The 72,089-nt window shown below is 35.8% G+C and overlaps 2 protein-coding genes across 4 annotated transcripts in view; both read right to left on the bottom strand.

The window, feature by feature from the left end:
• Window positions 1–20,415: 20,415 nt before the first annotated feature.
• On the bottom strand, window positions 20,416–45,110 carry LOC136026859 (uncharacterized). The gene is made up of 5 exons (XM_065703581.1): window positions 44,995–45,110; window positions 40,979–41,044; window positions 28,647–28,970; window positions 27,318–27,386; window positions 20,416–20,727 (listed from the first exon to the last, which is right to left on the bottom strand). Exons 1-5 carry the CDS (start codon window positions 45,032–45,034, stop codon window positions 20,504–20,506), a joined length of 723 nt encoding a protein of 240 aa, XP_065559653.1. The 5' UTR covers window positions 45,035–45,110; the 3' UTR covers window positions 20,416–20,503.
• A 25,712-nt stretch (window positions 45,111–70,822) lies between these two features.
• LOC136026860 (uncharacterized) overlaps window positions 70,823–72,089 on the bottom strand; it is a gene marked incomplete at its 5' end in the record, with an annotated part of 35,034 nt that continues 33,767 nt past the window's right edge. For 2 of the 3 annotated variants that reach the window (XM_065703583.1, XM_065703582.1), the window contains 1 exon segment: window positions 70,823–71,152. In XM_065703583.1, coding sequence (XP_065559655.1) covers window positions 70,911–71,152 — 242 coding nt within the window. 3 annotated transcript variants of the gene reach the window in all.

The raw sequence follows: 72,089 nt of genomic DNA on the forward strand, positions 1-72,089 counted from the left end.
ATTTGGTGTGCACCTGCTTGTTAAGTAATGCTTTTGAGGGTATTATTAGTTAGCATTGGGGATTATTCATAGCGAATTTTTTTATTGATACATTCTTTTACTCTATTGAAACTTTAATTTAATATCTGAGATGAAAGCCCAAGCTGGAGATTCATTGTATATAAAATATGGTACACCTTCATAACAATCAAAAGTCTTTTTTTTCCTCTTTACTACCCAGATTTCTTAGAGACAAGCTTGAAAGAGCATACCTATGCACATAGGTACAAAGTGCTTAAATTGCATTAATGAAATATATTGAAGATTCATCCTGGAATTAAAACATAAAGAATTTAGGGCTTTTTTGTAAATACAAGTTTAATAATAAAGAAAAACATTATAATATCATAAAATTACCAAAAAAGTAATTAAAATTCAACAAATGGAAAAGCAAATTGTGAAAAAACTGATATAGGATAAAATATAAGCAAAAACAAGCGTCAATTAAAGAAAGGTAGTCTGGTAGTAAAGTGAGCTGTTAGTAGTAGTAGTATTTTTATTTTTTTTGTATGCCATTCGTACTAGACCTTAAACATTTTTCAAACATATTGTTAATAAGACATACTTGCCTTGACCTCAAATGGCTTGGTAATATAGTTAGTTGTTCATAGTAGTAGTATTTTTTCAATGTCATTTATACTATTACTTGAATATCTTCATATATTTTCATGATAAACCGTACCTGCCTCGACCTCATATGGCTTGATGGTGCAATGAGTTCTTAGTAGTAGTTCTATTTTCGGGTTTTTGCAACCTATTCATATTATACCTTAAATATTTTCTGATATTTTCTTGATAAAACCTACTTGTGTACACCTCAGGTGGCTTGATAGTGTGATGAGTTGTTACTATTAGTAATATTATCGTGTTTTCTGTAAGCAATTTATATTATACCTTAAACATTTTCAGATATTGCCTTAATAAAACATAAATACGTTAGCCTTAGTCGGCATTTTGACGTGGTGAGCTATTGCTATTAGCAGTACTATTATTGTGCTTTTTTCAAACCATTCATACTCCACCTTACAAATTTTCATATATATATATATATATATATATATATATATATATATATATATATATATATATATATATATATATATATTATATATCTTGATAAATTGTAGCAGTGTTGGCCTCAGGTAACTTGCTGCTACTTTGAGTTGTTAGTAGTAGTTCTATATTTGTGTTTTTTTAAGCCTTTTATATTTTCTCGGTAAGACGTCCCTGTGTCAATCCCATGTGGCTTGGTGGTGCTTTGAGGTGTTTGTCGTAGTAGCATTTTCATATTTTTTTTTGTATGGCATTCATACTATACCTTAAATATTTTCAAGTATTTTCATGATAAACCGGGTCCATCTATAACTAACCCAGGCACCTGCAACCAATTTGTTGTACCCTGGATACTTTCAACCGACCAGCTTTAATAGCTATAAAAACTACATGATTTATATTTTTTTATGAAAAATCGCACTGCTTCTTAAGGGTTCAGTTTTTTTTTCTTACATGCTAGTAGGTTAGGTCAACTTAACCTACAAACGATAAGCTAGGCTAGATGGCCCACCATCAAACCTAACTTAACCTATCATTTGTAGGTTCGATAGGTTAGGTTGCTATTGGTCCCTTAAATTGATAAAAGACCCTAAAGTCCCTTTTCTTGTTTTGATTTAAAGATCAATATCCTGAAGGCGACCATTGCCTGTAAGTATACGATTTTCAGTATTTTTGTTTCGACTGAGATTCTAGGATTCTGTTTTGGCTTGTTTAAGAAAGACAAAACTTGATGTTACATAGGCTAAAGCGTTATTGTATGGATAGAGTGGAAATACTAGTAACGAAAAGGAGTGACCTCCTTTGACTTTGGAGTCAATAGGATAGGAGGTGGCAGGGTTCGGTTTGCTTTGTTAATTACTTAGAAAGCTCTTTTCTGGGTGTCGCTGTTGTACACAGAGAAAAAAAAAGAAATAAGAGAATGGCTCCAAGAACAAAATACTAAGGAGGCGGTGTTAAAACCAAATTTATTTTGCTATTTTGAGCTTACGTACATTTCTCCTACTACTAGACTACTTCTTTGTGCCCCCTTTTATTTGAATGCATTTCTGGTAATAGCCTATATATTTTTCTATTGTCTTCTTTTCGTTTCTTAAGAATTATGGTTTGAAGTTTCAGTTTGAATGAAGAATTGGAAAGTGCAAATTCAAAGAAACTTGGTTTGATGAGAAAGACGTGACGGGACACCAAATGAAAGAGTGATATAGATTCTTTCAGGAAGATCTGTTCTCTTTCTACTGTTGTATCTGCAATGCATCGTTTGTCTGTCATAAGGGCTCCTACGCTTCATTGTAAAACGCTTGAACTGCTGAGCATAAAAAGAAAGCTACCATAAAGCTACGCCAAACCAGCTTCTTCTCTTGGCAGCATCTTCCATGAAAAGTGGCACATCGAAAAGTGCAAATTCAAGGAAATTTGGCTTGACGAGAAAGATGTGACGGGACACCTAATTAAAGAGTGATGTACAGCCGTTCATGGAGATCTGTTCTCTTTCTACTGCTGTATCTGCAATACATCGCTTGTATGCCATAAGGGCTCCTACGCTTTATTGTAAAACGCCTGAACTGCTGAACATAAAAAGAAAGTTACCATAAATCTAAGGCCAAATCATCTTCGTCTCTCGGCAGCATCTTCCGTGAAAAGTGGCACATCAGAAAGTGCAAATTCAAGGAAATTTGGTTTGACGAGAAAGATGTGACGGGACACCAAATTAAAGAGTGATGTAGAGCCGTTCAGGGAGATCTGTTCTCTTTCTACTGTGGTATCTGCAATACATTGCTTGTCTGCCATAAGGGCTACTACCCTTTACTGTCAAACACCAGAACTGCTAAACATAAGAAAAAAGTTACCATAAAGCTAACGCCAAACCGGCTTCGTCTCTCGGCAGCATCTTCCATGAAAAGCGGCACATCGGCAAAACTGCAGATGCTCTTAAAAAAATGGCATTGAAAAGAATTACATGGTTGAAATACAGCTAGCGTGGGCCATGATAGAGGGAACTCTGTCGATGCGTATTGAACAAAAAAAGATAGGTGCTACTCTTGAAGCCGTCTAGCAGCAGTTTGAGTCAAAGAAATAGTTGCAGATCACATTTCTGTTCCAGCAAAGGACGGTGCAAAAAAGGGAAACATATAGGCTGTATGTTTTAGTACCTAGTCTCTTTTGTCATATTTTTGAATCTGATTTTTTGTATTTGATAGTAAAGCGTACAGATAAAACAAGATAAAAGCTCCTCCATGACATGATCTTACTCAGGTGGTCTGTTTCTTAATTATCACTTGATCTCTGATCATGGAGAGATGTCTGCAAATGATTATTATCATTTTTTCCCTTAGTCAAGTGTCATTTGGTGTCGTATCACTTTTTGTCACTTCAGAAAAAAGCTTTCTGAAAATTGAGTTTCGAGGTCCATTTTGTGTCCAGAATTGTCCCCAGAGAGGTCACATTGAATTTTTCATCTTAAAAGAGTCCCTAAGTCCCTTTTTCTTGCCAATTAAACCTTTGGCAGCCCTGGTATAATATGACCTCCCATATCGCTTGCGAGAAAAGCTTTAAGCTATGAAATTTGCTCAATGTTTGCGTGTGGATTTGTTATTGGGAAGTATGTAGACATTTTTCGTGGGAAGTGGGGAATTTTCTGATGGGGAATCTTTCGACATGGAGACTGGTGGGGAGGATTTCCAGAGTTAAAAATTCTCCTCGGGTTATTTTCTGTGGGATTAACTTTTCCATTGGGAGGGAGGATTCTATTTTTTTTTTCATGGAGTGGGGGATTTTTGGATTATTTGAATAACGATACGAAACTAAAGTATTTTTTTTTGAGAGGATGTTAAGGTATAGTCCGCAAGAAATTTCCCGGGGAGAATTCTCAGTAAGGATTGAATTATCAAAGGAGAATTTATAGAAAGGGGGCTATTTTACGTGAGAGGAACTTTCTGTGGAATATTTACCGTGGGGGAAGGTGATTATATATGTTGGGGGAGCCGAGGAAATCAACATTACTTGAAAAGCGATTATAAAATAAATTTTTTGAATATCAAATGAAAGCGAGGTGCAACATTAAAACCTATGACGGATAGACATAATTCCGTATAAAAAGGGCTTGTAACCTCTTCAATACCTTTGTCCTTACCCTAAAGCCTGACTTTCTGTCACAATTTATTAGGAGTAAGTCCCGAAACATGTTTAATTAAAATAGGAAGCTTTTTTTTACTGAACTTCAACTACTACTGAAACTGCTAAGTACTACCGAACTTCAGTGTAATAGGGATTTACTCAACATTAGGAGAAAAAGTTAATGACCTACTAGCTAAAACCTGGGAAGTGTAATGCATACATAGGTGTGGAACAAACTGAAGGACCTACAAAAACAAATATAGAAAATGATTTTTGTAGTACTTCCATAAAATGCAAGTCAGCTCTTTTCGAATATCCATAAATGAATGCTGCACGAACTTCAAAAGAACAAACTTTAACACAAAAAAAGAGGGGCTACCACTCTCTTAGGACCAGAGAGTCATTTGTGCTTCATTGAACAATATTGTGTTTTGAAAAGCGTTTTTGTGTCAAAATTACATAAAAAAACTAGTTTTTTTAACTGAAAGTAAGGAGCGACATTAAAACTTAAAACGAACAGAAATTACTCCGTATATGAAACCGGGTTGTCCCCTCCAGGGACAACCCGGAGGGTTGTCCCCTCCGCAATCTCTCTCTCTTTACGCTAAAGCTTTTAATTGTTTTAAAAAGCAGAATTGTGGCAAAGAGTCAAACTTTAGCGTAAAGAGCGAGGGATTGCGGAGGGGACAACCCATTTCATATACGGAGTAATTTCTGTTCGTTTTAAGTTTTAATGTCGCTCCTTACTTTCGGTTAAAAAAACTAGTTTTTTTATGTAATTTCTGAACCTTTTATGAATTAATGCATGTTTGATTTTGGCTCTCCACACATAAATTATTAAAATGAAATTTGCTTATCAATTCCTTTTTTGGCTAAATGGCTTTCTCTTAGTTTTGATCAGACGATTTTGAGAAATAAGGGATGGGGAAGGAGGCCTAGTTGCCATGCAATTTTTTTCGGTTACATAAAAAGGCAACTATAAATTTTAATTTTTAACAAATTTTTTATTACTAAAAAATATACGTAACTTAAGAATTACTTGAGAGTTACTTATGTAACAAACTTTTATATTCTTTAATTTTTATTATGTATATGAGGGGGTTTGTACCCTCGTTAGTACCTCGTTCTTTACACTAAATCGTAAGTTTTGTCCCAATTCTTTAAGAATGACCCCTGAATCAGAAAGGCCGTAGAATAAATAGTTGGAATTACTAAAAATACTATAGCATAAAGAGCGAGGTATTCATCTCCTCCTAAATACCTCACTCTTTATACTAAAGTATTTTTAGAACCCCTCATATGCGTAATAATCTCTGTTCGTTTTAAATTTCAATGCTACTCTTTACTTTCAATTGAAAAAAAACTTTTCCATGTTTATTTTTTCATTTTTTTTTATAGTAATTTTAGAAAATTCTGCGCCCTTTCCATTGAATTTATGTTCCCTCATGACATATTTCTCCAAGGAAAGATCCTCCCACATAGCCTCCTCCCCTCAACCCTCCCCCAAAACCAAAAAATCCCCTGAAAACGACTGTACACTTGCCAATAACCATTATTATATGTAAAAATAAAAAAAAACTAATTTTTTTAGCTGAAAGTAAGGAGCGACATTAAAACTTAAAACGAACAGAAATTACTCCGTACATGAAATGGGTTGTCCCCTCCGCAATCCTTCGCTCTTTACGCTAAAGGTTTTAATTGTTTTAAAAAGTAGAATTGTGGCAAAGAGTCAAACTTTAGCGTAAAGAGCGAGGGATTGCGGAGGGGACAACCCATTTTATATACGGAGTAATTTCTGTTCGTTTTAATGTCGCTCCTTACTTTCAGCTAAAAAAATTTGTTTTTTTTTTATTTAATTTCTGAACGTTTTTGAATTAATGCATGTTTGGTTTTGGCTCTCCGCACATAAATTATTAAAATGGAATTTGTATATTAATTCTTTTTTTGGCTAAATGGCTTTCTCTTAGTTTTCATCAGACGATTTTGAGAAATAAGGGGGTGGAGAAGGAGGTCTTGTTGCCCTCCAATTTTTCGGTTACTTAAAAAGGCAACTAGAACTTTTAATTTTTAACGAACGTTTTTATTAGTAAAAAATATACGTAACTTAAGAATTAACTTACGTAACAAACTTTCATAACCTTATATTTTTATTATGTATGCGAGGGGGTTTGTACCCTCTTTAATACCTCGCTCTTTACACTAAATCGTAAGTTTTGTCCCAATTCTTTAAGAATGACCCCTGAATCAGAAAGGCCGTAGAATAAATAGTTGAAATTACTAAAAATACTTTAGCATAAAGAGCAAGGTATTTATCTCCTCCTAAATACCTCGCTCTTTATGCTAAAGTATTTTTAGAACCCCTCATATGCGTAATAATCTCTGTTCGTTTTAAGTTTCAATGCTACTTCTTCCTTTCATTTGAAAAAACGCTTTCATGTTTATTTTTCATTGTTTTCTTATAGTAATGCTAGAGAATCCAGCGCCCATTTCATTGAATATTTCTTCCCCCATGACAGATTCCTCCAAAGAAAGATCCTCCAACATAGCCCCCTCTCCTCAGTCCCACCCCCAAACAAAATAAAATCCCCCTGAAAACGTCTGTACACTTCCCAATAACCATTACTATATGTAAACACTGGTCAAAGTTTGTAACTTGCAGCCCCTCCCCCAGGGATTGTGGGGGAGTAAGTCATCCCCAAGGACATAGTTATTATGGTTTTCGACTATGTTGAACAAAATGGCTATCTCAAAATTTTGATCCGTTGACTTTGTGAAAAAAATGAGCGTGGGAGGGGGCCTAGATGCCCTCCAATTTTTTTGGTCACTTAAAAAGGGCACTAGAACTTTTCGATTCCGTTAGAATGAGCCCTCTTGCGATATTCTAGGACCACTTGGGCGATACGATGACCCCTGGGAAAAAAAATAAAAATAAACACGCACCCGTGATTTGTCTTCTGGCAAAAAATACAAAATTCCACATTTTTGTAGATAGGAGCTTGAAACTACTACAGTAGGGTTCTCTGATACGCTGAATCTGATGGTGTCATTTTCGTTAAGATCGTACGACTTTTAGTGGGTGTTTCCCCCTAGTTTCCTAAATAAGGCAAATTTTCTCAGGCTCGTAACTTTTGATGGGTAAGACTAAACTGATGAAAAACTTGATGAATCTTATATATTTAAAATCAGCATTAAAATGCGATTCTTTTGATGTAGCTATTGATATCAAAATTCAATTTTTTAGAGTTTTGGTTACTATTGAGCCGGGTCGCTCCTTACTACAGTTCGTTACCACGAATTGTTTGAACACTGGTCGAAGTTTGTAACTTGCAGCCCCTCCCCCAGGGACTCTGGGGGAGTAAGTAATTCCCAAAGACATAGTAATTATGGTTTTTTACTATGCGGAAAAAAATGGCTATCTCAAAATTTTGATCTGTTGACTTTGGAGAAAAAATGAGCATGGGAGGGGGCGTAGGTGCCCTCCAATTTTTTTGGTCACTTAAAAAGGGCACTAGAACTTTTTATTTCCGTTAGAATGATCCCTCTTGCGACATTCTAGGACCACTTGGTCGATACGATGACCCCTGAAAAAAAAACAAAAAAAAAACAAACAAACAAATAAACACGCACCCGTGATTTGTCTTCTGGCAAAAAATACGAAGTTCCACATTTTTGTAGATAGGAGCTTGAAAATTTTGCTTTACGGTTCTCTGATACGCCGAATGGGATGGTGTGATTTTCGTTAAGAATCTGTGACTTTTAGATGACAAACTTTTGATGACTCGTAACTTTTGATGACAAAGACTAAATTTGATGAAACTTATATATTTAAAATCAGCATGAAAATCTGATTCTTTGATGTATATTTTAGCATCAAAATTCAGTTTTTTAGACTTTCGTTTACTATTGAGCCGGGTCGCTCCTTACTACAGCTCGTTACCACGAACTGTTTGACAATGCCTCTAGCGTTATACACATACCATTAATGTCAGTGTTAGAATATTCATAAACACTAACACATTCCTAAACAAACTTCCATATTTTTGCGTATTTGCCTAATCAAGTTTTAAATATCATATTTTTACCATTTTTAAACAAGCAAATTACTTACATTTACCATTTTTAGGTGTATTTGTGAAATTGATATACTATCCATTATCGTCTATAAGGAAATAATAATAAGAATATTATCACTATTTGTTTTTAGGTGTTTTTACTTTAGTCTAGTGTGTGCTCTCCCTTTTCATTATTTTGTGTTTAAACCTGATTTAGCCTATTGTTTTTGTTTTTTTTTGTGTTTTATTAATGTGAAGTGTGGCCCACAACAAAAAAAGCTTCTTGGGTTCAAAAACCGTTTGTAATAGCATCAAGTATGAACAAAATGATTTATTGATGGACTGATAACTCTAATTTAGACAAATTTCATATTTTAGCGTGTGTAAAGTAACGGTCCAATAGAAAAAATTACTTTTAAAATATTTTACAAAAGACAAATTTTTCAAAGTTTTCAAACAATTTAAGATATAAAACGAGTGGAAATATGGGCAAACCATATGTCAATCTTGCAAAGAAATAAAATTACTATGAATTAAATTGAAACTGAACTGAAACCTGAATTACCGAAAACTTGAATTAAAGTGAAACTGAAACCAAAGTAGCAATAATATAAATTACCACAAATAAGATTTGAAGTCCTATCTCTAATATAAAACATAATTTTGAAACAAAGGGTAGATTCCATACCAGGGGTCTATTGACCTTTGGCTATGTTAATAATATCATCCCTGTATTATACTTAATTTAAATCTTTCAAATATTATGAGCAAAGCTGCTATCTGAAAAGTTTTGATCCGATGACATTTTGGTTTAATGAGATCATTAGTCCAATAAAGGTACTAGATGGGTTTGTAACTCTCCAATCCCTTCTGCCCCTTAGAAAGAAGCTAGAACTTTCTATTTCGAGCTGAATGAACCCTTTCCAAGTATTTATGACCACCCTTCAATACAAAGTGGTTGGAAGAAGAGTGTGTGATCCATCGCTCTTTACCAAGTTAATCCCACTGCGTAGAGTATGATTTTGGTATTTTCATAATATTCTTATTGAAAAGGACAATAATGTATTGATTTTGTTGCTTATGCTGACCTAATACAAATTATGTTAACAAACAGTTCGTGGTAACGAACTGCAGCAAGGAGCGACCCTGCTCAATAGTAACCCAAACTAAAAAAAAATGGAATTTGATACCTATAGTCACATAAAAAAATTGCATTTTAATGCTGATTTTAAATGTATAACTTTCATCAAGATTAGTCTTACCTACCAAAAGTTACGAGCCTGAGAAAATTTGCCTTATTTTAGAAAATAGGGGAAAATAGTCCATAAAAGTCATACAATCTTAACGAAAATCACACCATCAGATTCAGCGTATCAGAGAACTTTATTGTAGACGTTTCAAGCTCCTGTCTATAAAAATGTGGAATTTCGCATTTTTTGCCAGAAGACAAATCACGGATGCGTGTTTATTTTTTTTGTTTTTTTTTTGTTTTTGTTTTCCCAGGGGTGATCGTATCGACTGAGTGGTCCTAGAATGTAGCGAGAGGGCTCATTCTAACGAAAATTGAAAGTTCTAGTGCCCTTTTTATGTGACCAAAAAAATTGGAGGGCACCTAGGCCACCTCCCACGCTCATTTTTCCCCAAAATCACTAGATCAAAATTCTGAGATGGCCATTTTATTCACCATAGTAGAAAAACCTAATAACTATGTCTTTCGGGACGACTTATTCCCCCGCAGTCCCCATGGGAGGGGTTGCAAGTTACAAACTTTGACCTGTGTTTACATATAGTAATGGTTACTGGGAAGTTTACGGACGTTTTCAGGGGGATTTTTTTGGTTTGGGAGGGAGAGTTGAGGTGGGGGGAGGTTACGTGGGAAGATCCTTCCATGGAATAACTTCTCAATTGGGAAGAGACTTTCAATGAAGGGGGCGCAGGATTTTTTAGCGTTATTTGAAAAGCAATGAAAAAATAAATATGAAAAGTGTTTTTCTATTGAAAGTGAGGAGCAGCATTAGAACTTAAAACAAGCAGAAATTATTACGCATATGAGGGGTTTACCTCCCCGTAATACCTCGGTCTTTGCGCCAAAGTATTATTAGTAATTTCGACTATTTATTCTACGGCTTTTGTGATTCGAGGGTCATTCTTAAGGAATTGGGACAAAATTTAAGCTTTAGTGTAAAGAGCGAGGTATAGACGAAGGGTGAACCCCCTCATTTACGTAATAAAAACATACGAATAGAGAAGTTCGTTACGTAAGATAATTCGTTTAATTACGTAAATTTTTTACAAATGAAAATGTTCGTAAAAAATTAAAAGTTCTAGTAAAAAGCCTTTTTAAGTAATCAAAAAATTGGAGGACAACTAGGCTTCCTCCTTCTCTCATTTTTTCTCAAAATCTTGCGATTAAAACTATGAGAAAGCCATTTAGCCCCCCCCCCCCCTCCCAAAAAAAATTAATAGGCAAATTTCGTTTTAATTATTTATGTGCGGAGAGCCAAGATCAAAATATGCATTAATTAAAAAACGTCCAGAAATTAAATAAAAAAAAGAAGTTTTTTAAATGAAAGTAAGGAGCGACATTAAACTTAAAACGAACAGAAATTACTTCTTATGAAAGGGGCTTTTCCTCCTCAACTTTCCGCTCTTTACGCTAAAGTTTTTTACTGTTATAAGAAGTAAGAGTTAGGAGTCAAACTTTAACGCAAAGGGTGAGGCGTTGAGGAGGAAAAGCCCCTTTCATGTACGGAGTAATTTCTGTTCTTTTTAAGTTTTAATGTCGCTCCTTACTTTCATTTAAAAAACTTGTTATTTTTTATTTAATTCAGTCATAGAGACTCATTCCTTCGGTCTCTCTTTTTCTAGCTCATTAATGCACTAGAAGATCTTTAATGAATGATACTTTATTTACAAAAATTTTTTCACAACGTTAAACTTCCAAATTTTTCGTTTTTTGTCCTGTTAATTATCAAACAGCTCATGGTAACGAACTGTAGTAAGGAGCGATTCGGCTCAATAGCAACCGAAACTCTAAAAACGGAACTTCGATACCAATATATGCATCAAAAGATTTGCCTTTTATGCTGATTGTAAATATTTAAGTTTCATAAAGTTTAGTCTTATCCGAATAAAAAAAAAAATTAGTCTTATCCGAATCTTATCAAAAAAGGGGGATCGTCGAATCTTGATGAAAATTTCAAGTTCCTATCTGTAAAAATGTGAAATTTTGTATTTGGTTGACACAAGAATGACCACGGATGCGTGTTTATTTGTTTCTTTGTCTTTTTGTTGTTTTTCCCCAGGGGTGATCATATCGACCCAGTGGTTGTAGAATATCGCGAGAGGGCTCGTTCTAACGGAAATCAAAAGCTCTAGTGCCCTTTTTAAGTGATCAAAAAACTGGAGGGCAACTCGGCTCCCTCCTAAGCTCATTTTCCCCAAAATTACCAGATCAAGATTTTTTAGATTGCCATTTTTGTTCAGCATAGTCAAAAATCTAATAAATACGTCTTTAAGGATGACTCAATCCCCATAATCCTCAGGGGAGGGGCTGGAGATCATAGGGCCCCTTGTTTACATATAGTATTGGTTATTGGCGAAGTATACTGACGTTTTCAGAGGGTATTTTCTGGTGGTGGGGGGGAAGGTCAGGGGCTATGTGAGAGGATCTTTCCATGAAGGAATTTATCATTGGAGAAGAGAATTTCCATGAAGGGGGCATTTTGACTGACGAATTCAGACAGTTTGAACTGGACTTATTAGGAGTATCAGAAACTCATCCCTGGGGTAGGAAAACTCCTGTTGAACCGAATGACGGGGATTCTAGTGACTCAGAAGAATTTTAATTTGAGTTACTGCAGCAAATAGACAGGGTACCAAGTAGAAATATGGAGTTTTTACTAGGAGATTTTAACACCCAGGTTGGTAGAAATAGGGATATATTGTATCCTAGCCTAGGTAAATTTGGTGTAGGAACAGAAAACAGTAAAGGCTGTTATATTTAACCTAGTCATAACCATAAAATGGCCCATAAGCTGAAATGGCAATCACGTGATGGTAAGACAGCAAACCTTATTGATTATGTTACTGTAAACCAAAGACTAGCAGGATCAATACAAGATACAAGGGCATATAGGAGTGTTGTTATTGATGTTAAAAGTAAAGATCACCATCTAGTAGTGTCTAGGGTTAACTTAAAGTTGAAATTTCGGAAGGGTAACTACCTCCCGGGAAGTTATGATGTTGCTAGACTTCAGAATAAAAATTTGAGAGAAACTTTCCAGAAACAGTTGAATGTTAAACTTTAAAGTTTAAAATTTGACAATGTGAAAGATGGATAGAATAATGTTAGAAAAACGATATGCGAAGTTGCTGATAGTGTCTTAGGGAAGAAAGTTAAGACTGCAGCTAGGAACATTATAGTGGAGGAAAAATACGATTTGACCTCGGGGAAATTGCAACAGATTTTTTTTTACACCAAAATTTTCAGAAAAATAAGCTTAATTACACAACAAAAATCCCCAAATCTCCCTTGCACAGTTACCCGAAACCTCTCTTGAAGAGGGAAAATAAGGGGGGAAGTCGGAATTTCTATTTGGATGTATTTTTAGGTTTAACTGGTTCTTTTCTATCAAATCAAGCATGACGAGTCCGAATCCTACGTCAGAAATCAAGTTTTCTGTACCCGAGTATCAATTGTCATCTTCAAGGAACAATGGGGGGGGGTAAAGTATGAAGATCATTATTTATCAGATTGCGCCGGCTAAAAGATCATTTTTTATCAGATAAAGTACCGTATTGCCAAATATGAGGTCAAAAAGTATTTTTTTCTGTTTACCTCATTTCCACCCCTAAAGGGTTTGTAATATGAGGGGTTGCTAAGTATAACATCTCAAAAAACCACTTCTTTAATCGAGATCAAAATTTCATATAATTCAGTTATAAAAAGGAACGCTTAGAACTTATGTAAATTAATCACAAGAACACTTCAATTCTGAAGCACAACCTAAAGCTAATTATTCTTCCTGCTCGTCCTCGTTATCGTCCTCATCCTGTCTTGCTGCAGCGTTAGCATATAATGGTTCTTTACACTCCCTGCAGGCAAAGCTGCAGGGTGAACCGCTCCGATGGCAGCTGTATCTTAGTGACTTGCACCCGCTGGTGCACTTGCACTTCACCATCTTCAGCAGGTTCTCCAGTGCTGGTGAAGTATCTATCTTTATGGGAAGATATATATTCAGTGACAAAGAGAGGCACCAATTCCACTCTTTGGACGTGTCTTGCCACTTCATTATGTGCAAATAGCACGTGTAAAAGTGATACTTTGCGGCAGCCGAAGTCAGCGGAAACCGCTCTGCCTGAACAAAAGTATTTGCACTTGCAACCCGCATTATAAATGCTCACACCCAGACATCCTTCAGGGTCTTCTCATTGCTTTTTCCTTTGTAGATGTGGAGCAAAGCTTTCTCTCCAGCTTCAGCGATCTCCTGGTGGCTGGATCCTGGTGTCATGAAGATCTTGCAAGTATCTTTAAAAATCCCATCTTTAAGTGACAAGGAAACCACTGCGGGTTTCCCTACGCTGTGAAGCCTAGATGTTGTCTTGCAGCCAGACATTACGTTACAAACGAATAGATTTTCTGCTGCTACGGTTCCTAGTTTGATGTTGATGCTTTTTATGTTGTACACTCGTCGGTTACTTTCATTTTTTTCTGTCTGCATAAGGATATCAGATGCAACCCGCTTGGCATGGTGCAGCAGAAGGACTAATAGATCGGTATCATTCCCAGTCAAAGTGGTCGACGAAGTTTCAGCGCAACTGACTGCAGTTTGTACACCTAAGACATCGACATCATCCTGAGCATGTAGAACTTTGCATCCTGAGTTCACCAGCCTCTCAGTATGTAGGTGGATGAAGCGTTGTTTATTTTAGGTATATCTCGGAAATTCATCCATACTTTTGACGATTCCTGTTAGGAGAGAATGTGATCGTTGGACACGAAAAACCTTTGGTTCTCTTCAGCTGTGTGCAATTTTTTGTCGTTGGTGTATCAGTGTAAGAGTCAAAAACTACTGTTGCCTGGCCGACATGTCTTGTGACGTAATCAACGTAAGATCTTGCTACCTCAGAGTATATGAATCTGGTACTCCACGGGATTTGGTGGACTAGATAGCGACAGTCTAAAACTCTCAGGGACCCCTCAAATTTCATCAGTGTATTTGTTAGAGAGTCTTTGTCGGCTATCCTCATCACCTCGAACCAACTAAGGAGCGATAGTTGAAAAATAGAGAGCTCAAACGACAGAACCTTGTTCAAGTCAGAACCACTGGTGCTAGCCATTGCAGTTAGACGTTGGAAGATTAGAGTGGGGTTGACCATTAACCTCTCGCTATCTATCACTACGGAAGACTTCTCAGCCACAGATATAGCTTTCTCCTTTCTCCTGAAAGTACATTTGTCAATGTCTTTCGCTTCAATAGCCTTCAGAGTCGTTTCTTCCACAGATTTGGCATCGTCCGCACTTACAGATGATGAAGCACGGACACCAGAAACCACGCTCAACAGCTGTGAATTCTGCCTGAAGGGTTCAATGTATCGAACTATCTTTTCAATGTCCGCCAGATCTCTAGCTCTCTTCGAAGATATCGCTTCTGCGTGATTTTCAATAGTCGACTCGGCGAGGCCAGTTAGGTTCTGCATGCATTCGTTAACGAGAACTAAATTAGGCATAGGAGATGTCCAGATTATCCGCTGCAATTCCTTCATGCCTCTACCTCTCGTCAGACCACCACTCGTTTTCATACTTCTCATTAACGTCTGTTCGATCACCAAATCAGGAGAAAGTGCTGCCCAGTAGTTGTCAGTTCTTCGGATGAACAGGTACTCCTGTAACGTTCTGTACTGTTCTGGGCTGTCTTTCCTCAATTGAAACATCAACTGTACAAACATCCAAGTAGACTTCGCGTAAAGATTGTGGCCGGAAACAGCAAAGTAAGGAAGCATTTTCAACAGCGACTGTAGATAAGGCTCAAGGTTGCCACATCGTTCAGCTCTCAGGTTTTTTCTCAGGATAGTCCAAATACTCAAACCAAAGACTGGCAGTTCTGGACTTGGATAAACGTTTTCTTGCACTTTGAACTATTTCATAGATAACTTACTTATGCCTGCTTGTACGCCTGTTTTGCATTTTCAAGGTGTTATGGGAGCATGTCCTGGCTACCAAATGCTCTGCTATCCAGTTCTGATGATAAAAGGCTTACATAAAGGGCTACCTCCAACAGACCATGACCTCGCATAGCACGAGAGATAGCTTTGCCTTGTAATATACAACGCACAATGTTAGGCGTGTATACTTGGCTTTAGATTTCCAAATGTCCCAAATCAGTCATAAGGAAGCCAATGGCTCCTAGGACAATCAGGCATGTGTGAAATCCACCTAGGGCAACAATAGCATTTCTTAAAGCACTTGGGGCAGGCTCTGCATCGACGATATTTTTCGCCTTCCAGAAAAAGCGGTTCGTCAAAGGTAATGAATAAAGTTTTTTCAGCTTTACTAGCTGGCTTGTTAAGATGCATAACTGTAGAATAAGCACAATAGATATCGCTTGGGTTGTGGTTAATCATTGGCAAAAAACAAATATTCGACTTTCCCGGATGAGGTGGCTTTTGGTGTATTGACCACATGAAGGCCGATCAGCTCATGTATGAGCTTTTGAAAAAGCCAGAGGTGCAACAGAGCATTTCAACCTCCCGTTCGTTTTCATGAGTGTCACCACTGTTTTTCAAGAAAACGAAAGTACTTGGTTGCGACTTAGCGGGTTTTTAGTAAGTGTAGAATGGCACGGTGCCAATTGACTTCATTTCATCTCCACTTAATTCTTTTCTTGGCACTGAAAGCTCCGTTGCCCGCAACTCAGATGTAGAAACTTTTTTTCACTGTTTTCAATAAGTCCCATTCAGTGAAAGGTATTCAAGTCGTCGATAGTAGCTATATCAGGATCGACGTTGTCTCCTACATATTGAAAAAAATGTCCTTTCTTATCGAACTCTTCCAACAACGTTTGATTTGCTGCTGCACATATCTCAGTTTTTTGTTTACCTCCGATCACGACGAGCAGAAGGCGAGATTGTGCACTGCATCAATTAAAAATAGGGATGAAAAATAGTGGTGCAACTGCGATGCCAGTCCTTTTCATGTTCAGAGCTCTGAAGTTATTCCTGTATCTGAGCGGGATTGCCATTTTTCTGAGCAATTAAAGTGCCCTGATAGTAACGCTCAAGTTGAATTTGACAAGGATATTGAGAGATTTTAAAGACAAAGCCTAAAGCGGGCAGGGTTGTTGTCTCGTCTGGTATGCTTCAAGATATAGTAAGAAAACCGATGAAAAAATCATCGTCTGGATACGATGGGCCTTGTGCACGACATTTGGAATTGGTTTAGGACTTGTTATTTGAGCACTTAGCTTTGTTATTTCAGATGATATTTTTTTCAGGGCTTGTGCCTGATAACCTTTGTATTGGTGTAACCACACCAATTTCAAAAAACGGTAAATCAAGTTTCTATTGTAGTTTATATTGTCCAATTACGGTGTCGAGCGTATTATCAAAAATATTTGAGCTGTTGATTATTCATAATGTCCAGAGGATTTGTAAGATGCTCTCCTTCCAGTTCTGTTTTCAGCAGGAGCTTGGGTGCTTCCAGGCACTGAGATCCCTTTGTTCGGTATCGGTAGATTCTATTGGGAAAGTGGAAATTTTGATTGTTAGTGCGTGTAATGTTACTAATGCATTTGGTTCATTGATTCACTGACAGGCGATGTTGGAGCTGATTAGGTGTGCGGTTGTAATTGATTTTGTCGATCCGCTGTTTATGTGTATCGTCACCTAAAGGTGCCAAAGACCAAAAACAAGAAGAACGATAGGGAATTTCTCAAAACAGTGGGAAACAAATTATAATGAATATTTTGGCCCTATGTCCAAGGGCCGTCCTCAGCAGTACAAAAATATATAAGAAGAAATAACTTACAACAGGATAAAAGTGATAAAACTAAAGGGATTTTTTTTTCAATACAGTTCCAGCATCTTTACCTCAGCGAAGTTCAACCAGGGCTGATAAATAAAATAGGATGAAACTAAGCAATTCATTGAAATGAAAGAAAATGATTTAAAAACACGTTTTAATTCCAGCCTTGCTTTTCTGGCTGCTGATCTCATAGGTCTATTTGTGACAGGTTCTGTGTTAACATCTATTGTTTTCTTTAATATTTCGTAAGGTCGTTTTTAATTAAATTTGTGTATACAGCATTTAGCGAATATTCTCCCGAGTCCCTATTTAAGGAAATATTATTATTAATCTTAAGTCTGATTTCAATTGCTTCTCAAGCTGCTTGCCTTACGCCTAGATCATTTCTAATAATGGCGGATTCTTCAAAAAGTATTTTGTGGCTAGGATTTTCAAAAACATGACTGCTTAAAGCGGAATCAAAAGAAAGAGAAGTAATATTAGAATTCAGAGCTTTGCTGATATCATTATCATGATGTTGTAGGCGTTTCTCGAAATTCTGGTGAAATTCCATGAGCCACAGTCTCATGGAATTTGATAGACACCTCTTTGGCGAGTAACTGGAGTTTTTTCTCTACCAGAATTTAGGAGATTTATGATTTTCAAATTATTGGTAAATAAAACATACATATTATTTTGTGTGCATACTTTTTTAAGATTCCTAGTGATTTTTGGGATATATGGGAGGTAAATTATGTTTTGGGGATTATCGGGATTCTCACATGGTAAATTATTGTTGATTTTACCATGGTTAATCAATGGTTAAAGTATGTCCCTGATAAAGTCTATTTCACCTGCAATGTAGAAATAAGAACAAATATTTAGGGCACAATTGACGAGAGATATTACGACAACCCTTTTAACTTGTGGGGGGCGGGGTTTGTCTAAAATGTAAATATCTATTGTTTTGTGTTGGTCTTCTGTAAATGGTAAAATTGAGTTCATCCAAGCTAAGAATAATTGGCAAATCTAGGAATGAGATTTTATCTGCAATTCCAATTTCTAAGGTAAACTGTAAATTCCTATTAAGGAAGAAGGTACCTAGAAATCCAACACTTTAGAGCAAAGAGCTTTGCCTATAGGTATAATTTAGCTGTTTAGTTATACCAGGGCGTGAGCTGCTCTTCAAAATGGCTCCATGTGACTTTTTGAAGGTAGTTACTGACTGGTATGAGATATCGGAGCAGTGCCCCTTCCAAACATGTAACTCAGTCACACTCTATACCATATATATATACTACTACTACTACTACTAATAACTCACTGCAGCACCAAGCCGCCTGAGGCCAACACAGCTACGCACGCTCCTCCTCCAACCTAATCTATTTAAAGCCTCCCTCTTTACACCCTCCCAAGAAGTTCCCATTTCCTTTAAATCCTTATTTATGACATCCTCCCAACCCAGACAAGGACAACCTGCTTTCCGTGTAGCCCCAGACGGTTGGCCAAAAAGGACAATCTTCGGTAATCTGTCATCCTTCATCCGTAGAACGTGGCCTAGCCATCTCAACCTTTCTTTCATTATAGCCCCAGAAAGCGGGATTGAACCACACTTTTCGTACAACCTACTGTTTGAAATACGGTCAGTCAGCCGGGTACCCAGAACAATCCGTAGGCAATTTCTCTGGAAAACATCTAGTAAATTTTCATCTGCTTTTCGGAGTGTCCATGCTTCAGAGCCATATTTGACCACTGTCATCACTGTAGCTTCCAATATTCTAATCTTGGTTTGTAGGCTTATCTTTCTATTCTTCCAAACTTTTTTTAACTGTGAAAAAACACCCTGAGCTTTAGCTATTCTACTTTTAACATCTTCACTGCTCCCACCATCTTTACTAATAATACTACCAAGGTAACTGAAGCTCCCAACCTGATCAATCTTTTCGTTACCTAAGGTCACCTGTTCATCTTCACTTATTCCTAACCTTAGTGACTTAGTCTTCTTAACATTAATTTTCAAGCCTATTTTAGCACCCTGAACTCGTAAAACCTCTAAAAATTCATTCATTTTGCTCACACTTTCATCTAATATGCTTAAATCATCAGCATAATCTAAGTCCAGGAGCGTTCTTCCTCCCCATTTGATTCCATGGTCTCCAATTGCCTTTCCTGTGCTCCTTAAGACGAAGTCCATCAAAATGATCCATATAAAGGGGGATAGAACACAACCCTGCTTAACTCCTGATTTAATACAAAACCAGTTGCTAACCTCATTTCCTACCTTAACCGCAGCAATATTATTCTCGTACATAGCGCAAATCACTTTAATGTATTTTTGTGGTATACCATATAACGATAAGACCTTTGTTAACGCTGTTCTATCAACAGAATCGAAAGCTTGCTCATAATCGATAAAACTAAGGACCAAAGGTGTTTGACAACGAAGGGACTTCTCAATTATTAACCTAAGAGTGAAAACATGGTCGACACATCCTCTACCTTTTCTAAAACCGCATTGTTCTTCCCTTAAAACTTTGTCTACAGCATGTCTCAGTCTAAAAAGTATCATATTACTCAGTAATTTGCTACCTACAGAGACCAGACTAATGCCTCGATAATTTCGACATTCACTCTTGTCACCTTTCTTATACAGTGGTTTAATTAAGGTTTTCCTAAAATCATTGGGTACTTCCCCTTTTTCAAAAATCATGTTCATAATCTTCAGTAGCTTATTCCTAACCTCAGAGCCACCATATTTAAGGAACTCATTAATCATACTATCAGCACCTGGGGCCTTATTATTTTTTAATCCTTCTAGTACTGTCGCTAATTCTTCCTCACTAAACAAATCTTCCTTCACATCCAAGGTATCACAAACTTTTTCATTTTCATCTATATCTTTTCCTGCAACTGTATCTCGGTTTAGCACATTCTCAAAATGTTCCACCCATCTTTCTTTAACTTTTTCCTTATCACTAATTGTGACCCCCTTACTCCTTTCAGTTGACAGTTCTGTTCTGTGCATTTCACCATATACTCCCCAGAATTATGCTAGAATGACAACCAAAGAAAACTTAAAAAGATGAAAACGCCAGAACAACAGGATATGCTAGGTGCTAGGTAACTTTTGATAGTCCAGGAAGAACTAAAGTATAAGGTATGCAATATATGTTATTAAAAATAAAATTAATACAATATTAGAATATTTGTAAGGAGTAGACTGGTCATGTAAAAATATGGTTTATCCTTGCTTTTGTTTCTTTCGAATATCTACACTGAGTCCTGGGGCTTGATAGTTTAGAGCAGGACGGCCATTGGGGCCAACGTTTGTGAAACCGACATTAGCTCCATTGTATCCAGATCCTGGTTGGTAGCCTAGGGGCTTATTAAACCCATTGTTAAAGCCAGGACGATTGTATCCATAGCCATTGAAGCCGGAATGTAAACCACCGCCAAGACCATACCCTGCAAAATAGAGAAATTTTGACACAGAAACGTAACATAAGATTCTTAGCACTTGTTGGTTTTTTTACATAGTCACCATGTAACAATTTTTTACTCACTATTATTTTTTTGTCACTATTTTACAAGTCAACTATGCAAAGGTATCAAATAACAACCAATTTTTTTCTGCAACCGAAAAAGGACTTTAAAATTGGAACTACTCTACGTAAGTTTGTGCGGATCGTGCACATGTTCTTAAACTCTTAAAGTGAGAATTATGTTTCGATGTCAATATCTGATATAAAATACAAAAAACTTAGGACCAACAATAGCAAACAATACTGGGAACCTGTTGTCTTTCATTAACTTGTTGGTTAGAATCAGCATTTACCTTAAAAAAGAAGCCTGTAGTCTTAAGGAAATTTCTTCCTAATTTGAGCCCCACTTAAATGAAGATTGGGGTACATTGTTTAGTTTCATTTCTCTTGTTCTTCATATATTTTTCTTATATACAAGCGAAGCTTTATCCAATAGCAGAAAATTCAATAAGGACAAATCTTTAGTTCTCGCTTTCAATTTCTGCTTTTAATTTTCAGTTCCTGCTTTTAATTCCCCGAACACTTCTTTTTCTTTATTGCCTTTCTTTCTCATACTAAACTTCTTGGTATTCGTTTTTCTTCGAATATTAAGTGGGGCATCTACGTTAGCAAAACTGGGCTGCTGAATAATTTTAATTAAAATTTAACTTTTAATTTTAATTGAATTTTTAATTATTTTTTTTAATTTTAATTTAATTCAAACAATTTAATTTAATTTTAATCTAAATTAAACACACATATGATTCACCCTTTATTGCTGGGCAGGTTTTGGGTTTAAAGTAATAGCAAAACTAGGGAAATAAACAGTGAATCTAAGCAAATCGAAAGACAGAGGTCAAAAAACCATCCTCCTTTCACTACAGAGACAAACTAAGGGTTACCTCTCTAGGACTTACAAGCCAAAAAGCTCCCATAATGACCCTAATTTGCTTCAAAACGGAAAGGAAGTTTATCGCATTCTTTATTTTCAATAAAATTTTGGAACTCAATATAGATTGTTTCTCTTTCTGTTAACATCAAATATTGTTTGATTTATGAAAATCGTCTCATAGTTTTCCACTTTTTAAGTTATTGATTATTTGTATTCTTTTTTTAAACATATTTTCCATTTATTGTTTTTTTTTAGTTTGTGTAATTGTTACGCTTTTTGGTGTAGTTTGTTTGTTATTATTATTGTTATTGTTTTGTTGCCTTTTTGTTTACATATCAGCTAAATATGATTTGTTCGTGGAAGTCATTTCAAATGTAAAACTTTATCCCATATATTTTTTTCACGCGATATAAGGATCCGGCCTTAAGACGAAATTCCGAACCTGAAGATTTTACATCAGCTACACTGGAACATATTTTTGATTACTCGGACCATATTATCTTGTTCGAAAATGTCTCTCTGATTTCTAGAGACCGGATCATAAAGCAAAATTTCCGGGAAACAATTGAAATAAGAAGATTTTATTCAAGAACATGACCTTAAATAGAGACGCATATGATTTTGGCTTGAACTCTATTTGACAATTTATTGAAGTTAAATATATTACGATCATTTCACCCAAAGCGTTTAACCTTTGTTAAATTGTAAATTCAAATGAATCTAAAAGACTGGAACCTAGAAGGTCCAGGTGATTTGCTTCCGTTATTGAATTAAAAAAAAAAACAACACGAACATTAGATACTAGATAATTATGCTACGAATATATATTATTGGTCATAACTTTTTTATTTTAGTATTTCTGTTTATGACGGTCAGTGCAGAAGGGACAGAAATATCAAATGTTTTTTGTGAATTACCACTGTCTAATAAAAGGGTTTATCCCTATTTCAATTTTTATTTATCGTCATGGGAAGGCAGTGTGGTCTTCGAAATTATTTATTCTATACATTCCAATGTTTGTCATACTCTTGCAAAAAACGAGCTTTGTAATATACTGCTTTTCGAGCTACCGTTGCCGTAATGAATTTGGCAATAATACAAGCTGTAAAGTATATATAAAACAGAAATTTAACTGCAAGATAACCGGATTAAAAGTTGATTAACATAGAACACTTTAAAATAGACAAATGGGGCTAAAAATGTTACTGGAATTCTAGAATTTTACTGGATAAATTGTTTTATTGGAAATGTAGCGTTCCCAATTGAAACTAGAAGAATCCAAAACCCTGAATAAAAATTAATTTTTCCTTGTTAAGGTTTATTTGCCCTCCGACGCATGCCATCTTATTAAGTTTTATTTGCCCTCTAAAATCACTTGCCCTCATAACCAAATACAGTTTCGCAACAAGTCTATAATTTTTATTTTTAATGAAAGGGCAAGATACTTATTAGTTCCATATCTGTTCATTTATCATGTTAAAACTATGATTTTAATCCAATTATGTCGTAGAGCATCATATAAACTTGTTTGAAAAACAGTAAAAAAAAAAAAATTCTGCGCATTTTTCAATCTAACAAAACTGCGGAGTAAAATTAAAAAATGTATTTCTGGGATTGACAAAGCGGAATTTCAACTATTGAAAAAAACATAAGAAACATAAGAAAAACATAAGTAACATAAGAAAAAGCAACAGCTTGGGGATATATTTCGATTATAACTAAAATCTAGAGGAGAACAGAAAAACAAAATCCCCAAGTTCAAGGCATTGTAATACCGAATAAACAAAAAAGGGAAATTTCTAAGAAGCAAAATTAAATGTTAGGTCTTTATTACTTATTTAGGATATTATTGGCCAAACGAAGATGGCATTGGATATTTCTTTTTCTTGGGGAGGAACTTGAGTATCAAATCGAAATATATAAGGATCAACTACGTCAAAAAATACGTACAACGTCAGAAAAAGAAACTGTAGTAGCTATTGTTTATAAAACGGTTTTGACATTTAAGACAGAAATTCGCATTGAAGATTGCACATTTTTAGAGGAAACAAAATTGTATCCTTCAATGATTAGTTTATGGTGTGGCAAAACACCAAAATTACTTTCAAAAGCCGTTGAGCACTAGATATCCAAGCCCTATTGAACTACGGGATTCCTAATCAAACAGTTCGTGGTAACGAACTGTAGTAAGGAGCGACCCGGCTCAATAGTAACCGAAACTCAAAAAAATGGAATTTTGATACCAATAGTTACATCAAAAGAATCGCATTTTAACTCTGATTTTAAATATACAAGTTTCATCAAGATCAGTTATACCCATCAAAAGTTACGAGCCTGAGAATATTTGCCTCATTTTAGAAAATAGGGAAAAACACCCCCTAAAAGTCATACAATTTTAACGAAAATCACACCATCAGATTTAGCGTATCAAAGAACCTTATTGTGGAAGTTTCAAGCTCCTATATACAAAGATGTGGAATATCGCATTTTTTGCCAGAAGACAGATCACGGATACGTTTTTATTTGTTTGTTTTTGTTGTTGTTTTTTTTCCAGGGGTGATCGTATCGACTGAGTGGTCCTAGAATGTTGCGAGAGGGCTTATTCTAACGGAAATTAAAAGTTCTAGTGCTCTTTTAAAGTGACCAAAAAATTGGAGGGCACCTAGGCCCCCTCCCACACTCATTTTTTCCCCAAAGTCACCAGATCAAAATTCTGAGATAGCCATTTTATTCACAATATTCGAAAAACCTAATAACTAGGTCTTTAGAGACGACTTACTCCCCCACAGTCCCCATGGGAGGGGCTGGAAGTTACAAACTTTGACCTGTGTTTACATATAGTAATGGTTACTGGGAAGTTTACAGACGTTTTCAGGGGATTTTTTTGGTTTAGGGGGAGAGTTGAGGGGGTTTACTTGGGAGGATATTTCCATTGAGAGACTTTTCATGGGGGAAGAGAATTTCAATGAAGGGAGCGCAGGATTTTCTAGCTTTATTTGAAAAAACAATAAAAAAATAAATATAAAAAGTTTTTTCTACTGAAAGTAAGGAGCAGCATTAAAACTTAAAACGAACAAAAATTATTACGCATATGAGGGGTTTATCTTCTCGTTATACCTCACTCATTACGCTAAAGTATTTTTAGTAATTTCTACTATTTATTCTACGGCCTTTGTGATTCAGAGGTCATTCTTAAGGATTTGGGACAAAACTAAGCGTTAGTGTAAAGAGCGAGGTATTGACGAGGGTTCCTCATATGCGCAATAAAAACATACGAATATAGAATTTCGTTACGTAAGTTAATTCGTAAGTTACGGATATTTTTTACCAATGAAAACGTTTGTAAAAAATTAAAAGTTCTAGTTGCTTTTTTAAGTAATCAAAAACTTGGAGGGTAACTAGGCCTCTTCCCTTGCTTCTTTTTTCTCAAAATCTTCCGATTAATTGCAATGAATTAATATGCAAATTTCGTTTTAATTGCTTATGTGCGGAGAGCCAAGATCAAAACATGCGTTAATGCAAAATCGTCCAGAAATTAAATAAAAAAACAGGTTTTTTTTTTAATGGAAAGTAAGGAGCGACATTAAAACTTAACGAGCAGAAATCACTCCATATATGAAGGGGCTTTTCTTCCTCAACGCCCCGCTCTTTACGTTAAAGTTTCCTACTGTTTTAAAAAGTAGAGTTAAGAGAAAGGGTCAAACTTTAGCGTAAAGAGCGAGGCGTTGAAGAGGAAAAGCCCCTTTCATATATGGAGTAATTTCTGTTCGTTTTAAGTTTTAATGTCGCTCCTTACTTTCCGTTAAAAAAACTTGTTTTTTTTTTATATTTAATCATTTATTAAAAGCTATGGTACAAACAGAACATAGTCACTATATAAGCATAATTAGATAAGATATATATCAGAAATATATGTAACGAAAAGAGAAATCATCAATGCAACAGCACAAACAAATAAAAAAAAGAAAAAAAAGAAACAAAAAAGAAAGGAGATAGAAGGAGAAAGGGAAAACTGTTTTCCTAAATTAGTGATTAATATAGACCAGCACTTGAATGAGGCCTTAACCCTACTCATCCATACAACCACATAGGTCAAACATAAGAAATTATTGAGGAAAGAGGAAACACAAACTAACAGTACGATTACGATTACACAAACAAGACCATCATTTTCTCATGTTTGAGAACACTTTGCATAGTTGCATAGCAGGAGCAGTTCCAGGATTAGGAGGAGTTAGTTATGATAGAAGTGACCTGGCTCGTTGTGACATATTTCGCAAAAGTAGTGAATCTACGCCAAATAACAAGCTTACTTACTTTTACTTACTGTTACTCTTAGTTACTGTTACTCTTACTTACTCTTACTCTTACTTACTCACTTTACTTAAATAACTACACCGCAATTACAAAAAAAAAAAATATTTGATTTGGAAAATATTTTCTCTTAAACTTTTTTTTAACTTACGTGAAAAAAAGAAAAGAACTAGTGGGAGGGGATAGAAATTTTAGCCCAGATAAAATTACCCATGATCTGGATCCTGAAGTATGAAGTTACCAAAACATGTTTCGTGTACCTTTTCTGAACACAAAAGTCTGTCAAAGAGGTCACAGAGCTACAGGGCAGTATCAATAATAATGTTTGAATGAGGCAGCAAAAAAATAAATTCCCAAAAATAACCAAAAAAATTACCAAAAATTATAAAATTATCAAAAAATAAAATTGATATCAATTGCAATCTGTAATTGGAGAACAGAGACCTTTGCTCCTATTTTTATGGCAGATTCATTATTAAAAATGTCACAGCATAAAGACAAGAGATTATAGATAGACGCTCAAGCCCCTGGCTATTGCAGCTTTATAGGATAAATAAACTCTGCAAGATAAGCTCTTCTGGATAATTTATTCAAACAGAGTATTCGTTTTTTGGAGCCAGTGCAGACAGAGCAGTCATATATCTGTTAGGTAAGAAGGCAATATTTGAGGTAAAATGTCCACTGCCAACAAAAACACTAACTATGACAAAATAGATGGGAGTTCAAAAAGTTTTTTTTTTCAAATAGAAAAATAGCAGTGAAAGTATCCTCTGAAGAGCACAATACCAATTTTCTCAAGTTCATATCCAATTATAGTGTTCTGACATGGAAACTGCCTATTATGCAGCCTTTTTTTGGCGAGGGGGGAAATACACATCGGACAATTTGTCTGACACGTTGGTGAAAAGGGAATGCTGGCAAAGTTGCCAAAATTTTATTTAATCTTATCCTAGTAGTCAAGAAAAATACGAGAGCGGGAGGGAGGATTGTTTTCCGATTTTCATATAAAAAAGGTACTTTTAAGAATCAAGGGAAGGGGTAATTTTGTTTTTTCATCAATTTTTGTCGAATTAAACCCTAAAAACAGTAGTTTCCAAAATGCTGGGGCTCAGTGAGATTTAGGGGTCAGATGCACTCTCCCATCGAATTTGCATCCGGGAGAGCAGCAAGGTACCTTAACAAATGACCTATCTAACGCTTCTCAGTATAGAAAATTCCTTGTAAATTAACAAGTAAGTTGTATTTTTATATTTTTTGATGACAATAGACCTTACGCAGTCAATATTGCTTTACTGTGTAAAATAAGCCTAAACTGTGAGATAACTTACCAGGTCTTTTGGAAATAGATGTGTGTGTCACATGGGTTGAAGTTGTAGCAACTGGTCGTCTAAAACCACCTGAAAAATGGTATAACGATTTTTTTAGCACAGCTTTTGGTTCCTGAAATTATAAGCAGGCTTAGGTGTTTCCAAAGGACTGACTCTCCTATATATGCTTCTAATTTTTTAAACCAGTTCTGATTGGTAGGATATTAGGACATTTACGTTGTAAATTAGGCTCAGATAAGTTGTATTTGCTTCTGCTTATTAACTTGTAATCCCCCCGCTCGTGTGAAGGTAATAATGTATCATTTATATGACTCATATAAAAGGGTATATAAAACGATATATATCGAAAGCAAAAGGTTTATCAGGTTTTTCCGGGGTTGAAACCGGTCAACGGCAGACTAGTAGACGTTAACTATTTTGAACCTTAAAAGAGGGTTATTAGACGATTTCTACTATTGAGAGTTGAAATATGAAGCAATAGCATCATTGGGGAATAACTTTATCTTTTTCCGGGTGTTTTATAGACTGGTCTCGGATGAATTTAATACCCACCCCCTAATGTGGAGGCAAATTTTTTGTTGCATATAAATTAATACTATCGATCAGTCCTTTTGAGGCCGGAGAAACTTTTAGTTAGAATTGTCTGATTAGTTTTTGTCCACAACGTTTGTTTTTGTAAGCTTCAACAGTAACGGGGCATCACATGTTTACTCCACCTACCCTTGTATTAGTCCTCTATCACTTTGATATACAAAGTGTTTTTCCTCTTTTCTCTTCCCCATCCACCACGCCATCAATACGATCCAAATTTTATAGAAAATTGGATATTTTATAGAGAACATCTTATAGAGAAGTGACTATGCCGATAAGGAACCCATTCACCCATATATTACATCCTAATTCCATATTTTTAAATGAAGCTAAGAGCTAAAGACTTGGCATGCTTCTTAGTTCTTTAGTACCTTACGAAATTAATTAAAAAGAACAAGTTTTCTTAACTAAAGTAGGGAGCAACATTAAAACTTAAAACGAACAGGAATTGCTCCGTATATGAAAGGGGCTGTTCCCTCCTCAACGTCCCGCTCTTTACGCTAAAGTTTGACCCTTTCTCAATACTTTATCTTTTAAACTGTAAAAAACTTTTAAACTCTCTTTTAATTTTTTTGGTCATAATATCATTGTTTACTTTCATGATTAGCTTTTGCTTTGATCATTTCTTATGTTTTTCTTTGCAAATGAATATTAGTTAGTCTATTTAATGTAGTTTAATACTTAGTTTGTTGGTATTAAGTATTTCGCGACTTTAATTTTTAGGTAAAGAATAATTACCAAAAAATTTTTCTTTTGGCTCTTCCTTTTCAGCTGGATCCGCCTCAGGCTCAGCTTCAGGCTCAGCTTCAGGCTCAGCTTCGCGCTTGGTTTTCTTCTCCTTCTCTCTAAGATTAATGTTTAGCCCTGGTGCCTGATAGCTTAGGGCAGGTCTTCCCAAGGGACCAGTGTTCGTAAATGCAACATCAGCACCACCAAACCCAGACCCGGGTTGGTAACCGTATGGCTGGTAGCCAAACCCATTCCCAAATGCACCTCCATATGCACTGCCAAATCCTTGATTGTATCCTTGGTTGTAACCCACGCCGCCAAATCCTGCTTGAGCTAAAATAGTTGAAATTAAAATCTATAACTGAATATAAGTAAATTTTTTGCTTAAAACAAAAGTTTAAGTAAAAAATGTAAGGGTGAATTAAATTTATATTCAAGTGGGTGTATGAACAATGAAACGGTCCTATTAAAACAATAGTTTCAGCAATGAAAATTAAGAAAAAATATTCGTGTAATCGTTCCGTTGCTTATACAAAACAATTTTTTCAATTTTATTTTCGATCTACTTGTTCTTTTCTTCGGAAGGGAGGGGGATATATACACAGAAATCTATTCTGTTTTATAAATATTCTATTAAATACATTTTTTTCCCTTTCATCCAAAAAATTGAGGAAAACAATAATGTCCATTCTTCAACTTTGAGTTGGAAAAAACCTTTTTTCATATCCTCATTTTCAAAATTGAAAAATTTCCTGCTCATTCCTGTATTTTCGTTATTTAGCGAAGCTATTTTACCTAGTTTAGAATATGGGGTAGACTAAAAATATTGTAAACATGAAAGAAAAATCTGTACTGTGTGCTCAATATTGACTTAGAGACTTTCTCTTTGCAAATTTGGTAATAGGGCTTTGGAACACTTTTAACTTGTAGCTGGGAACGTATATACCCTTTTAAATTTTCACTGAATCGTGGCAGCTGTAGCATGTTTTGTCAAAGAGTAAGTCAATCCTACTTGTCATTAAATAAAAAAAAAGTTTTTTTTTAAAAACTAGATTAAAACGAGATTAAAACTTAAAACGAACAGAAATTACCCCGTATATGAAAGGAGCTGTTCCCTCTTCAACGCCTCGCTCTTTGGGCTAAAGTTTGACACTTTCTCTCAACTTTAATTTTTAAAACAGTAAAAACTTTAGCGTAAAGAGCTGGTAGCTGAGGAGGGAACAGCCCCTTTCAAATACGGGGTAATTTCTGTTTGTTTTCGGTTTTAATCTCGCTCCTTACTTTCAGTTAAAAAAGCTTGTTTTTTTTTATTTCTGAACGTTTTTGAGTTAATCCATGTTTTGATTTTGGCTCTCCACAGATGAATAATTAAAACGAAATTTGAACATTAATTTTTTTGGCTAAATGGCTTTCTCATAGTTTTGATGGAAGGATTTTGAGAAAAAAGGAGCGGGGGAGGAGGCGCAGTTGCACTCCAATTTTTTGGTTACTTAAAAGGCAACTAGAAATGCTAGTTTTTTACGAACGTTTTCATTAGTAAAATATATACGTAACTTATGAGTTAGCTTACGTGACGAACTTCTATATTCGTATGTTTTTGTTATGTATATGAGGGGTTTCGCCCACTCGTCAATGCCTCGCTTTTTACACTAAAGCTTAAATTGTGTCCTAATTCTTGCAGAATGACCCCTGAATTACAAAGGACGTAGAATAAATAGTTAAAAGTACTAAAAATACCTTAGCATAAAGAGGGAGGTATTGGGGAGAGGTGAACACCTTATATGCGTAATATTTTCTGTTCGTTTTAAGGTTTAATGCTGCTCCTTACTTTCAGTTGGAAAAACTTTTTCATATCTATTCATGGAAATTTTCTTCCCCAAGGACAAATTCCTCCATTGAAAGTTTCATCCAAATAATCTCCTCTTCTCAACCCCTCCTCCCAACCATAAAATTCCCCTGAAAACGTCTGTACACATTACAATAACCATTACTATATACAAACACTGATCAAAGTTTGTAACTTGCAGCCCCTCCCCCGGGGAACGTGGAGGAGTAAGTCGTCCCCAAAGACATAGTTGTAAGGTTTTTCGACTCTGCTGAATAAAATGGCTATCCCAGAATTATGATCCAACGACTTTGGGGGAAAAAATGAGCGTGGGAGGGGGCCTAGGTGCCCTCCAATTTTTTTAGTCACTTAAAAAAGGTACTAGAACTTTTCATTTCCTTTCGATTGAGCCCTCTTGCAAAATTCTAGGACCACTGGGTCTTTACGATCGCCCTTGAAAAAAAAAAATAAATAAACACGCATCCGTGATCTGTCATCTGGCAAAAAAAAAAATTCAAAATTCAACATTTTTGTAGGTAGGATCTTGAAACTTGTACAGTAGGATTTTCTGATACACTGAATCTGATGGTGTGATTTTCGTTAAGATTCTATGACTTTTCAGGAGTGTTTTCCCCTATTTTCTAAAATAAGGCAAATTTTCTGAGGCTCGTAACTTTTGATGGGTAAGACTAAACTTGATGAAACTTATATATATATTTAAAATCAGCATTAAAATGCAATTCTTTTGATGTAACTATTGGTATGAAAATTCCATTTTCAGAATTTTAGTTACCATTAAGCCGGGTCGCTCCTTACTACAGTTCGTCATCACGAACTGTTTGATTAAAAAAAAGGGAAAAGAAGTTTTTTCTTCAACTCAAAGGGAAGCATCAACATTGAAACTTAGAACAAACAGAAACATTTCCGTGAAAAGAAGTTACCCCCTTAACAATGCCTCGCTCTTAAAGCTGAATTTTTTAACTTAAAAAAAAACAAATTATAAAAATATAAATATTATAAAATATAATAATATAATATAATATAAAATATAATATAAAAATATTATAAAAATAAACGAACCATGTGTTTCATTAGTCGTTCTAAAGGAATTGGAACACAATGATAAGCTTTAGCGTAAAGATCGATGCATTGAGTAGGGGGCAGCCCCTCTCATATACAAAACTATTTCTGTTCGCTTCAAGTTTTAAATTTTCTCCTTATTTTCAGTTGAAAATGCTGTTTTTTCTCATTCAATTTCTGACCGTTTTTAAATAACGCCGAGAAATCTAGCTTACCTTCCATTGAGAATTTCCCTTGGAAAATTTCATCCTCGCTGAAAATCCCACAGAAAAATTTCTTGAGAACAATTCCACCTGATAAATTCTCCTTAGTATACTTTCATTTGAAAAACATTTCAGTTTCTGATCGTTTTTCAAATCTTGTAGGAATTCTACCTCTCTATCTCCACCGCATAATTCTCCCATCTTTATGTGGATTAAATAAAAAAAAGCTTTTTAACTGAAAGTAAGGAGCAGCATTAAAACGAATAGAAATTATTCCGTATGTGAAAAGGGCTGTCCCCTCCTCAACGCCTCACTCTTTACGGTAAAGTTTGACTATTTGTCACAACTCTACTTTTTAAATCAAATGTTCCCTTAGTTTTTCAATCAATTGAGGCAATCATATTGTTCAACTTAATTGAAAAGTCAAATAACTATGCATTTGGAGATAACATGACCCCCATAGCCCCTTGGGGAAAGGTCTTTAAGTTATGGAATTTGTCAAATGTTTACGTATAATATTTATTATTGGGAAGTATGAATACATTTTTCAGGTGGGGGAGAGTTAATTTTCGGCTAAGGGGATTTTCGACGGTAAAAATTTTCACGGGAAATTAGGTTTCGGGGGATGAGCTTTTCGAGAGATATATAACACTGGGGGAATTTCCCAGAATTTCTATATGAATTTTTTTTATCTGTCTTACTTTCTCTTTATCCCCTCGATTTTACATGTGGAGATATTAATGGTAATTTTCCATGGTAAATTTTCACCGGGATTGCATTGTCTAGAGAATATCTCAATAAAGGGGAGATAAAAAAAGTTTTTCAACTATAAGTAAGGAGGAACATTGAAAATTAAAGCAGACACAAATTATTACGAATAGAAGGGGTTTTCTTCTTCCTCAACACCTTACTCACAACACTAAAGTTTGACTTTATGTCCCTGTCCTTCAGGAATGACTCCTGAAACACAAGGATTGTGAAAACAATAACAAACCGTTTTAAAATACTAAAAAGCTTTAGTTTGAAGAGTGGGTTATTGAGGAGGGAAAACCCTCCACATTACATAATAATTTCTGTTGGATTTAAGTTTAATGTTCATCTTACTTACAGTTGAACTTTTCTTCATTTAATTTCATAAAGGAATTTTGGCAAGTATACTCAGCGTAAAATTTTCCCTGGAAAGCTTACCCCCAGAAACTTCCCACTTCCTGTAAAAGTTAAACAAAACACAGAATCGCGAAGAAAAGAAGAACGAGGACAATAAACAGCCACTTAAAAAACTGAAAATTATGCAAATATTTCGGTCAAGACCTTTGCTTGACCGTCCTCAGTGAAGAATAAAACTGATAAAGATATACAAAACCAAACCTTAAAATAAAGCACAAAACTTTAATATGATGACCCTTTCTTAGTAGCAGTGAAAGGGTAACTGAATAAAAAACACAAGAGCTAAGAGCTCATATGGCACTTGTGACGAGGCGAGAAGAGCTAAGAGCCAAGAGATCATGTGGTGTGAGCTCTAACAAAATTCTATGAATCAATAGATTGATTTAAAAAGGAAAATAAGAGGCCTAATGCCGGTCAGGATTTAAAATAAGAGCTCTGAGTCACGATGTCCTTCTAAATATCAAAATTCATTAAGATCCGATCACCCACTCGTAAGTTATAAATACTTAATTTTTTCTAATTTTTCCTCTCCCTTTAGCCCCTCGGATGGTCGAATCTGGGAAAACGACTTTATCAAGTCAAATTGTGCAGCTCCCTGACACGCCTATCAATTTTCATCGTCCTAGCACGTCTAGAAGCACCAAACTCACCAAATCCCTGGACCCCTCCCCCCAACTCCCCCAAAGAGAGCGAATCCAGTACGATTCTGTCAATCACGTATCAAGGACATTTGTTTATTCTGCCCGCCAAGCTTCATCCCGATTCCTACACTCCAAGAGTTTTCCCAAGATTTCCGCCTCCAACTCCCCCCAATGTCAAACGATCTGATCGGGATTTGAAATAAGAGCTCTGAGACATGAATTCTTTCTAAAAATCAAATTTCATTAAGATCCGATCATCTATTCGTAAGATAAAAACACCCCAATTTTCACATTTTCCAAGAATTCCGGTTTCCCCCTCCAACTCCCCCCAACGTCACAGGATCCGGTCGGAATTTAAAACAAGAACTTTAAAGCACAAGATCCTTCTAAATATCAAATTTCATTAAGATCTGGTCACCCTTTCGTAAGTTACAAATACCTCAATTTTCAAAATTACCCGCCCTCCAATTCCACCAAAGAGAGCAGATCCGGTCCGGTTATGTCAGTCACGTATCTTATACAGGTTTTTATTCTTCCCATCCAGTTTCATCCTGATCTCACCGCTTTAAGAATTTTCTAAGATTTCCGACCCCCCCCCATTTACGCTTGATCCGGTTGAGATTTAAAATAAGAGATCTGAGTTACGAGGTCCTTCTAAATATGAAGTTTCATGAAGATCCGATCACTCCTTCGTAAGTTAAAAATACGTCATTTTTTCTTATTTTTCAGAATTAACCCCCCCCCCAATATATCGGATCCTTTCCAATTATGTAAATCACGCATATAAGACTTCTGCTTATTTTTCCCACCAAGTTTCATCCCGATCCCTCCAATCTAAGCGTTTTCCATGATTTTAGGTTCCCCCACCCCAAACTTACCCCAACGTCACCAGATTCACTCAGGATCTACAATAAGAGTTTTGAGACATGATATCCTTCTAAATATCACGTTTCATTGAGATCCGATAACCCGTTCGTAAGTAAAAAATACCTCATTTTTTCTAATTTTTCAGAATTAACCCCTTCCCCAACTACCCCAAAGAGAGCGGATCCGTTCCGGTTATGTCAATCATGTATCCTTAGACTCGTGATTATTTTTTCCACCAAGTTTCATCACGATCCCTCCACTCTAAGTGTTTTTCAAGTTTTAGGTTTCCCCCTCCCAACTCCCCCCCAATGTCACCAGATCTGGTTGGGTTTAAATCTGAGCTACGATATCCTTCTAAATATCAAATTTCAGTGAGATCCGATCACCCGTTCGTAAGTTAAAAATATCTCATTTTTTCTATTTTTTTCAGAAATACCCCCCCCCCAACTATCCCAAAGAGAGCGGATCTGTTCCGTTTATGTCAATCATGTATCTAGCACATGTGTTTATTTTTCCCACCAAGTTTCATCCCGATCCCTCCACTCTAAGTATTTTCCAAGTTTTAGGTTTCCCCCTCCCAACTCCCCCCAATGTCACCAGATCCGGTCGGGATTTAAAATAAGAGCTCTAAGACACGATATCCTTCTAAACTTCAAATTTCATTGAGATCCGATCACCCGTTCGTAAGTTAAAAATACCTCATTTTTTCTAATTTTTCAGAATTACCCCCCCCCCAACTACCCCAAAGAGAGTGGATCCAATCCGATTATGTCAATCATGTAGCTGGGACTTGTGCTTATTTTTCCCATCAAGTTTCATCCCGATCCCTCCACTCTAAGTGTTTTCCAAGATTTTAGGTTTCCCCCCTCCAACTCCCCCCAATGTCATCAGATCCGGTCGTGATTTAAAATAAAAGCTCTGAGACACAATATCATTCCAAAAATCAAATTTCATTAAGATCTCATCACCCATTCATAAGTTAAAAATACTTCATTTTTTCTATTTTTTCCGAATTAACCGGCCCCCCACTCCCCCCAGATAGTCAAATTGGGAAAACGACTATTTCTAATTTAAGCTGGTCCCATCCCTGATACGCCTGCCAAATTCCATCGTCCTAGCTTACCTGGAAGTGCCTAAAGTAGCAAAACCAGGACCGACAGACAGACCGACAGACCGACAGACAGACCGACAGAATTGGCGATTGCTATATGTCACCTGGTTAATACCAAGTGCCATAACAAGTCTAAATGACATTTCAGAATTTCATCTTTAATACAGCACTCTTAAGGGTTAATCGCTTTCCAGATAGATTACCTTTCCAGGTATATATCTGTTGGGTTTTTCGAGTTGGTGACTTCTTTCCGCCATTTTGCGTCTTTTGTCTATAATGGTTTCAAATAATTGTATGTATCCCAACAAACATCACCCATTGATCGATGAGAAGAAACTTTTCACTGTTCTATCCCAAATTCCAAAATTGAGTGACAAAATGAATTCTTAAAAAACATAAACTTAATGTCACCTTTAAATATTGAAATAAAATACAGAGCTTTTTCAACAGAGGCAAAGATAAAACCAGCCCCGTTATGGGTAGTGGTATTTACAGAATTCCCTGTTCTTGTGGCCGTTTTATATTGGAAGAATCCAACAACAATTAGGGGAGAGGTTACCAGAACATATGTCCTCAATAGAAAAGGCCATGAGGCTGTGTCAAAGTATTGAGGTTTTTGATTCCGCCTTGGTTCAACATTTGTACGACAATCCACACCGTTTCATCTGATTTGACATCACCTCCATTATTACCCCCCTTAAAGGCCTCATGTAAGTTTTCAGGGAGGGAGTTGAGATAAAAAAGCACATACACCAAATACACCCATTTATGAAGAAATTATTAATTAATTAATTAATTATTAATTGATTGAATTATTAATCCTGTTCGTTTTCACAAACATACACAAATTCATGTTGCACAGCCAAATAAGATCTCTGAAAGTAATCTACCTGGAAAGCGATTAGCCTTTAAGAGTGCTGTGCGCAAGATGAAATCGTAAAATGCCATTTAGATTTGTGTTTTTATTCTATTACCCTTTCACCACTACTAAGAAACTACTAAGAAGGTTATCATATTAAAGTTTTGTATTTTGTTTTAAGGTTAGGTTTTGCATAATTTGCTCAGTTTTATTCTGCACTGAGGACAGTCAAGTGGAGGTCTTTACCAAAATATTTACATAATTTACAATTTTTTACTAGCTGTTTGTTGTCCTCGATCTTCTTTTCTCTGCGATTTTGTGTTATGTCATTATTAGCCAGTGTAGTCTCAGAAATTATTCATGTAAAAGTTTAATCTCCCAAAGGATAATCTACCCCCTTCCAATAAAAACGATGTATGTATACCTCCCAATAGCGTATACTCAAGCAACGTTTAAGTTTTGTAACTTAGAGCCCTTTCCCCGGGGTCTTTGAGGCCATGTTATCCCCAAAGTCATAATTTTTGGACCTTTTAATGATGCTGAACTAAATAGCTATCTCATAGTTTTGATCGAACGGCTTTGGAGAAAAACACAGCTTGAGAGGGGAGGGCAAGCTGCCCTCCAATCCTTTTGGCTACTTAAAAAGGACACTAGATTGATCAAATGAACCCTCTCCCCATCTTCTAGGATCACTTGTTCGATACAATTACCCCTGCAAAAAGTAACAACAACAAACAAACAAAGAAATAAACACGTCTCCAGGATCTTTCTTTTGTATAATATTCCCCTTTTTTGTATATAGGAGTTTGAATACTCTACAGCAGGGTTGCTGATTTGCCAAATATAATGGTGTGATTTTCATTTGGATCACTAAGTTTCTTAGGTGGTTCCCTCCTTTTTCAAAAATAGTGCAGATTTTCTCAGGCCCGTGAACTTTTGATGAGTAACATTAAACTGAAAGAACTTTATATAATCAAACCGGTCGTGGTAACGAACTATAGTAAGGAGCGACCGGCTCAATAGTAAACGAAACTCTAAAAAAACGGAAGTTTGATGCTAAAAGATACATCAAAAGAATCGGCTTTTAATGATGATTTTAAATATATAAGTTTCATCAAATTTAGTCTCTGTCATCAAAAGTTACGAGCCTGAGAAAATATGCCTTATTTCAAAAAATAGGGGGAAACACCCACTAAAAGTCACAGAATCCTAATGAAAATCACAACATCGCATTCAACGTATCAGAGACCCTACAGCAAAAATTTCAAGCTCCTATCTACAAAAATATGGAATTTCATAACTTTTGCCAGAAGACAGATCACGGTTGCGTGTTTATTTTTATTCTTTTTTTTTGCAGGGGTCATCGCATCGACCAAGTGGCCCTAGAATGTCGAAAGATGGCTAATTCTAACCGAATTGAAAAGTTCTAGTGCCCTTTTTAAGTGAAAAAAATTGGAGGGCACCTAGGCCCCCTCCCACGCTCATTTTTTCCTAAAGTCAACGAATCAAAATTTTGAGATAGCCATTTTGTTCCGCATAGTCGAAAACCCTAATAATTATGTCTTTAAGGATGACTTACTCCCCACAGTCCCTGGGGGAGGGGCTGCACGTTACAAACTTCGACCAGTGTTTACATATAATAATGGTTATTGGGAAATGTACAGACGTTTTCCGGTTTTTTTTTCGGTTTTGGGTGCGGTGTTGAGGGGAGGGGGCTATGTGGGAGGATCTTTCCTTAGAGAAATATGTCATGGGGGAACAGAAATTCAATGAAAAGGGCGCAGGATTTTCTAAAATTACTATAAAAAAAACAATCAAAAAATAAACATGGAAAAGTTTTTTCAATTGAAAGTAAGGAGTAGCATTGAAACTTAAAACGAACACAGATTATTACGCATATGAGGGGTTCTAAAAATACTTTAGCATAAAGAGTGAGGTATTTAGGAAGAGATAAATACCCCGCTCATTATGCTATAGTATTTTTAGTAATTTCAACTATTTATTCTACGGCCTTTCTGATTCAGGAAAGAATTATTCTTTCAACTATTAATTCTTAAAGAATTGGGACAAAACTTACGATTTAGTGTAAAGAGAGAGGTATTAACGAGGGTACAAACCCCCTCATATACATAATAAAAATATAATAATTTAAAAGTTTGTTACGTAAGTTAATTCTTAAGTTACGTATTATTTTTACTAATAAAAACATTCGTTAAAAATTAAAGTTTATAGTTGCCTTTTTCTGTAACCGAAAAATTGCAGGGCAACTAGGCCTCCTTCCCCACCCCTTATTTCTCAAAATCGTCTGATCAAAACTAAGAGAAAACCATTTAGCCAAAAAAGGAATTAATATGCAAATTTCATTTTAATAATTTATGGGTAGAGAGCCAAAATCAAACATCCATTAATTCAAAAACGTTCAGAAATCAAACAGTTCGTGGTAACGAACTGTAGTAAGGAGCGACCCGGCTCAATAGTAACCAAAACTCTAAAAAATAGAATTTTGATACCAATAGCTACATCAAAAGAATCGCATTTTAATGCTGGTTTTAAATATATAAGTTTCATCAAGTGTATTCTTACCCATCAAAAGTTACGAGCCTGAGAAAATTTGCGTTATTTTAGAAAATAGGGGGAAACGCCCCCTAAAAGTCATAGAATCTTAACGAAAATCACACCATCAGATTCAGCGTATCAGAGAACCCTACTGTAGAAGTTTCGAGCTCCTATCTACAGAAATCTGGAATTTTGCATGTTTTGCCACAAGGCAGATCACGGATGCGTGTTTATTTGTTTTTTTGTTTTTTTTTTGTTTTTTCCCCCAGGGTTGATCGTATCGACCCAGTTGTCCTAGAATGTTGCAAGAGGGCTCATTCTAACGGAAATGAAAAGTTCTAGTGCCCTTTTTAAGTGACCAAAAAAATTGGAGGGCACTTAGGCCCCCTCCCACGCTAATTATTTTCCCAAAGTCAACGGATCAAAATTCTGAGATAGCCATTTTATTCAGCAAAGTCGAAAAAACTTATAACTATGTCTTTGGGGACGACTTACTCCCCCACAGTCCCCGTGGGAGGAACAACAAGTTACAAACTTTGACCTGTGCTTACATATAGTAATGGTTATTGGGAAGTATACAGGCGTTTTCAGGAGGATTTTTTTGGTTTGGGGGAGGGGTTGAGAAGAGGGGGATATGCTGGGGGAACTTTCCTTCGAGAATTTGTAATGGGAGAAGAAAATTTCCATGAAGGGAGAGCAGGATTTACTAGCATTATTTAAAAAAAAAAAACAATTAAAAAATAAAAGTGAAAAAGCTTTTTCAGCTGGAAGTAAGGAACAGCAATAAAACTTAAAAGAAACAGAAATTATTACCCATATGAGGGGCTCACCTCCTTCTAATACCTCACTCTTTACGCTAAAGTATTTTCAGTAATTTCAACTACTTATTCTACGGCTTTTGTGATTCAGGGAGTCATTCTTAATGAATTGGGATAAAATTTAAGCTTTAGTGTAAAGAGCGAGGTACTGACGATGGGGCGAATTCCCTCATATATGTAATAAAAACATGAGAATACAAAAGTTCTTTACGTAAGCTAATTTATGAGTTACGTAAATCTTTTACCAATAAAAAGATTCGTAAAAAATTAAAAGTTCTAGTTGCCTTTTTAATTAACCAAAAAATCGGGGGGCAACTAGGCTTCGTCCCCCGCTCTTTTTTCTCAAAATCATTCGATCAAAATTATGAGAAAGCCATGGAGCCAAAAAAAAAAAAAAATATGCAAATTTCGTTTTGATGATTCCTCTGCGGAGAGCCAAAATCAAAACATGCATTGATTCAAAAACGTTCAGAAATTAAATAAAAAAAAACAAGTTTTTTTAACTGAAAGTAAGGAGCGACATTAAAACTTAAAACGCACAGAAATTACTTCGTATATGAAAGAGGCTGCTTCCAAATCAACGCCCCGCTCTTTACGCTAAAGTTTTTTACTGTTTTAAAAAGAAGAATTGAGAGAAAGAGTCAAATATTTGAGGACCTTCCATTCAATTTTTTTTTAGATAGTCTGAGTGAGAAGTAAAGCCATTTTCAGGGTTGTTCATAAATGATTTTCATTCTCACTTGCAGATAATTAAAAACGTTAAGAAATTACATAAAAAACAACTAGTTTTTTTAACTGAAAGCAAGGAGCGACATTAAAACTTAAAACGGACAGAAATTACTCCGTATATGAAATGAGTTGTCCCCTCCGCAATCCCTCACTCTTTACGCTAAAGTTTGACTCTTTGCCACAATTCTGCTTTTTAAAACAATTAAAATCCATTTGTCTTAAGTTTGTTTTTTTATACAGCAACAGAAAAAAGAAAGTTCAAGCAATGGATAAAACAAACATTTGGGTGTCAAAATAAGTGATGCTAGGATCAACTGACAAACAAAATAGACTTCTATGGGTAACACTATCCAATAAACGCACTTAATATTTGGCATTTTATCCTGTTGTTGCTGTAACAATTTAAAAATATAAAGAAAAATGGGAATGCCAATAAAATATGTAAGTAACCATGAAATAAGTGGCTACTAAAAATAGGTACTTACGTGTGAAGAACCTTTCACTCAGCTCATTCTCATCAGAATCTGCAGCTTCAGGATATGGCTGAGCAACTGCAATAAGACAAAAACATGTATATTTTTTTTATCAGAAATTAAGCACAAGGAAATGAAGTTGTTTTTGAAGCTTGTGAAATTTCCCGTTATTTTCTAGAAAAAAAACACTTTTTTCTTTATGTTACACATGTTTTAAAAACATTATGCTAGTAGGGAAGTTAAGTTTTCTTCAGAACAATTTTATGTCGAACTATATAGGGTATTAAATGTTCACTCTGAAAACTCAAGAACAATATTTTGTAGCTCCTTTAGATTTCTTCCAGAAAATTCTGGAAATTCGATCCTGAATGACAAAATTTTTGGTTTTTGGGTTGTTTTCTGAAATTTTTGATATGATTTCTCTTGTATTTTTATAGAGTAGTAATTTCTAAAATACGAAAGTTGGCATGAAATTTCATAAATACGAAACTAATTTGTTCACGTAGAAATATTTTCCAAAGGCATCGTAATGTATTTTTGTGTTAGCCTTTTCTAGACAAGGTGAAATTTTTTCAATGCAGATAAGACAGATCTTGATCTTGTGTTAATAAGAGCTTATATTGGTTACTCAAAAATAAAATTTCTTCAGTTAGTTTTTCTTGTGTTAGATTTTGATATTGCAAGGCCCAGCATTTTGTGCAAGTAAAACGCCCTAGCTTCGAAAATAAACATTTTAGAAAATAATTTTGGATACTGATGGAATTTCATATTATATTTTGGAAAACCTTAGAACATTTCTGTATTTTTCACATTCTTTTGTCAAATAATACAGTAAATTCTGATATTGAGGCATAGTTCCGGTTCCGGAACTATGAAGTTCCGGTGTTTTTTTTTTTATTTCTTCTGAAGATTTGATTTATATGTTGATTTGATTTTTAGAAGCTTAGTTTCATGAAAGTAAATTAAGTAAGCATGAATTCTTCTATATCCAAAAATAAGCTTTGGGCCTATAGGAAATATGTCCAAAAGTCGTAATCGAGCATCGATTTCCTTCTCATCCAAGATCAGTGGCTCTCAACCGTTTCGGGCCATGCCCCACCTAAATATTTCTAAAATCCTGATGCCCCCTGGTAATATTTTATTTTTGTTATAAAACTTTACGGGTTACCTGAAGAAACTTAAAATGCTATTAACTTTAAATGCATTTGAATGTGACGTCATTTAATATGAAAAATATTTTTTTCTAAAGTATGGTCAGCCGAAGCGTGTATGTCCTTCCCATGAACCAACAAATTATTGTCATGCCCCATCGATGGAGCTTGCACCCCACATTGGGAATCACGGTCTTGGGAGTATCTTTTTTCTAAACATAAAGTCGAATTTCCTCTTCCAATACGATTAAACAGATCTTGTTTTTTCTAAGTACTAGAGCTTACATTAATCATCCAGATGTAAATTTCCTTCTTTGATTTTTCTATTTTAAAGTTTTGATCCTGCAAATTCCCTATATTTTGCATAAGTAAAATGCCCTTAGAAATCAAATAAAGCTAAATACCGATAGAACGTAATATTATCTTTTATACCGACTAATCGTGATTCTCATATATCTCGTATATTTTTGGGAAATAATCCTCGAATTTCTGCCATTACTCGTGCGACGTAGCTGCATGTGCTGGTCTGCAACTGCAGCCTATAGGTAATAATTGCTGCAGCTCCCTACGGGGCCTTGGCCCCGGAGCTCTATATTTTTCTTTTTTTAGTATAGAACTTCATTTATCAAACAGTTCATCGAACTGTAGTAAGGAGCGACCAGGCTCAATAGTAACCGAAACTCTAAAAATGGAATTTTGACACCAATAGTTACATCAAAAGAATGGCATTTTAATGCTGATTATAAATATATAAGTTTCATCAAGATTAGTCTCACCCAGCAAAAGTTACGAGCCTGAGAAAATTTGTCTCATTTTAGAAAATAGGGGGGAACATCCCCTAAAAGTCCTACGATCTTAACGAAAATCACATCATCAGATTCAACGTATCAGAGAACCATATTGTAGAAGTTTCAAGCCCCTATCTGCAAAAATGTAGAACTTCGCATTTTTGCCAGAAGACAAATCACGGATGTGTGATTTGTGGTACAGACGTTAAACAAAAAGAGTCAAACTTTAGCATAAAGAGCGGGGCGTTGAGGAGGAAAAGCCCCTTTCATATGCGGAGTAATTTCTGTTCGTTTTAAGTTTAAATGTCGCTCCTTACTTTCATTGAAAAAAACTTGTTTTTTTTGTTTAATATCAGCAAAAAGTCCGATCCTTAAAATGTATCTATTGGTGTCAAAATTCCGTTTTTAAGAGTTTCAGTTACTATTGAGCCGGGCCGCTCTTTACAGTTCGTTACCACGAACTGTTTGATATTTGTTAGTGTAAAATATTTTTCAGCAATATGTGTCGCAAATTTCAGTTTCAAGAAGAAATATTAACTTGGGAATACTTTTACCTGAAAATGACAATAAATGATAGTTTTAAATGAATTATGATATTTAAAAGTTTTTCAACATATTCAATTTTTAAAAAGCTGATAATCTATAAAAGAGCTCTGATTCTTGATATCAGTTTTTGAGATTTGTTGTGTCTTTCATTTTATTATCGTCCGAAATTGAATTTATTAATTGCGTCACCTATAAGCTAATAATTATTTATTTGGGGCTATAACAGCCGTCCTGGCCGAGTGTATTGGTGTGTTGGATTTAGAATCCTTTGACTGAGAGGACGCTTGTACCCAATTGTCCAGTTTGGGACGGGGGTCAGTGGCGTGACTCTGTAAGCTTAGCCAGAGTCGACACAGCTCTGAATGGGTACCTGGAGAAATCTGGGGAAGGTGAACAGGAAGGAGGTGCAAAAGTCTAATGCCGTATCTTTTTTTTTATATTTTTATAAACTGTTTATGCTTGTCCTTATTGTCCAATTGACTCTGACAGCAATTTTATACCTAAGAATTCACAATAAATTAAAAGAAAAGGACAAGCCAAATAGTACAAAAACCTTACAACGCCATAAACTTTTTTTTGGGAGGGGGGAACGAGGAGGTAAACCCCTCATATGCGTTATAATGTCTGTTCGTTTTCAGTTTTAATGCTGCTCCTCACTTTCAGCAGAAAAACACTTTTCATATCTATTTGTTCATTGTTTTTTAAAATAATGCTAGAAAATCCTGCGCCCCCTCCATTGAAAGTTTCTTCTCCCATGAGAAATTCCTCCATGGAAAGATTCAGTGTATCAAAAAACCTTACTGTAGAGGATTTAAGCTCCTATCTGCGAAAATGTGGAATTTGTATTTTTTGAAAGATCATGGATGCGTGTTTATATGTTTTTTTCCCAGGGGAGATCGTATTGACCAAGTGATCCTAGAATATTGCAAGAGTGCTCACTCGAATGGAATTTAAGAGTTCTAGTGCATTTTTTTTAAGTGACCACAAAATTGGAGGGTAGCTAAGCCCCATCCCACGCTCTTTTTCCCAAATTTGCCCGATCAAAACTTTGAGATAGCCAACATAGTCTAAGCATAATTTTTCAACATAGTCGAAAAATTTACTCACTCTTTACGCGAAAGTTATTTTTTGGTATATTTAAAAGATCTATTTATTCCAATTAAACTGCCTTTGTGATTAAGGGAACATTCTGAAGGAATTGAAACAAAATTCGAACTTTAGCCAAAAAAGTGAGACATTGGCGAGGGGGAAAACCCCCTCATAAGTGTAATAATTTCTGTTCGTTTTAAGTTTTAATATTATTTCTTACTTTCAGTTGAAAAAACTTGTTTTTTAAATTATTTATAAGATGTTCCTCATATTTGAATATTTCAAGCCATAGGCTAAAAATATTTTTGAAATGTTTGAAATATGTATATTAATGAGCTGAAAACCTTTTGCCTTTGGTTAAAAAGATATCCACTTTAGACACTTTTTAACAACAAAGTAAGAAAAATACTAAGGAGTTAGCCGCAAGTTTTGATCTAATAGAGAAGGAACTTACCAATAGCCGTGGCTAGGAGAGTAACATAAACTGCCTTCATTCTGATAAGTACCTTATTACTGACTACACAAAGATATTCACTAGCTTATATATCTTTTGTCACTTATTTTCCATGATATTATTAGAAATCAGATAAAATATGTGGTAAAATTTTCAAAGCTAAAACCAAAAATTTTGCAACCAACCACAAAACGTCGATACCAGGTTTCGTTTCCTTGACTTACATTTTCCTTATCAAACAGAAATTTTTTTTCTCTTTGAGGTTGAAAATTTATGTATGTTAGTTTTTGTACAAGTATCCTTTCATGAATTACCTAAAATCGTAATTGGGGCGGTTTAAGACTATAATTTGTATTGTTCCCCGAAAGCTTAAAAAGTTCTCAGTAAAATCATGTACCTGGTATTTTGGCCGGTGCTTACTGGGAAGTAAAATTAGGATAGTACATTGCTAATCAGGAGACCCAAAAGTTTCTAAAGTCAGGATAGCAGCTTACTACTTCCAGTCCCTTACAAAATAAAACAAATTTAATTTTAGTTTTTATTTTTATTTTTTTTTTAGTTTGGTTTGAGACCTCAAAAAAAAACTTCCCGCATTTTCCCTTGGTTAGAACAACCACGGATACTTTGAAATAAACATAAACGTTCAATTTTGACGGTTTCATACTTTCTACTCTTATGAGGAAAGAGAGGGTGGAGGTATGACATTCTTTACCGATTTTTACCAAATCTCAGGTAAAAAAAAAAAAAAAAAAAGTGTATTTAAAAAAATAAATAGTATAAAATAATAATAAAATAATAAATATAAATAATAAAATAATAAATATAAAAATATTAAAAAAATAAAAGTTATTAAAAAAAATAAAATAAAAAATAAAACAATAAAAAATAAAAGTGAAAATAAAATAAAAATGCAGGTAAAGAAAATTAAATGGAGTCCTTTATATTTGGCTACTAGTTGTCCTGAAAAGGATAAATTGAAGGATACCAGAGAGTTTAGGGGAGCGGTGTAAAGTCAAGGAAATAAGATAATTCCAAAATATGTGCTAAGGTATCCACAGCAATGAAACAATAAGATTACGTTGAACCATTACTTTTTTATTGTAAAATATCAAACTGCTTGAATTTATATTTTTTTTTAACCAAATTTAAATGAAAAAAAACTAAACGAATAGAAACAAAGGGGAAGTAAAAACGAAGAGACATCTTGAAAGAGAATGAACAGTAATTGTCATGACGAGAAATGGTTTATCCTACTTTTACCAATTCTTTTTCCCAGCACGTTTAAGTATAAATGTTTTTAGTATTTAAGTCTAAAAGCAAACAGTTTTCGCAGATGCAAAATCAATGTCTACAATATAACAAATTCCGAGTAACTTATCAAAGGTTTCGTTAAAGCCAAAAGCATTTGGATCTCTGAATTGAGAAACTTTTCTTTCTTCGTAAAGGTTACATAAATATAGACTGAAAAAAAACTCTGTAAAACAAATATCATCTTGATGCATGTTTATATTAAAATATGCTAAATTATCAACAGTTAACCCCACTCCTCTTTAATACTTTCTGTAATATCCCCTTAAAGCCCTATACAGACTTGATCTTCATTAGGTTTCACTGAAAGCAAAAATACTTCGGTCAGTTTTGAAATCCGTGCAGAAGTTAAAATACTGCTAAAACATCCTAAAAAAAAACTTTCTTGTGTCGCACCGTATTTCCGATGACTAGACTTATTCTAATATTGAGATAACTCTGACCAACCCTTTGTTCCTTCTGAATCCATTAATTTCAAATGTATAGAAAATCTATGGTATAAGTAAAACTTAAGTAGTAAAAGTTAAGTACTTAAGTAGTCTATTTAGTTTCAGTAAAATGTAAATTAGAGTATATTCTTTAAGGAATGCATTGAGAGAGCATTCCATTTAGTAGCTGCCAAAACATAAATTATAAACCAACTTTTAAGATAGGGGGTTCAGGGGTAGGAGTTGTATTTTACAAATATTTGTTGTAATTCCTATTTGGTTGAAGTTTACTTTCATCGTCCGTTGTTGCTATTCGTTTCTTGTTGTTTGTCTTGTTTCAGAATAGGTTCCAGTTCTAAAAGTCTTCGATTATAATTTGTGATTGTAATTATTATGGTTTGTGATTTTTTACTGTTTGTGCTGTTTGTCTGATTTTTATTTTTGTACATTTCAAATGCAAAAAGCAGTTGGCTAAATAAAACTCTGGGTTTCACCAGTCTATTCAGTTGTGGCTAAAGTATAAATTTCGGTATAATTTTTTAGAGAGGAGGTTCTTGGAGGAGGAGTGGCAAAGCTATAACTATTTTTTGCAATGTCTGTTTAGTTTAAGGTTGCATTCATCGTTTACCGTTTCACTTTGTGTTGGGCTGTTTCCCTATTGGAAAGTTGGGCTGTTTCCCCTGTTGGAGAATTGGGCTGTTTCCCCTGTTGGAAAGTTGGGCTGTTTCCCCTGTTGGAAAGTTGGGCTGTTTCCCCTGTTGGAAAGTTGGGCTGTTTCCCCTGTCGGAAATTTGGGCTGTTTCCCCTGTTGGAAAGTTGGGTTGTTTCCACTGTTGGAAAGTTGGGCTGTTTCTCCTGTTGGAAACTTGGGCTGTTTCCCCTGTTGGAAAGTTGGGCTGTTTCCCCTGTCGGAAAGTTGGGCTGTTTCCCCTGTTGGAAAGTTGGGTTGTTTCCACTATTGGAAAGTTGGGCTGTTTCCCCTGTTGGAAAGTTGGGCTGTTTCCCCTGTTGGAAAGTTGGGCTGTTTCCCCTGTTGAAAAGTTGGGCTGTTTCCATTGTTGGAAAGTTGGGCTGTTTCCCCTGTTGGAAAGTTGGGCTGTTTCCCCTGTTGGAAAATTGGGCTGTTTCCCCTGTTGAAAAGTTGGGCTGTTTCCCCTGTTGGAAAGTTGGGCTGTTTCCCCTGTTGGAAAATTGGGCTGTTTCCCCTGTTGAAAAGTTGGGCTGTTTCCCCTGTTGAAAAGTTGGGCTGTTTCCCCTGTTGGAAAGTTGGGCTGTTTCCCCTGTTGGAAAATTGGGCTGTTTCCCCTGTTGAAAAGTTGGGCTGTTTCCCCTGTTGGAAAGTTGGGCTGTTTCCCCTGTTGGAAAGTTGGGCTGTTTTCCCTGTTGGAAAGTTGGGCTGTTTCCCCTGTTGAAAAGTTGGGCTGTTTCCCCTGTTGGAAAGTTGGGCTGTTTCCCCTGTTGGAAAGTTGGGCTGTTTCCCCTGTTGGAAAGTTGGGCTGTTTCCCCTCTTGGAAAGTTGAGCTGTTTCCCCTCTTGGAAAGTTGGGCTGTTTCCCCTGTTGGAAAGTTGGGCTGTTTCCCCTGTTGGAAAGTTGGGCTGTTTCCCTATTGGAAAGTTGGGCTGTTTCCCCTGTTGGAAAGTTGGGCTGTTTCCCCTGTTGAAAAGTTGGGCTGTTTCCCCTGTTGGAAAGTTGGGCTGTTTCCCCTGTTGGAAAGTTGGGCTGTTTCCCCTGTTGGAAAGTTGGGCTGTTTCCCCTGTTGAAAAGTTGGGCTGTATCCCCTGTTGAAAAGTTGGGCTGTTTCCCCTGTTGGAAAGTTGGGCTGTTTCCCCTGTTGGAAAGTTGGGCTGTTTCCCCTGTCTGAAAGTTGGGCTGTTTCCCCTGTTGGAAAGTTGGGCTGTTTCCCCTGTTTTGTCAAACAGTTCGTCAAACAGTTCGTCGTAACGAACGAATTTGTCAAACAGTTCGTCGTAACGAACTGTAGTAAGGAGCGACCCGGCTCAATAGTAAACGAAACTCTAAACAATTGAATTTTGATATTAATAGATACATCAAAAGAATTAGATTTTAATGCTGATTTTAAATATATAAGTTTCGTCAAATGTAGTCGCAACCATTAAAAAGTTATGAGCCTGAGAAAATTGGCCATATTCTGGAATTTGGTTGGGAAAACCCCCTAAAAGTCATAGAATACTTTTTTAATAAGTAGAGTTGAGAGATAGAGTCAAACTAGTAAAGATCGGGCTTTGAGGAGGGAACAGCCCTTTTCATAGACGGAGTAATTTTTGTTCGTTTTAAGTTTTATTGTCGCTCCTTACTTGCAGTCAAAAAATTTATTTATTTATTTAATGACAGACAAGAAGTGCTATGAATTTAACTAAATAGCTTTGTTTATTTAATTTTACTGTTCACCGTGGCATCACTGACGAAAATGGGTTACTACCTTAAAGAAAATCAGTAATCTTGAAACAGCCAAAAAGAAAATTTTTAGAAAATTGTGTATGCCAGGTATAAACAGACCTATGGTGATCCAATGAGGAAATGTTATTTTCATGTCCCTCACATACTAAAGCCAAATACAGTACACTTTTTGTTTCTTTTTAAGTGCTTCTAGTTTCTGCCATAATTTGCAGCAAAATATTTCTCAGCTCGCCGATTAAATTTGCGAATCTATTTGCAGTGGAATATTTCTTGACTCTTTTATTACTGATATAAGGCTGATCTTTCCCAATCTTTGGAATATTAGCTGTTAAACCCAAAAATATTTTCTATGAATGAAGAAATGACCGAAACTAAGAGATATTAAAACAAGCAATGAAGGTAAACTAAAGCCGTAGGTTTAATGCAGGTTTAACCTACTTGCTTGTACTTTGTTACATGTTCAAGCCGTATCCATGCTCATTGCTGCATCCAGCAGATGATGACATGCGTCCTTCGAGAGATCTCAATCAAGATTGCATGCTCTATGATTTCCAGCCACTAATTATCCAAGAAAAGCCGTGTTTTCAGAACCCCTTGAGTGGCTCAAGATTGGACTTGTGCTGGTGGTGTTTGACATTTAATTTTTTTTTTTTTTTAGCTTGCATGGTCAGCTTGTCTATAAATTCTGTGGCCTAACTCAGAGCTCAGTACGAAATGAAATATCAATCTGATTCCAAAAAGATTTTGTTGCGGAAGAACAACGTTCATGTTAAGGATATGCAACTTCAGAACTTTTTTGAAGACTCACTAACAGGGTCTGTAATCAAGCACCGAGCCAAAATATTTGAAAGACTGGGCCTGCGTAATCTAACTTCATCCATCCCAGCTGTTTGTATTGTCTTCGTGTTCTCATGCTATCTGAGTTTATTTGGAGGCCAGTCAAGACTCACATTTCTACCACACTTTTGATCTGAAACAGGTTTGGTATAACTATTACCTCAGCTTCTGCTACAGATTCAGCAGGCATATCCTAACCATTAGCATAGTCAAGGCTCCTGACAGAAAATGATGGGCTCAATGCAACAGCTTTGTACTATTCAAGAACCTTGTAAATCCAATTCATTATGAAGTTTAACATGGACAGGAGACAGGGTGAGATAATACCACCTAGGCGTGCACCCTCCGTGATTAGGATCAGGTTTGAAGGCTTATCATCGAATCAAACTTGGGCGTTTATTCAAGAACAGAGTGTCCTGAGCAGAACAAGAATATGTTTATCTACACCGTCATCATACTGATTCATATATTGGAATACGTTGGCCTGCCCCTAAGCCAGCTATGAATGTTTGGAAATTAGTTTTGTTTCGCGCTGGGGTTTAAAACTGTGTTTAAGCATCTGACAAAGGCTAAAGATTTTGTCACAGCAGCCCATGCAGGGAATGAATTCAGCTTTGTTTGCTACCCTCTAGATATTTCTGGTGTTTCTGTTTGATTCCCAGAAGCTTAGTAGAAATGGGGACAAGAGATATCCCTTGGTAGCTTATAAAATTTGTACGGTCTCCTTGTTTGAATTGTTTGAGCAATTTTTGCTGCCTTCCACTCTCCCATTCTTTCCTTGCAGTCTTTTCTTAGTAGTATTGCAATCTTTTTATAGTATTTAACCATTATTGAATGGGATATCTCCAGTTTCCTAGATGCCATCAAACTATGAAGCTTATCCACCTCCGACTGGAGGAGCGTTAACACACAGTCTGCAATTACCGGTGAAGCTTCTATCTTATGAATTTGTTGCTGAGTTAAATTTTCCGCTATTACATAAAAGCTCAAAAGCACACTTTTGAGCTATACTGTTTAGCAAAGAATCCTCGGCTTAAGGAAATTGTATTTACATAATTTTCTTCTTTGAATGAAAATTGGATCCTAAAGATGTTTATATAATATTTCTCTTCAACCCACATTCTAAAAAACACAATATTTCCACCGTTCTTTTATAATTTACGAAGCGACATTTCCGTTTATTTATTATTTTTTTTTTGAATTATTATTGATCAAAATTTCAGGAACATAACGAGCTCAAGAATATACAGTTAATGTAAGAATATAAATATTTTTACGTATAATTAACGTTTAAGAATGTTAATGAATTGAAGATTATAGGAATTCTAATTAAGACAATAGGAATTCTAAGTAATTAATATCAGTACAATTTTAGCAAGAATGTATAATTAATTATATTTTACGACTTAATTATCAGTATTTATTAGTAAATGATGGACTCTTCATAATATGAGTTGAAAGAATTTTTATACTGGCATAAAGGGATTTTCTACCTTTAGTGTCAAATTGAAAGATCTTGGTGAAAAGCGGTAAAAGGAGGGACTAATTACCTCCAATCACTTTTGATGCTCTAGAATATCCTGCAATTTTCATTTAAGTAAAATTTCTCCCAAAATGTTACGACTTTTGGATCGATACAATCCAGACCCAAAAATTATATACCGTTTTTTGTTGGTAATTAAATTTCTCATTTTTGTGAGTACTTTCAGTAGACTGTTGGGCATCTAGAATCAGATGAATTTTAATGCAATTGGACCCAACTCCCATCAAGATTATGCTGCATTTAGGTGACGTTTCTCCCCTTTTTCTTGAATTGTAATAAATTGTATAAATTTGAAATTCCCATGAAAATTAAATTTTCTTAAATTTTTGGTGACTATTGTTACATACTACATACCTCTCTTTGTTAGCCGCTCGTTAAATTTAATCATAAAATTCACTCAAGGTACAGTTTGATAGAATAAAAAAATGTGTTAATATATAAAGATACTGATTTAGCTACCGATAATGATAAGCGCTAGAGCCTAAAGCTATTATAAATACTGAATAAACTTTTAATAAATAATTAGCTAAGCCTTTAAGCAAATAGTGAAGTATTCAAGGGGGTGGCAATCCTTTGTAAACCTAAATATTTTTGACCTTTTCAAGCTTTGACATAGTTCTTTGATGCTGTGATTTCAAAAACTTTTTTTGTCGTTTCTAATATTGATATTAAATAAAAAAAAGTAACTTCAATTGAAAGTAAGGAGCAGCATTAAAACTTTAAACGAACAGAAGTTATTACGCATATGAGATTACCTCTTCCAAAACACCTCGCTCTTCACGCTAAAGTTTTATAGTACTTTTAGAAAAGCTTCTTTTTGTTCTTAAGGAATAGGGATTTAAATTAATTAATTCCTTAAGTTCTTAAGGAATTAAACGAACCTTGTGTTTCAGTAGTGGTTCTTAAGGAATAGGGATAAGATTCAAATTTTAACGTCATAAGTGAAGTGCTAATGACGGGGCAATTGCCTTCATAAACCTAATAATTTTTATTCGTTTTAAATTTTAATGTTGCTCCTTACTTTCAGTTGAAAACACTTGTTTTTTTTATTTAATTTCTAATCTTGTTTTAAATAATACTAGGAAATCTGGCATCACCTCGACTGAGAAATCCTTCTCCACACAGATATATCCTCTAGAAAATTCAATCCTGGTGAAAATTCACCCTGGACAATTACCCTTAATAACTATACGCTTAAAATTGAGACGAAAAACAGAAAGCAAGAACTATGAAAAGAATTTTGTATAGGATTTCTGTCAAATTTCCCTGTATAAAATTTCTTTCCATAGTTTAACCGTTGGACACTTCGCTCCCCGTAGAAAATTCTCCCTTGGAAAGACCCCCAGCAGAAAATTTGTCCACCTTACCCAAAAATGTATGCCTAGTGCCCGATAACAAATACTATACCTTATCAATGAACAAATTTTATAACTTAGACTTTTCCCCTGGTGCCATGGAAGGGGGATGTTACATCCAAAGACATAGTTCTTTGGTTTTTCAACTATGATGAACAAAATGGCTATCTCGAATTTTTTTTCGGATGACTTCGGAAAAAAGGGTCGAGGAAGATGACCTGGTTGACCTCCAATCGTTTGGTCCATTAAAAAGGACCCTAGAATTTTTGTTTCCGTCGGAATAATCCCTCTCAAGACATTTTTAGTACCAATGGGTCGATACGATCGGCCCATTGGTAACCATCGGTTATGGTTAGTAGTGTCAATAAACTGCATTGTCAAGATTTGTCTTTCTGATAGATAGATAGATAGATAGATAAGTGTATTTCAAAAGCCTAAGGGCCATATACACACAACAATATAAATAAATAACACACAAGCAAGAACATTAAACAACAGTACAAATTACAAGCACGCACAGAAACAGAATACAGCGCGAAAATATCTAAACTAACGACAAAATAAGTTAATCATAAAAACGTTTCTTCTTACTAAGGATTAACGGACTTTTCCCCTTTATTAATAGTATTTTCACTCTTAACAACCTATTCTAAAAATATTGCCAAGGACCCCCACGCTTAATTGGTCGTCCCATAAATCTTCCGCTTTCCCGATTGAAAGAGAGAGAAAAAAAAGAAGAGAAAAAGAAATTCTTGTGTTTTATATCATATAACGGGAAAGAGAGAACACTTCCAATCTTGATGGGAAAAAGTTGACTCTCAACTAGGATTCAACGGAGGAAATTTAGTGCAATTCTATTCCGGGAACGTGGAGAGAAGAAAGGATTTGCTTAGGAAATTCTCCAGATCTAGGCCTCAAATTATTAAGACTCGCTGTCTTTGTGACTTATAATAATAATTCATATTGTGTCTTATAATAATAATTAATAATAAATTATTCCAGAAAAAAAAAGCCCGTGGGCCATAGGAAAATTACATAATACACAAACAACAAATTCACTACATTAAATTAAAACTATTCAAAGAAAACGCTCCCGATGCACCGCTGCAATCCTGACAAACCTTGCTATCCTTTTGATACTCAGGAAATTTGTATCATTCATTCTATCTACCATCCATATCTCATTCAATTTTTCTTTTCCATACATCTCACGCCTCCAATCATTCAATTCGACACATTCACACACAAAATGTATTAAACTTTCATCCTGAGATCCGCACATAGGACAAGCAATAGATACTACCTTCTCCCCTTTTCTCCCTTGATACTTTCTTTTCTCCCCAATCAAAAATCCATTTCCCCTCCAATCCAAATACGCCTTCAAATCCTCTCTACTTAACCCAACCTTCCAAAATACCTCCTCCCCCCAACTCCTCTTTATCTGTTTATAAAATTTTAACGACCCTGAACGATCCAGGCTTGCCCACCATATCTGTATTTCTTGATTCTTCAATCTCTCTTGTACCTCCCTTATTACTATTTCCTCCATACCCATAATCCCCTTTCCTTCATTCCACCATTCTCCTAATCCACACTTGTCTAAGATGTCCTTAATCTCCGCCGGCCACCCTGTTTTACTATTCTGTCTCAACGCCTCTAAGTATGCTGCCTTTGCTACCGTAAATCTCTGCATACCCAGTATCCTAACCCAATATCTCACCATGGTCACTAGCCTCATAGATCGCAGCGATACTAGCCCTAAATCCCCCTGGATTACCAAATTACTAAACGAATCCCATAGTCCTAACATCCTCTTATAATATCTCATCATAACCACCTCAAGTTTTGGACCTTTCCGATAGCCCCAGATCTCTGCTCCATAATGCATCGCCGGTACTATCTTACTTGTCCAAATCCTCTTATGTACTCTAATATCTCTCACCCGTCTAAGACTACTCCTCGCTATTTCACCGCTAATATACCTCCCCCTTGCATTCGCTAGATCCAGATGCCCACTGAATTTCCCATTACTAGTAAACTTTACCCCAAGATAAACAAATTCATTATTCACTGGTATAGTTTCACCTTTAAAGGAAAAATTCACATCTTCACTTTCCATGGCTTTACGACCAAATACCATCACCACTGACTTCGATGTGTTCAGGATTAACTTCTTCTCTTCCAAATAAACCTCCGTAATCTCTAATAATTGTTGCAGTTTCTCCTTTGTTTCAGCCAGTAATACGATGTCGTCAGCAAATAGTAGTAAGCACAGTTTAAGCAAATCTATCGATAACATTGGTGCATTATTCTTAGCGAAAAATTCATTGGCATCATTTAAATAGAGGCTAAACAATTTTGGTGACAGCACACATCCCTGCTTTAGTCCCAATAAAGATTGCACCGGAGTTGAGCACTTTCCCGCGACTTTCACTACTAACTTCACGTATTTATACATTTCGCACAGCAACAATACGAAATAGTGAGGTAGTCCTAAAGATAACAGGTTTAACATTAACAGGTTCCTATCGACATTATCATATGCTCCTTTCAGGTCTAAAAACGCTGCATATAACCTCCCCCCTTTTCCTTTCCTATACTTCTCTACCATAATTCTCAAAGTAAAAATATGATCTACTGCACTATGATTTTTTCTAAACCCTACCTGAAAAGGGGATAGCAGTTCCTTTACCTCCAACCACTTCCCTAATCTTGAGTCTATAACCTTGCAGAAAATCTTACTCATCACATTTCCTAAACTAATTATTCTATAATTACTATGATCCTGTCTGTTACCTTTTTTGAAAATTGGTATTCCTACTGACACATTCCACTGGTCAGGCCATTTCCTATTTTCAGTCACAAAACTGAAAACTGCTGCTAAAACTGGTACTAGAACTGTTTTCCCCATTTTCCAAATCTTTGCTGGTATTCCATCCACCCCCGGCGCCGAAGATCCCTTCATTCCTTTTAGGCTTGCACAAACTTCCTCTACCTTAATCGGTTCTAATAGACTATAATCCTCTTGTCTTAAGGGGAAACCATTCTGCTCTCGTAGCTCCTCTACTAAACTCCCTATACCGTCTTCATATTGCTCCCTTTTGCTAGTGTCCTGCTCCAGGTATGTTTTCCACGACTCAGCTGGAGGTATGAGTTTGTCGTTGGCCTTGAATTCCCGCCTTACTTCACTCCAAAACTGTTTTGGGTCTTTTGACAAGTATTCCTCGCTGATCTTTATAGCCCTAATCTCTTCTACTTGTTTTTTTCTCATTTTTAATAACCTCTTGTAGATTTTTCTCTCTGTTCGGTACTCCGATAAGTGTTTATTCATTTCCTGGTCATTTAGTGCTCCTTTCACTTTCCTGAGAAGTTGAATAAGGTTTACTTTCAGCCTCCGACAATCCTCATCAAAGAATTCGTTTGTATTTCTCACCCTCTCCTTGTTATTTGATATCCCACTGCATTTCTGGTATACTTCCTCTGATATTTCTTGCACGGCTTCTTCTAACTTCCCTTCTCCCAGTATATATATGCATTCCTCCGCCCTTTTCTGCATCTGTTCACTTTCCAACAAATTTTTCAAACGGTTTTCCTCCATACAATCTACCCTAATCTGCTGCTTCATTACCTTCCTACCCTTATCTTCCCTCTTCCCCTTATTCCTCCAACTATATCTCTCACCCTCTATCTCATACATCCATTTCTTCGCCTGTCCTGCCTTCATGACTACCTCTATTGGCTGGTGGTCTGATCCTACAACATCCATAACATAAAAATCCAAACAATTTTCCCATAACCTCCTATCAACCATAATATAATCAATCACGCTAGGCTTCCCCGAACCAAAGCACGTAAAATCTCCCCTTTCATGATCTTTACCCACCCTTCCATTCAAAATTATCAACCGACCCTCACTACAAAAATTTATCAACCTATGGCCCCACCTATTTTTCCTCCTAGTTTCATCTTTGCTTGTCCTACCTTTCGGACATCCGTTTCTTCCATACCATTCAACCATACTCTCCATACCTGATAAGCAAGGGTTGCCAAGATCCACCTGTATGTCTTCAACCTCCGTACTCGTACCCGTGTAGGCGTTGAAATCACCTAGTAATACAAAAAAATGGTCACTAAACAGCTCAACATAATTAACATACTCCTCAATTAATATGTCCCATGTATACTCATTCATATAAGAACTATTTTCAGGGGGTATATATACACAGCCTATAACATACCTCTTATCCCACATGGACATTTGTAACCACACAATATTTTCTGACGCACTCAATAGCCTATGGATGCTATCAAATATATCATCCCGGATCAATATCGCTATCCCCCCATAATGTCGACCATTACTCGATTTATTTCTCACTCTTTCAAAAACATTGTACCCTTCAACACTTAATGGGTTTTTCCCATCACTCCATGTCTCTACTAGTCCAACTATATCTTTCTTTTCATTATCAATACACGCTTCCTTCAACAGATTACTTAGTTTTGTCGCTGAAAACCCTTGAATATTCCAATGCACCATGCGTACTACCCTTTCACTAGAATTTTCACTATGGCCCCCCGTTTCCTATTCATCACCAGCAGTTACTATAGACCCTTGACTCGGCTGTTCTCTTGACACGCTTTCACCATCACTTGCCCTCACCTCAAGACCACTGCCATCCATTGGTGCTTCCTGGTTGAGCACTCCCACTAATCGTGACTTTCTGATAGGTTGATTTTGATCGTCACTTGGACTTATTATCCTAGCATGGTCGCGTTTGGCCCGTGGTTCAGGCCTCCCGGGCATCTTCAAAGCAACCGTATTTTTCGGTGTAATAAATGTCGTTGTGGTTCGAATATCCGTGTTTGGATCGTCCAATTCATTTTCATTGGCTGAAAAATATCCTTGCAAGCTACCTGTAGATTCTGCCCTGCTACGCGTTGGAGTCTCATGGTCAAGGGACTGACGGCTCTGACCTTGAAGCCTTCCCAAAGCTATCGGGACCATATCTCTAACACTCGGACCACTTACTTCAATTATTTTCTCATTCTCAAAATCATACGTCAAAATCTTGTCCTGTAAAATTAGCCTTACCCCCCTTAATTTAGCAGGCATATTTTTTGACCTAGCCTCCGCTAGCAGTGGTTTTAACTTATCTCGAGCCATACGCTCTCTTTCCGTGTAGTCAGGGGATATATACAACTTATGACGGCTAAATAGCCCAGAGGATCTCAACACCAAATCTCTCAGAGGCTTGCTAATAAATTTAATGACAACCGGGGGCACGCCATTATTTTTAGAGCGAAGGCGGAAAATATCCTTTATGTCTCGCCTCTCTAGATCCAAATTCGGGACAATTTCATTTAAGCATGACAAAATATCTGACGCTAGACTGGGTCCTCGATGTTTAGGGTCAAAATTGTATATAATCAAATTCATGTTCTTCAATTCTTTTTCAAGAAAATCTATCTTGGACTGGGTTTTCCGCAAATCTTTATTAACAGTCGAGCAGCTTAATGCCAGTCCCGCTATCTCCGATTTAATTGCTCTGTTGGTTTCCTCTACCTTGCAAGAAAATTCCGAAAAAATCGTCTTTAGGCCTTCAATTCCCTCCGCCAAAACCTCTATTTTATTTACTGAGGCTCTTAGACTTTGCATCTCCTTTATCAGTTGTTTTATACCTTCATCGCTCATCTTAGGGTATTAAATATTATGCCAAAATCTTACCTTCGATATGCCTTTCGTATTTACCCTCGTACCGGCCTTCGAGCTTTTCTCAAAAATTTTGTCTTTAGTGGCCAACAAAAACCAGATCAATCCAACTATATCCAAAGGCAATCGTTGCGCAATGAACTAATTATCCAAAAAGTTGAAAACTGGCCAAACAATAAAACTAGTTTAGATCTATATAGGTCAAAGACTGGATCAATACTGGGATACAGTATTGATTTACTTGATAGGATAGGATTTACTTGATTACTAGTATTGATAGGATACAGCCTATTATGATTTACTTTTACAAACGAACAATAAATTTTAAACTAACAATTTAAGAATACCCTCTCCTCCTCCTCCTAATTGGCTTTATTTAGTAGTCTGAGTTGGACCCAAGTTATTTGCTAGACAAAACATGGCTATGTAATCGCAAAACTATTCCATGCAATATTTTAAAGATGCAAGGTTACGCAGACTAAGGTAGTAGCACTTGGAGGTAATTAGCTTAACCTGAGTGAGTTAAACTACTATGCAGGTATATTTTATCTGAATTTTTAATATATAGAGTTCGTTACATTAGGTATAGGTATTACATTATCTGAGGGGACTGTTTTCCACAATTCTCTGTTATAGTTTCTATAATTTTGTTACTAAAGTATTAAATTTTTATCAGATTTTGTCATTTTTCATTATGATAAGCCGAACTTCAGTTCTTGAGTGTGGTCACTGTAAAACATTACATAAAAAGAAACTAGTTTTTTTAACTGAAAGTAAGGAGCGACATTAAAACTTAAAACGAACAGAAATTACTCCGTATATGAAATGGGTTGTCCCCTCCGCAATTCTTCGCTCTTTACGCTAAAGTTTGACTCTTTGCCACAATTCTGCTTTTTAAAACAATTAAAAACTTTAGCGTAAAGAGCGAAGGATTGCGGAGGGGACAACCCATTTCATATACGGATTAATTTCTGTTCGTTTTAAGTTTTAATGTCGCTCCTTACTTTCAGTTAAAAAAACTAGTTTTTTTATGTAATTTCTGAAAGTTTTTGAATTAATGCATGTTTGATTTTGGTTCTCCACACATCAATTATTAAAATGAAATTTGCATATTAATTCCTTTTTGGCTAAATGGCTTTCTCTTAGTTTTGATCAGACGATTTTGAGAGATAAAGGGTGGGGAAAGAGGCCTAGTTGCCCTGCAATTTTTCGGTTACATAAAAAGGCAACTATAAATTTTAATTTTTAACGAATGTTTTTATTAGTAAAAAATATACGTAACTTAAGAATTAACTTACGTAACAAACTTTTATATTCTTAAATTTGTATTATGTATATGAGGGGGTTTGTACCCTTGTTAATACCTCGCTCTTTACACTATATCGTAAGTTTTGTCCCAATTCTTTAAGAATGACCCCTGAATCAGAAAAGCCGTAGAATAAATAGTTGAAATTACTAAAAACACTATAGCATAAAGAGCGAGGTATTTATCTCCTCCTAAATACCTCGCTCTTTATGCTAAAGCATTTTTAGAACCCCTCATATGCGTAATAATCTCTGTTCGTTTTAAGTTAAAAAACACAAGATCTGGCTGAATTGTGTATATTATATTTCCGCTATTGTAAGTTTCTGTTTCATTTACCCCGGTCTTATAGGAAAAAGAAAATATTTCGGCATTTCGGGGCTTCTGACATTATTACTCCTTTGCAGAAGTTAGGCTCAAAATTGGAAAAGGATTATATTTTTTCTCTGGGCCCCTTCCACCTCTTAGTTCGTTTATTTTCCCGTTAGTTTTCACCTGTTTTCGCTTTATAGTTGTGATATCTCTTAGCAGTTCTTTCGTTGGTTGAGTTATGGTTGTGGTATATATGTTTTATTGCTCGAATAGTTGTGTTATTTTCAACTTATACTCCATAATAGAGAGGCTCCGAACACCCAGCATTGTATATTAAGCTCTGAATTTGACATTTTTTGCTAACGTGACCAGATTCATCCTGCGCCCTGCGCCCTTTTCATTGATTTTCCTTTCCCCATGACATATTTCTCCAAGGAAAGATCCTCCCACATAGCCCCCTCCCCTCGACCCTACCCCTAAAACCAAAAAAATCCCCCTAAAAACGTCTGTACACTTCCCAATAACCATTATTATATGTAAACACTGGTCGAAGTTTGTAACTTGCAGCCCTTCCCCCAGGGACTGTGGGGGAGTAAGTCATCCCCAAAGACATAGTTATTATGGTTTTTGACTATGTTGAACAAAATGGCTATCTCAGAATTTTGATCCGTTGACTTTTGGAAAAAAATGAGCGTGGGAGGCGGCCTAGATGCCCTCCGATTTTTTTGGTCACTTAAAAAGGGCACTAGAACTTTTCATTTCGGTTAGAATGAGCCCTCTTGCGACATTCTAGGACCACTTGGTCGATACGATGACCCCTGGAAAAAAAAACAAAAAAACAAAAAAAAACAAATTAACACCCGTGATTTGTCTTCTGGCAAAAAATACAAAATTCCACATTTTTGTAGATAGGAGCTTGAAACTTCTACTGTAGGGTTCTCTGATACGCTGAATCTGATGGTGTTATTTTCGTTAAGATCCTACGACTTTTAGGGGGTGTTTTCCCCTATTTTCCTAAATTAGGCAAATTTTCTCAGGCTCGTAACTTTTGATGGGTAAGACTAAACTTGATGAAACTTATATATTTAAAATCAGCATTAAAATGTGATTCTTTTGATGTAGCTATTGATATCAAAATTCAATTTTTTAGAGTTTTGGTTACTATTGAGCCGGATCGCTCCTTACTACAGTTCGTTACCACGAACTGTTTGATAAGTACTAAAAAAAATTTCCGATACATAAAAACTGGTTTTGTTATTAGTTTCTGATCGTCATGGACCATGACATGAAATCAACTGGTAGATAATTGATACAGCTCTTTAGTTTGCACAGATATGCTTCGATATATGTATAGTTTATAAACAGTTCGTAGAGCATATACGGACTGCCTACCGTCTTTTACGCGCATCAAACTCAACTGTAACGATTGTGCTGATAAGCCAGAACACGTAGAACTTATGCGTCATAGATGCTTTTGTCTTATGGTGAGCATGCTATACATTATTTCGGAATTTTTTATTCTTATAATTGGAGGGCCGAAACTGGGGAACTTTGGTCCGAGCTCTCTCTCTGAAACTCACAATTTAGACAATTTGTACCTCTTTTCACACATGATCGTTCATAAAATAATAATATACATTCGAATATTAATAATAATTAAGTATTAACTGCAGCAATTGATGAAATTTCAACCACTTTTTTTCAAAACTAAATAATACTGACCGTGTCGAAACCAGAAAATAAAATATAATCTGTAAAAAGAACATAGCTCATACCTCGAGGACTATCCACATCATAGAGTAGAAAGAAGAGGAAAAAAACGTTTCTCAAAAACGAGGCCCAAAAATAGAATTCAAACTTTTTTTAAATTCCAGGACTAAAAGGATTCAGTCAGTCTTAAAGACTCAGGAAGCCAAAAAACGAACCCAAAATCTTGCGTTTTCGGTCAGAAAGACAAGAAAGTATGGAAAAAATTGGTTTGTTTTGATTTTTCTCTGAAAAAATCAGGTAAAATATGGTGTTTCCTCCAAAAAATCGTAAGGAAGTAAAAGAGCAATATTCAAACCGAAAGGGAGCAAATATAGAAGCGTTTCGTAAGCAGAACTAATATGAACAAAAATTGCTGTGAGTGAAGCTTAAAACAAACATTTACTGCTCTTAACTGCAAATAAAAATACATTTCAATTAGTTTTTTTTTGTATCTGGAACGAATCTGATAAACTACGCTCCGGCACAGTAAACGAATTGCGTTTGAAGACAAAAAGAAAGTTCATAAGAACCCTTAAAGACCACAAAATAATGTTGATAAAAAAAAATCTCGTACTCAGCCTACAACTAAGACACACATAATTTATCAACTATCAACTAGCAAATAATCAATTAAGTTTTTTATGCTCTTTCAGCAGCTAAAGCACTCAGAATATATTAACTACCTGAGTTTATTGTACTCAAAAGTGTTTTTATTAAATTTTTGATACTCAGTCAGCAACTAAGGCGCTAAAAGTCCAAAAATAATTTAAGTCCCAAAAATTCTAATCAAAAAACGGAATGAGGCAAAAGTTGGAGGAGGGGTTTGGGGACCCATTGGAGGTGGGATATGCATGACAATAAGCTCCCTTTAAGAAAATGCTATCGCAATTGATTCATCGGTGACATAACTTCGATGGTTTATTTTACCAAAGCGCATGTCATAAGAAAAAAAGGGATAGCAGATTTGTCGCTTTTGATTCATTATTTAATAAAAACAACAAGCTTTTTTTTTAGCTGAAAGTAAGGAGCGACATAAAAACTTCAAACAAACAGAAATTATTCCGTATACGGAAGAGACTGTCTCATTCTCAACGCCCCAATGTTTACGCTCATGTTTACCTCATTCTCACAACTTTACTTTATTAAACAATAAAAGACTTTAGCGTAAAAGAGCGGGACATTAAGGAGGAGACAGCCCCTTTCATATACGGAATAACTTCTGTTTGTTTTAACTTTTAATGTAACTCCTTAATATCAGTTAAAAAAATGTTTTTTTATTTGATTTCTGAACTTTTTGAATTAATTCAGGTTTTGATTTAGGCTCACTGTAAATCAATAATTAAAACAAAATTGACATTTTACTTTTTTGGCTAAATGGCTTTCTCAAAGTTTTGATAGGACAATTTTGAGAAAAAGAGGCGGGAGAGGGGGTCTGGCTGCTCTCCAGTTTATTTTTGGTTACTTAAAAAGGCCACGATAACTTTTAGTTTTATTTAAGAAACGTTTTTATTAGCTATAGATACATGTAACTTACGAATTAGCTTACGTAACAAACTTCTACATTCGTATACTTTTATTAAGTATATAAGGAGATTCGCCCCCTCGTCAATACCTCGCTCTTTACGCTAAGTTCGAATTTTTTTCCCAATCGTTTTAGAATGGCCCCTGAATCACAAAGGCCGTTTTATTAGAATAAACAGCTCTTTCGAAGTCACTAAAAATACCTTAGCGTAAAGAGTAAGGTATTGAGGAGGGGACGATCCCCTCATATACATAATAATTTATATTCGTTTCAAGTTTAATGTTGCTCCTTACATTCAGTTGAAACAGCTTGTTTTGTTTTTTTAAATTTAATTTATCAGTTGTTTTTAAATAATGCTGGAAAATCCAGCGCCTCTTTCATGGAAAGACTCTTCCTCCGTGATAAATTCCTCCATAGAAATATTCCACCACGAAGCCCCTCCCCCCACCACAGGAAAAGATCCCCCTGAAAATGTCTGTATAATTCACAATATCCAATATTATACGTAAACAACAGGGCAAAGCTCATAACCCCGCCAACAGTGTTTGATTAAGCCGTTCTCAAAGACATAGATATTAAATTTTTCGACTATGGTGAATAAAATGGCTTTCTCAAAATTTTGATCCCCTGGGGAAAAATGAGCGTTGGAGGGAGCTTAGCTGCCTTCCAAATTTTTGGTCACATCACAGAACAATAGAACTTTTAATCTTCACTAGAATGAGCCCTTTCACGACATTCTAGGACCACTGGGTCGATACCATTACCCTAAGGAAAAAACAAAAATTCCACATTTTTGCAGAAAGGAGCTTGAAACCTCCACAGTAAGATTCTCGGACACATTGAATCTGATGGTGTCATTAAGATTCTATGACTTTTGGAGGATGCTTCCCCCTTTTTTCAAAAGTAAGATACATTTCTCATGCTCTAAACTATTGATGGGTAAAACTAAGCTTGATGAAACTTATATATTTAAAATAAGCATTACAAATACGATCCTTTTGATGTATCTATTGTTATCAAAATTTACGAACGTTTTTATTAGTAATAAATACACATAACTTACAAATTAACTTACACAGCAAACTTCTACATTCTTATATTTTAATTCACATTTGAGGGGGTTCGCTCTCTCGTCTTTACTCGAATTTTTTTCCAATTCTTTTAGAATGGCCCCTGAACTACAAATGCTGTTTAATTAGAATGAACAGCTCTTTTGAAGTTACTAAAAATACTTTAACCCAAAGATTGAGATATTGAGGAGGGGACAAACCCCTCCTCAGAGATATTGCTTTATTGTTTTTGAATGATATAAAAAGTAAAGGTTTAAAAGCCCCTTTGAATTTCGATTCTTCAAGTCGGGACTATAATCCAAACTCTTTAGTAAAATTTCTGACAACTTTGGGTAATTTAATGGCCAAGGAAAGTGCCAGGATAAATATGGGAGATATTTCGGGGGTTAATATAACCGATAAACCTATACAAAAAGTAATTGGGTCAGTAATGGATCCCCTATTGAAAACGTACTTCTTAAAGAAAAGCAGGAATTTTATCGGCAACCGTAGATGCTGAATTTGAACAGGACAGATTAAAGGACTCCATCAGAACTGGACTGACGTAAAATGTGACCAGGGGAGAGGTAGATTTTTTTTATATAGAATGTAAGGGTTAGTTTAATATTTTAGACAGATATTTTTGTGGAAATAAATATGATGAGAAATTTTTTATATGGCACTGAGTTAGAGGTGCAGTGTCGAGCGAGATGAGGCTGGTGAAGGGGCCGACTGCGGTCGACCGAGGGACCAGGAATATTTGGAAAGGGCTGACATGGTGGAAAGGGGTTCCACACATGAAATATATGCCAACGGGTCGGAGAAGAGTTCCGTACCTGGAGAGTTGAAGGGCTGACATGGTGGAAAGGAGTTCCACACATGGGATATATGCCAACGGGTCGGAAAAGAGTTCCGTACCTGGGGAGTTAAGGACTGACATGGTGGAAAGGAGTTCCACACATGGGATATATGCCAACGGATCGGAGAAGAGTTCCGTGCCTAGGGATTTAAAGGCTGACATGGTGGAAAGGAGTTCCACACATGGGATATATGCCGACAGGTCGGGAAAGAGTTCCGTACCTGGGGAGAAAAGAGTAAATAGCGGTTTTGCGTCTTGGCTGTTAAGTGTTTTTAACGGCCAGTTTCCGAGTAATGGTGTCCTCTATTGTTATCCACTAGGAGGCGTTGGCAAGGACCAAGGAATCCCTAGAACAACTAAATTGGTCTTGCCAAGTGTTCGAGTAGACTCAGCAATAAAATTGGCTCATGATCCCTTACTCATTGGTGGTCACATGTCTCTGGAGAAAACATTAGACCGAGTAAGCCGTATTTTTATGTTTGAAAGAATGAGCACTAAGGTTCGAGAGTATTGTGAAAATTGTAATTTGTGTTTGCGTAGAAACAAAATGCACCAGAATATAAAACCTATGTTAGGAAATAATGAAGAGCCAAAATACCCATTCTGTGTGTTTTCGCTAGACTCTGCTGGTCCCATGGGGGGTGCATTTGGTGGACATACTGAAAAAGGAAATTGTCATATTTTAGTTTGGGTTGACCATTTTTCAAAAGTTTTGTATCCTGAAAGCTGTGCCAAGAATTACAGCAGAAATTGTGTGTAACTTCCTTTGCGAGTCAGTGATAGCATGCTTTGGTCTTTTTGAAGTTTTGATCACTGATTCCCATCAGTCTTTCTGTTCAAATCTAATTTCACAGATGTGTGCAAAATTGAAAATAAAACACCATTTTTCGTCAAGTTATAATCCTCAATCGAATGGGCTATGTGAGAATCGTGTCAAGGTAGCAAAATCTGCATTGAGAGCTTATTGTCAGGATCATCCCAATTCTTGGGATACTTATTTGCCTTTCGTTCAGAATGTACCGAATTCTACTATTTCTTCCACAACTAAATATTCATCACATCACATAGTTTTTGGTAGACAGCCTCTTTCATTTTTAGATATTCAACTGTCACTGCCTTCAATAGATTATTTTGATAGTTATGAGGATTATATGATTAATCTAGTTAGAAATTTGTTCATGGTTTACAGGATTTGTGATGAACAAATTGAAAAACAGTGAAAGTCTCAAAAAGACCAGTATAATAAAAATGCTGTAGAATTACCAGTTTTGAGAGAAGGGGACTTAGTTTACGTCCAAGATAAAGCTCAGAATCCAAGGGAAATCAAGGGTTTAAAGCTTAAATTTCGTGGACCCTTTGTAATTTTAAAAATCCTGAAAGATTCCCTATTCCTGGTACAAGAACTTTCGGGGAAGTTTGTAAGAAGAACAGTAAATGGTCGTCTAATGAAGCCTGTAAAAGATTCAGAAGCTTTCTTACGTTTGAACCCTATGTTTCGGAGGAAAATAGACATGATTAAAAATCCTAATATTGTCACTAAGTCCAAAGTCTAAAGATGAAGAACAAAGTAGCAACAGTTATAACTTACGTCAACGTCCGGTTGAGAAACTTTTGGTAGTTCAAAATTGTCTTGAGCAACCAGTAATAACAAGTCAGTTAATGTCGTAGGAATCAAAAATTGCAGAATTGGAGTTAGAGAATCGTGGGCTTAGGAGAGTCGATTCAAGATCATCTGTATACCAGCTTCCAGTGGATACTCCAGCAGTAACTTCTGAGATAATGGAGGATAGCTCCCGTTTCTAGTGTACAACCAGAGGTTCAAATAGAACATAGTCAAGTTAGTTTAGAGAAAGATAAAAGGGAAATAGAGGGTGAAATAGGTTCGAATGGAGAGTCAAGTAGTTTTAGGAGAAGTAACAGGAAAAGAAGCAATAAGCCTCCAGGCTATTATAGAGTGTATTGTAGAGATAAGTACAGTGGGCCTAATATAGAAATTAATAGGGGATGGATATGGTATTTAGGTAAATGGTGTTGGGAATAGAATAGATAGATAGATTTTGTGCTGATTAACTAGACAGAAGAAACACTCTCTTTGAGATGGGAATATAGAAGGATAAATATGGCAAGTGAAGGCTTTGTAGTAACTTTTCTCAAATGACAAGTTTACTTCCTTTTGATATATAATAAATAATTTTGGAAGAATTAAAGCTTTGAAGAAAAATAAAAGAAGAAAAATCATTGTTTTCTTTAAATTTGAAATTATCATATTTTTTTTAGGTCTTATGTTCAAACATAAGTTATTTTTAAAGATATTCTTTCGATGTTCAAATTTTTTCTATTAGGAGTAGTTATGTGAATTCTATGCGAACTAAGCGTGACAATATAAAGTGAAATGAATAAAGTGTCAATTGGGACAATATTTTCTTGTGTCTTGTTGTTCAGTTTTATTATCAGTATTTTATTTTGTGTTTTTATTAAGTGTACCTTTGTTTGAGGATAGAAAATCATTTTTTTTGTAAAAAAAAAAGATTTTGAAAACCCCGGGGAAAATCTGTAAACTTTGAAAGTAGTGGAAGTAGGTTAGATAATATAATTAAATTCTTAATCATAATTAAGTTCTGTGAAATTCCTACTTCCTAAATGACTACATTAATATTATAAATTCTGAGTATTTGCAGTAACTGACAGATTAAACTAGGTCAGTTCCTGTCACATGCTTCAATGTTTGTCTCCTTGTTTCAGTGTATATAAGCCAACGTTTTAGATTATTTCATTCAGTCCTTATTCTGTGTCTGTCCTCGTCGTATTTACATTTTATGTATTATATGTGTAAATAAACATTTTTGTACTCTACACATAAACTTTATGAAAGTTAGAGACACTTGACATCCTCTGCCGGTCGAACCCCAGATTGTAGGCCAACGCTACCATAAGACTCTCAAGAAGAGAGCAAAGTTTGAGATTTGGAGTTTGTCTTCTGTCAATTTTTTTATGTCTTTTGTGGTATTATGAACTGTAAGGTGTGGTCATTGCCATTTATCTCAGTTTGGGCGTGTTGGGGCCAAGGACCCCAGTTATCGGTTTGATAAATATTTTGTTATTGTTTTCTCACTTCTCCTTTTTTCCTTGATTCCCGTTCCCCATTTCCGTTCCAAGCCATATTTTCCCAATATAATTTTTCCTTATTTGCTTTTTAAACAGTTCATGGTAACGAACTGTAAGTAAGGAGCAACTTTGCTCAATAGTAACCGAAACTCTAAAAACAGAATTTTGATAACAATAGATACATCAAAAGAATTAACTTATTATGCTGATTCCCAATATACAGGATTCAACAAGTTTAGTCTTACCCATAGAAAGTATCGAGCAATAGGAAATTTGATTGATTTTCAAAAAGGGGGGGGGGGAATTTTCCCCCTTGGAATTTTGCATAATGCTTGCCAGAAGACAGGTCACAAATACGTTCTTATTTGTTTTTTCCCCAGGGGATATTGTATCAAACAAGAAGATCGGGAGAACGGCCAATCGTACGGAAATTACAAGTTCTAGGGCACTTTTAAGTGACCAAAAAGATTGGAGGTCAACCAAACCCCCTCCCTTGCCAAATGTTTCCCAGAGCTGTCCCATCGAGATTTAGAGATCGTAGATTTGTTCAGCATAGTTGAAAGTAACACTAACTATGTCTTTAGAGATTACGTTACCCCTTACAGTCCGCGGGGAGAGTTGTGTAAATTATGAAATTCCTCCATTGCCCACGTATAAAATTTGTTATTTTGGCAGTAAGCAGACATTTTTCAGTGGGGGATTTCGTGCTTGGGCTGGGGTTTCATAGGGAGGATTTTCCATAGGGAGAGAAATCTCTGGGGGATGAACTTTCCCAGGGAAATTTTTCACTGGGGGATTTGACAGATTTCCTGTAGGAAGTTATTTTTATTTGCCTTATTTTCTCTTTGGCAACTCAATTTTGTATGTGGAGAGGTCCAGGGAAGATTATCCGGGGGCTATTTTCAACTTGTTCAGATTTCATGGTATAATTCCACGGAAGGGTGATTTCCAGAGTGATCGAGAAGGTGATTCGAAACTAGTCTTTTTCAAATTAAAGTTTGCTAAAGAAAATTATTCAGGCTAAATCGTCCGACGGGAATTTTACGGGGGGGGGGTTGTTTTCTATTAAGGATGGAACTTTCCGGAGGGAATTGGGGTGTGTGCATTTTACTTATGAGGAAACTTCCATGGTGGTGTTTTCGGGTAGGGGGTGTTGTGCATTGAGGGTGAGTCAGATTTACCGGTATTGTTTGAAAAAAGATCAGAAATTAATACAAAAAAAACGATTTCTTTTTAACAGAAAGTAAGGACCAACATGAAAGCTTAAAACGAACAGAAATTATTTTATATATGAAGAGTTTTTTTATGAACGGCCCTAAAAGGCAAGGGCAGTTAAAATGGAATAGGAAGCTTTTGTAAAAGTGATAAAAGCTTTCACGTAAAGAACAAAATATAGAAGAGAGGAACACTCCCTTCATATACAAAAATAATTTTTTTTCGTTTTGAGGTTTAATATTGGTCCCTACTTTCAGCTAAAATGTTTTCTTTTATCCCTAAGACTGGCAATTGCTTTAGAGCAATGAAGTCGATACTTGGTATTATTCTCTGGGTTTATTAACTGCCTCAGTTGAGTTGGGTATTCCTTAAGAAAGAAGGTACCCAGAAATGTGACACTGTAGAGTAAAGAGGTTGGCCTATAGGTATAATTTAGCTGTTTGGTTGCACCAGGGCGTGGGTTCTTCTCCAAAGCGGCTCCATGCCTAACAGTCTGAGGGTAGTTAGTGGCTTGTATGAGATCGAGGCAGTTTCAGCTTGGAGCGATTACAAATGTGAGTGTTTTCCATTACGGTTTTTCTAGGTTGTACAAGTAGCCTCTGTCTCGTTAGGATTAGAGTGTAAGCCTAAGTAATACAATTGGTGCCCTTCATCCAAACCAGTAACACACACACGCACAATATATATATATATATATATATATATATATATATATATATATATATATATATATATATATATATATATATATATATATATATATATATATATATATATATATATATATATATATTAGTTGGGGAAGCAAAATGTTTTGTAGGGGGTGTAATTATTATTTTTTGAATTAAATTGCCAAAAAGCATTAGTTACCAAAAAGACATTTTTCAATGAAAACATCCCTCCCCCAAAAAGGGGGTTTTCAAATTTTATGTATATACATACCACTGATCTGTGTGTTTCACGATATGCTCACCAGGATTGTGCTGGAATGGCAGCAAGAGAAAACTTAAAAAGATGAAGGCGCCAGAAGAGCAGGATATATTTAGAAATGAATGGTGATTACTACTGAATTCACTAGGTGCCTTTTGATCGTTCAGAAAGAACTAAAGTATAAGGTATGCAACATATGTTATTCAAAATAAGATTTATAAAATATTAGAATATCTGTAAGGAGTAGACTGGTCATGTAAAAATTGGGTTTATCCTTGTTTTTGTTTCTTTCGTAGATCTACACTGAGTCCTGGGGCTTGATAGTTTAGAGCAGGACGACCATTGGGGCCAACGTTTGAGAAAGCAACATTAGCTCCATTGTATCCAGAACCTGGTTGGTAGCCTAGAGGCCGATTAAGCCCATTGTTGAAGCCAGGACGATTGAAACCCGGACGGTTGAATCCTGGGCGATTGAAGCCACCGTGGCCAGAGTTGAATCCGCTACCATGCCCTGGAAGTAGGGTGGATTGTTTATGCTGAAATGAGATATGGAATCATCACTAGGTCGGTGTTGTGTATCAAAAAAATAAAAAGAAGAAATGAAATAGTTGAAAAGGGAAACTTAATATAAAATTAAGACATAGACTATTTTAGTATGCGAGGAAGCATCAAAAATATCTGCATCCCTTATTGAAACTACAACTCACATGTTTAAAATCAGAAAAAAAGTGTTGATGTTATGGTTAGTAGTGTCAATAGACTGCATTGTCAATATTTGTCTTTCTGATAAGATATAGCCAATTATGATTTCCTTTTACAAATGAACGATAAAACTTAAACTAACAATATGAGAATACCATCTCCCCCCTAATGTTACCGAAACACAACATAATATTATTAATACTTGATGTCTTTTTACGTAGTCACTAAGTAGAGAGAGAGAGAGAGAGAGAGAGAGAGAGAGGAAGAGAGGAAGAGAGAGAGAGAGATAGGTTTATTTAAACAACATTGTAGCTAACAGCTAATTTGCGTTGCTTCACTATGCTAAATAACAAACTAACACACAAAAAAAAGAAGAAAAATAACTGTGGCGAATAACAGCTTCAAAATCTTCTGTTTTGTTGCACAGCGATCTAGTGTTGCAAACGAGGAAGTTAGGAAGGCCACGACGAGCGTTAAAAGGAACAGGTCTTAGGATGGGAGGCGGCTCATTGGCATAGTCATTAATGGGAGGTTTAGAAGTAGCTCTACTGTGAACAGTGCTGACATCTAAAAAAAGGGACGGTAGCGGCATCTGGTGGCTTCGTCAGAAGATTAAAAGTCACTAAGTTCGAAAAAGTAGATGGCGACACCGTATACAGGGGTGAAAAAAGTCAAATAAAGTATCTTTCCTGTACTTAATTTGCATATTGATGGCACAGAAAACTGTCAGAATAGCCACTGCTTTA

Source organism: Artemia franciscana, chromosome 5 (assembly GCF_032884065.1).
Source record: "Artemia franciscana chromosome 5, ASM3288406v1, whole genome shotgun sequence".
Classification (NCBI taxonomy): domain Eukaryota; kingdom Metazoa; phylum Arthropoda; class Branchiopoda; order Anostraca; family Artemiidae; genus Artemia; species Artemia franciscana.

What these genes read in the sequence shown, in the direction of transcription:
- LOC136026859 (XM_065703581.1), bottom strand. Translation starts at nt 45,034, where the DNA reads ATGAAGGCAGTTTATGTTACTCTCCTAGCCACGGCTATTG. An exon ending in GAGTGAAAGGTTCTTCACAC is followed by an intron (nt 28,971 to 40,978) that starts GTAAGTACCTAT and finishes CAACTATTTTAG; the next exon opens with CTCAAGCAGGATTTGGCGGC. An exon ending in ATCTATTTCCAAAAGACCTG is followed by an intron (nt 20,728 to 27,317) that starts GTAAGTTATCTC and finishes TCTATTTTGCAG; the next exon opens with GGTATGGTCTTGGCGGTGGT.